Source organism: Amyelois transitella, chromosome 8 (genome assembly GCF_032362555.1).
Source record: "Amyelois transitella isolate CPQ chromosome 8, ilAmyTran1.1, whole genome shotgun sequence".
Lineage (NCBI taxonomy): Eukaryota > Metazoa > Arthropoda > Insecta > Lepidoptera > Pyralidae > Amyelois > Amyelois transitella.
The window spans coordinates 7,108,190-7,180,278 of NC_083511.1; the positions used below are offsets into that span (position 1 = coordinate 7,108,190).

At 33.7% G+C, this 72,089-nt stretch overlaps 1 protein-coding gene across 1 annotated transcript; it reads right to left on the reverse strand.

Moving 5' to 3' along the window:
* Nucleotides 1-1,387: 1,387 nt before the first annotated feature.
* LOC106137260 (uncharacterized) lies at nucleotides 1,388-23,454 on the reverse strand. Its single transcript, XM_013338064.2, has 11 exons — nucleotides 23,300-23,454; nucleotides 14,606-14,664; nucleotides 9,376-9,466; nucleotides 8,679-8,786; nucleotides 6,921-7,060; nucleotides 6,215-6,454; nucleotides 5,549-5,824; nucleotides 5,112-5,208; nucleotides 4,130-4,236; nucleotides 2,575-2,646; nucleotides 1,388-2,080 (listed from the first exon to the last, which is right to left on the reverse strand). The coding sequence occupies exons 2-11, from the start codon at nucleotides 14,657-14,659 to the stop codon at nucleotides 1,940-1,942; spliced, it is 1,326 nt and encodes a 441-aa protein (XP_013193518.1). The 5' UTR covers nucleotides 14,660-14,664; nucleotides 23,300-23,454; the 3' UTR covers nucleotides 1,388-1,939.
* Between the last annotated feature and the right edge of the window lie 48,635 nt (nucleotides 23,455-72,089).

A 72,089-nucleotide genomic window follows, 5' to 3' on the forward strand; every position in this document is an offset into this window, starting at 1 on the left:
TGGTGTTAAAATTATTATTAATGTGGATGTATGTGATGAAATTTTTTGGACATGCACATTATGTGTGCTTTATCTTTAAGCGAATTTAATTGATGATATTTGTCAATAGAATCACCAAGGCAGCAATTGACACTACCGAAAAATTTTAAACACTGACTTTCTTTGCAAAGTTTTTTTATATTAAAAACTCATTACATACAAATTTATATAAAAAAATTGTGCGTAATTAGTTTTTTGCGTTCTTTCAGAGACTATGATTATTTTTTCAAATAACAGTATAATGGTTTTTTGATTATATCAACCACTAATGATTTTATATTTCGGTCGTTTTGCACCAGTCAGCCACAAAACGCGGTAAAATCACCATGTCTACTGTATTACTCATTTTAATCGTAGCATTCTGGACCAATTCCGTTACAGCTGTTAATTCTTATCAACCGCAAGTTCAAAATTTACAAAAATGTTCCGATCCCGATCCTCCGTATGATTTACAAAGTCCAGTGACAGTCAATATTGAATTCCATAATAATAGTAAAAGATTATTAAAAGGAAACGCAACTACAAACGAAGACTTAATCGGATATTTTTGGAGGATGAGATCTGTTGTGGAAAGATACGGAAATCCGACAAATTTGAGATTTGATTATAAAAATCTCACCTGTAAAAATGTTTTGGGAAAAGCAGTTCTCATATATACTAAAGTAAAATTCAATCCGAAAAGTTGTGTTATAAAGAAAGGCAAATATATTATTGAAAATTTGGATTTGTTTAAATTGGACACGGCTGCTTCGTTCGTGCCTGTAAGAGAAGTGGGTTTAAATAACTGGTACCTGAGTTTGTACGGCCCGCGAGGAACAGCGTTCTGTTACCATCTAAGAGTGTTAATTAGTTGATTGAGAAATATGAACATGTAAATATTGCTATTGTTATTAATAAACATTTGAATTTTACTTTGAGATAGCAACTTATTAATTATCATACATCACCATTATAAATGTTACAATTTTATAAATTCCTGCCCTGACGTCAAAGTCAGTAGACTTTGAAGAATACATGAACAGATAAAAAGTTGGTCTTTTTTCCAAACTTTGAAAGTCATCCACCTGCACGTTTCTGAAGAGGAGCCCATGATCCTAGATTGGATTATGGTTAGACATTCAATTTATTGAATGTGCAGATTTGCTTACGATGTTTTCCCTTTTGCCGCTTATATTGTTTGTGTCAAAATATTTTTCAAAAATAATATGTTACTAGTGGGTTTAAAAAAACTATGTTTAAAATAGAAAACTTTATTAAATCGCATAAATAATTCTAACAAGGATATGCAACAGCATAAATTAATGCCTCTCATTGGCTTATAAATTATGATTTGTACCAAATCAACAAAGAGTAGGTAACATGTACCTACTTAATATCTGTGATGTAATGTACAAAATACAGAATTAAGTACGAGTACATTGTCCTAAAAATATATACTTTTCTATATTTGTACAATTTGTTGTTATATTTCTGCTTTATTTTATTTTACTAAATAAATTATTGTTTTATTTTACACACTTAGAATGAACAAATAAATATAGAAGCTTCTCATGAAATATTTTATCAAAAGTTATTTATTTTAAATAAGTACCTATATTCAATAATTAAGATATCTTAATGTGATCACACTACATAATAAGTACATGTTAATTTAAGCACGATCTCTATAAATTGTGTTTCTAAACTGGGCGTAGTATAATCGGTTTGACTTGAACATAAACATCCAGACAGAATGAGTTTATTTTTTGAAATGAGTATTATGAAACTATATTGATTGGGAAACAATGCTATAAACTGATAAACTGAAATAAAAAATAGAAAACCATAACGTATCCATTAACAATATAACGTTTGTTTTTTTTTGTGATATAGAAGTCATAATTAAATTTTGTACATTTTTCTAGTTTTCTTTTTTGTCAACAGCAACTTCTGGCTTTTCTTCTTCCGAAGCAAGTGTATGTTTGTTTGCTCGTCTTCTTGCGTGCGGTCCGAGTCTGGCGTGACGCTTCTCTGCATGAACTACTCCTTCTTGTTGTGATACCTGTAATGGAAAAAAATATCATCTTTTAAGGAGTCGATTATGATGAATCGTGTCATTGATAAGATAAAATATCTAATTCATTTTTCTACCAGCGTGTATTTCAGAGCCTGAGTTGAATTAATAATTGTGGGGTTTAATATGTTGTTGAATATTTTAAGTCAATTTAAAAACAAAAACAAAACCACTAGCTATATTAATAAAATAAAAAATAGAATGGTATAAAACTCTGAACTTCGGATATACCTGAAATTCATATGTTCGTTTCATTTTTGGAGGGTGCTAATATTTACAGTTTAAGCAATACAATTAGTAACTTAGTTTTTTAAAGATGTTTTATTACTGATGTAGTCTTTCGGGCAGTTTCAAGACTGTACATTTGTAAGTTTATCAACTTTATCTGTCCGATGAATACATATGATCAAATCAATTTTTAAAAGTAATGTTATATTTTATGAGCAGAGATTCTTATTTTAAACTACATAACACTGGCTTACCTGAATCCTTTTTTTCGCAGGCACATTATTTTCCAGGAACTTGTTGACAGCAGTTAATGTGTTAATAGGTATCTAAAATCATAAGATGATAATTATTAACTTGTTTTTACAGTCAATACAGCATTTAAAGTCTGGCTTGAAAAGTCACGTTATCTAGATTGTAGAGATTTGTAATTACGTATAGCAAATGTCGATTGTATAAGTATCGAAATTATATGTAGATGTAAAAATGAGTAGCAAAACGCAAATAAGTTTCAAAATTATATTTTTAAATATCAAGTTGCCTAGATCGTAAGTGATTACGATATTTTTAATTTTGGTATGTTGTACCATTAGTCTTATATTAACAAAAATGTGCTGCAACTTCCTTTCTTACTGTGCATAAAAATAAATTAAATATGGCTCTTATATATTTGTTTTTCAGCATATCTCTCTAACTAATTTCAGCCGTTTTCATAGCATCCTTTGTCTTCAAAGTTATATTACATATTACTTTATTCTGTGTTATGATTTATACACAAACAAAATAACCTCAAAGCATAATAGATTGAAAGAAACTTTTTTTAATGAATTAATAAAGAAAGGTTTTCAATTACTGCATAATCCTACGCACATTCTCAAATTTAACTAATCAAAAGTTTTTGTTTGTCGTATGTTTTCGTATGGTAAAATACACATCATATTTTCGTATGGTACAAATTTACAAAGCGGGAAGTAATTTCATAACATGACAAATGACAATGGTTTTTAAGATTTGCTTTCCTTTGAATTGTATTAAATTTTTTACAGCTGAGTCGACACTGAGCTTAAAAGCTTTATGGAGAATATGTTATTGTTAGGGGAATTAGTGGAATGAATAATTTAATTTTAAACATAGTTTTATAAAAATATATATACATACATACATAAACTCACGCCTCTTTCCCGGAGGGGTAGGCAGAGACTACCTTTTTCCACTTGCCACGATCCCTGCATACTTCCTTTGCTTCATCCACATTCATAACTCTCTTCATGCAAGCTCGGCGGTTTCGGGCACTTTTGACCTGACCCTTCACCAGGACGTATAAAAATATGTAATAATAAATACCAGTATACGTACCACAATTGATTTACACTGATTCAGGCCTCATTTGGTTTGTTTCCTTCATTTATGCGAAGTTCATACCATATTCGAATCCGCTTATAATGCACTCAATTACATATTAGTATTCTACCACCAAATCTTCTTAGTTGAAAATTATGAAGGCATCGAATATTTTCCAAAATATATATTATGTAGGTATTCTACTACTTGACTATGTTAGTATAACAGCATTATAATTAGAAGTTATTAGGCAATATATACATTAATTAAATTAACGTTTAATAATTTGACCTTGATAATTATCTTTGTGAAAAAAGGAATATGAAGATGTTCTTACTAGGTTTCCTATCAGAAATAACCAGCATTCATAAAATATCCACCACCCACATATATAGTAATAATTATTACCTACACCAGGATAATCTTGTGCATATTCAACCTATGAATATTTTTATGTGCCAATGAACTTACAGCAAAAATGTCTTCAATGACTTTAGATACAGCCGGTGTCTGTACCGTGATCGCTGTATCTGATGATGATGACGGAACATGCTTTGATGAAGTTATAGAGTCTGATTCTTCTGCAGATTAAAAATATATAAAGAAAATTAGAACAAAGATAAAGAAAATGTACTTTAAAAGCAATGATATTAAAGTCCATATTACATGCCTTCTTTTTTAGTTAACTATTTGAAGTGACATGATAGAAAATAAATATTATTGATACCTGTTGAAACATTTTGATGTTACTTTTTGATCTTTAATACGATACGATAAGTACTGATTTCGAAGTAATTTTTTTTATAATAACGCTCCGTGGGATTGAGGATTGAGTTAAACCAATATATATAGTACTATCTTCTTCCGATGTTATAGTTATACCGGATACGATATAGTATATAACGAAAACATTTATAAAAATAAATACGTAATAAAAACCAGAAGATAAAAATATGATCAAAATTCGGAAATGATAAAAATATCATCACAATTTAGAGGCCAACGAAGCAGGCAAGATTATCCTTCGTCGTTTTCTATAGGTCTCATTCCTTTCTTATCGCTGCTGTAAAATACTCATAAACATTTTTACATAGTCGTAAAACTTACGCTTAGTCAAATATAAACTCTTCCAAAGGGGATTGATTCTATAAAAAATGCAACTCAATTGTAATATTGGATTATATAATATTAGCTCATTTTATCGGTTGTTTCAGTGCGATAATGAATTCATGACATGATTTCTGAGTTTTAATAATTTGTAATAAATCGCTATCACTAGTTAATAATATCATGATTGAGCTGCAGTTTTGAAAGACACTATCTCATTATATGTATATCTATCAAATTAAAATGACATAAATTTAATTTTTTTATTCAAGTACTTGTATAAAATCTATCTAATGCATAATTACAATCTAGTTTGTCAAATAAACATAATTTTAAAAGTAAGCACCTCCTTGCACTGAAGCTGACTTTTGGACGGACACACTTGTACTTCCAGCGGTGTTTCCAAGGAAGTTACCAACGGCTTTCAATGTGGAGATAGGAATCTGTAAGTAAATCGTAAGTAATCAACATTATTATAAGAAGAAGAAGAAAATCTTAGTTTATAAAAGAAAGGTTGACTGTTTTATTGATAGACACGTCAGCGCATAGCCAAAACCGCTATGTCTGCCTAAAGTAAAGATTTGAAATTTGGCATGTGGTTTTTTTTTAAAGTATTCTAGAGGTGAACTAATGGAGGATTTCCAGGAATGCCCGTTAAAACGGAAATTAAAGGGATTTTTTATTTTACTCGGGCGTAGCTACGGACATTTCTAACACTTTAAACATAAATTACAAAAACAATACATTAAGTTATACAACTATTTGTATATTTATGATTCTTACATTGAAGATATCTGCGAAGAAATTGGGGTTTCTTGTAAAAACAACTTCTTTGGTATTGACTCCATGGGCACCTCCGCCAATATTGCCTGAAGCGCTTGCTGATGCTCCCACATCGGCGGAACCTTCAACTCCCACGTCAATTCTTCTCTCTACAGCTGGTGCGACGTCTCCTCCTACATAACCTCCAATATATGCTGTCTTTCTTAAATGGTGACGTGGTTTATAATAGGTTTGAACTGTGTGCTTTTCCACAATTTGGGGAGATTCAACATTTACCTGAAATACATTTATGAAAATTGTTAGCGTGTCTTCATTATTATTATATTAATTAAGATTTAAACGTGCTTTTTTAATTGAACAGTGGTTAGCAAGAAGCACATTTATTATGAATTTATCACGATTTGTGTAATCCTTGGGTAGTGATTTACCAAGTAGCAAATTGATAGATATGAATCTGCTGTGCATCGTGCCAGGTTTTGATCGACACGTTGGTGTTGTCTTTAATTCATAGACTAAGTAACAAACCTGAGAAAACCAATGCACATCATTACGTTGGGGCACCTTCCACGATAAATGATTGTAGTATTTTGGAAATAGGATATCCTGCAATCTATCAACAAAATGTATCATATAATTAAATTTTCTCACATTTCTTATTTTACTTACTTCTTTCACAGCAACAGCAGGTACTGCTTCAACTTTAACATCTGTTGCTACATCTGTCTCTAGAGGGACAAAATTCACCTCATTCGTAGCATCTAAATTAAATTCTTTGTGGGGCTTCTTATGGATTGGTTTAATTTCTTCAGTAGACTTCACGGCAACGTTAGTACCCTTCATTACTCCAAAAGAGTTGGAACCAGAGAATGTAAATCCTGATGCTCCATTAACAGAAGTGGCACCTCCCTGTGAAAGTAAATATGTTAAAGTATTCCATATTCCCTAGTTTAAATAGACATGCATAATAACACTCATGATGAATCTACTATTACTTCTTAACCTTACTACCTTTAACTTTTAAAAATATCGGATTAAGCTTCATGCGATGAGTATTGTGAGGTAAGTGCATTGATTTTTGGATGACGCTCGATGTAACATGCACTTATATTCTAGAGTACAATTACCTGTTTCCAGTATACTAGTTGATTTCTTGAAAATAATAAGGGATATGGATGGTTTGTTTAATAAAGGTAAATCACAAGAACACATTTTATGGATTATTTATTAAGAAATATGAGTATTAGTAAAACACTGGGGCTTAAAGTCCATCACCAAATTATTCAAGACGCTGCGCTTTCTTCAATGCCTTTTTAGCTTCCTTGATCCTACGCCTCTCTTCTTTCCTTTTTGCATAAGCAAGTTTATCACCTACCATGCCCGACGAAGCACCATAGTTTCCTGATTGTGCCGACGCAAAGCCAAGTCCTCCGGTCTTATCAGAATTTACTCCTCCTGCTAGTCCAGCAGAAGCCTTAACATTGTTTCCGGCAGTAGCTCCAGCATAAAGTCCTCCTAAAAACGAAATGAGTTAATTAAAAATTGACAGAGCTTCGTTAAACCGCGTAAATCTATTAGTATAGAGTTAGGGATTTCAAAATATTTTTTTTGCTTGACGGTGTCGACGTGTGACATTGAAACAAATAAACTTGAAAATGAATATTATACATGAAACGCCTTTTTTCCCGGAGGGGTAGACAGAGACAACATCTTTCCACTTGCGACTATCCCGGCATACTTTTTTCGCTTTATTATAGTGCTCTTCATGCAAGCTCGGTGGTTTCGTTTACTCTTGACCTGATCTTTTGCCAGGACGTTCTTAATTTAATCAACGTATGTTCGTCTAAGCCTTCCCATTCCTACCTATTAATTCACACTCTCTTTGTATACTCGCTTAGTCAACCTGATTTCATTCATCCTCTCCACATGACCAAACCATCTTAATATACCCTTTTCTATTCCTGTAACAATATTTTCTTTCACATCACAACATTCCCTTATCACGCTGTTTCTTATCTGGTCACTCGATTTATATCGATCATACTCTTTAACGCTCTCATTTCTACCGCAGGCTCCTCAGTTCATCACATTAACGATAGAAAAATTCCTATTTTTCTATGGTCAACTTTGGTGGTTATCACCCAGCAGTAATATTTGTAATTATGCCCAAAAACGTCAATATTTGATATTTATCCAGAATTATAAGGATTACTAAAAAATATTCAAACATACTGTAATCAACAATTAAAAAGTACCTTGTTCAATCCTAGAAGCGACACTGTAATAATAATTAATGTTGTACCTGTTATCATAGAGAATCACAAACGCAAAAGTAATTTTCTTTTGCCCTTTGGCTTTTATTCATAAAAAGTTATTAAGCTTTATAAAAACAGTCATCATAAAGCAATTACATGATGAAAGATATAATCTAAAATAATGATGAAAATTAAGTCTATCTCAGAAAAACTTATAACAATTATAAAATGTAATAATAAAACCAAAGTTCACAAATAATCTTTCTTATTTTATTTAGCGAAGGTCATGAGCACATGCTAATACTAATGTTACTAATAAACACTGAATCGATAATCTTGATAACAGTTTTCCATTTGTACAATTTGAATTTCCGAAGGTTTAACAACTGTTTTTGCTACTTAAACATTTTTGTAACCTCGAGATTGTAAAACATGCCAGTGCTTTAATAAAATGTTTTCAGTCTTCTTCGTAAACCAAAGAAGTAATTAACAACTGCATCAGGTCCATATTACTACTTGTGAACAAAACTAAAAGAATAATACTCGTAGTTTGCGTTAGTCGTCTTTTACAATGCTGAGTCTCGAAGGTCTAATTGGACAATTACGTTGACCTTATACTTGCTTCAATAACGAAGTTATTCTATTAATCTTAGAATTTTTTTGTCTTTTCAATGATTATTCATTTTCTTGTCTTAAATATTTGATAAAGATTTTTATACATTTAAGTATTAATATTTAAGCAAAAAGTAATTTTAATTATTTAAGTAATTTAAACCATGCTAAGTAAGTGCTTTTTTAAAGCGATTTGTTACATCATCATAACAACGTAACTATAACTTATAAGTTTATGAGTAACACATAATTATTAAGTTCCTTACCTGCAGTTCCACCATTGCCATCGACAGTACCGCCTAGACCAGCTCTTGCACCTTGACCATAGGGGGTTCCAGCCTCGGCAAAGAGACCACCGCCAGCTCCGCCATTTCCTGAAAAGATACCATCATAATTCGTTTCACAAATTTTAGTATTCAGAGGAATCGAAAAAGCTTGAACTTTCACGGAAAGGCTTATAAACTTAGGATTCGTCTTGTAGGCGATGAGCTAGCAACCGGTCACTACCTATTTGAATCTTAATTTCATCATTAAGCCACACAGCTAAACTAGGACTTTAGTTTTCTCAAGACTGTTGGCTCTGTCTGCTTCTTAAGTGATAAAGACGTGATTATTTTATGTTTGTATGTGTCTGTTATAGCTATGTTTTAGGAATCAAAAGAGCATTACCAAAACACATAAATTACTATTTTTATTACATATTTCAAGTTTTTGTTTGTTGTTTATTGTGCATTAATTTTGAATAGTTACTTCTTTAAATTATGCTCTTATCTCTGTCTCTAGTTATTGCCTATTTCTCTTGATAGTCTGTTTTGAGTTATTTATCTATACCAAATTAGAAGAATAAATTTCTAAAGATAGTTTTAAAGTTAAGTGTGTAAATAAGTAACATTAAATGACTTGGTTAATCCTACTTATATTGTCTAATATTTTTTTTTACTAAGTTATAATACTACGACTTACCTCCTAATAACCCACCTAGTCCAACTGCTGCGTGATAGCCACCAAAGTTGACTCCTAATTTTCCATCGTTAAATGTGATGAACTGAGGAGCCTGAAAAAATGATCATAATTATTTTTGATGAATATTTTCATTATTTTTGTTCATTTTTAAATTCTTTGGAAGATAATGCTCAGAAAGAATATAAATTTTTACTTATAGTAATTTAGAACAAAATATCTCATTCAATTTCAAATTTCTCCTAGAAAGTATCAATATTAAAGTCAATCAATGATTGGAAGTATCATGTTTGAGGCTAATGAACGTGAGTTTCTCCTTTTAGGTGATGAGATATATAAAAATGTCACTTTTTGATTCTCAATAAAATCATTGAACTATACACCAAGTGGCATTTAAGACAACGTTTCAAGACAATCGGTTCTGTGCATTTCGTAAGGGATAAAGACGTCTTTGTATCTATTTATGTTCGTTTAAGATCTAGTAAAATAAATAAATTCCTTGCAACACTTACAAGGATTACTAATAAGGCATTTCCATCAATATTGCGCAGGTATAATGGAATTTATGTATTTATATGACGACATGAGAAAATTTCCATAACATGTAGTGTTTTTATCACAGTAATGTACAGTGAAAAACATAGGTAGGAGTAATCGGTCGCACATTTATGCTCATATTTTGTATATTTCTACCGTAACATAGTTCATCCACATCTTAGAAAAAACAAACTTTTGGACGATGTTTATTTATATAATCCATTATCAAAAATCTTCAAATATAAGGAAAAATCTATTTGAAAGCATGCAGAGGCATAGATAGACGGACATAAGTATCGATAATAATATAATTCCTTTTACATGCATAACATCACATCTCTTTCCCGGTAAAGTAGGCAGAGATTACATCTTTCCACTTGCTACTACCATTTTTAAATTCTTTCGCGTTATCTACATTCATAACTCTCTTCATTTCAATTTTATTCAAGCTCATCGGTTTCGGGTACACTTCACCTGACCTTTCGCCAGAACGTCCCTGATTTGATCAAGGTTTGTACATCCAGACAATCCCACATACGCCTAAGGTTACTTGATCAGATTTAGTAGAATGAATTTCGATGTACACGGATTAATAAAACAAAACATGTATTCGAGATCTTGAGAGTAGTAAACGGAAATTATTCGCATCATCGATGTCGGTTATCGGACTAAGGATTACCGCGCTGCGTGCATACATTACCCACGTCAGAGAGACGAGTCCTGCATATAGATTGCAGTTAACACTTAGCACAATTCCATTTTGAGTCATAAAATAAGAAGATTAAAAATGGATTTGTGTTGATTATTTATATTTTGAAAATATTATTAACCGAATGAAAAATCAACAAAACACCATAAGAGACAGAATAAAAAGACAATAAATAAAGAAAAAAAAACGATTCACTGTAAATTTAAAAGAACTTTTAATTTTCTTTACAGTTAAAATGTTAAGAGAGAAATTCATATTGATTCATTGACATTCCTTATAGCAAACATTTATTCCAACACGGTTTTTACACAAAATACGTAGGCGCATAAATGTACATAGTTACTCGCAGTTAATACATCGCGCAACTTTCAAAGTATCACCAGATCCCTTGGCTACAAATAAAAGGCAACATAATTGTGGGACCGACTGTAACTAAGTTATAATAGAAACCGTATTCAGCTCACTACAGAGCCAAATTAAGCCTTCAGTCGAGTTTTCGATCAATAAGGTTTAAAATTACCACGCGTGATACTTAGCGGCGCACTTTATTAACGCCCACACAAAAGGGACTTCGGTAGTAATGAATATACGACCGCTGTGCATCCGTACTGATAAAGGGAAGGCTATTGTGGAATTTATGACGAGAGCGTCATACTATGTATTTTGGGAAGATCGATAGCGATAGGAACACAATGCGATATGGGAATAAAGAGTAAGGGACATGATACAATCGGGTCGTCATCAAGAGAATGATGATAGGAAATGCAAATGAGAGATGAAGTGGTTGATGTTAGTAAATTGAATGCCACTTCGCTTTTTGATACTGAATTTTGCAATAGTAAAAACATTTGTAACAGGAGTCTGTGCATTAAAAAAAGGCTTTTGCTTGAAAGTAAAAAGATTTTACATTTTTAATATAAAATCGAATGCAATTTAATATTGACGTAAAATTGTTAGGTAACTTTAAAAATAAGATTGTCAATATATTTTATCAAAAACAGCCTCCATGTTGAATTAATGTTTAACAAAGCATTTAAATCTAGTACGCAATACATTTTATTGTTGGTAGTTACTAGAAGGCACATAATATCATGACCACTGACCAACATTCTGGCCAATAAACCAGCGATTACACCGCGAGATTCAATGTTAATACCGCCGTTGTTGTATTATGCAACTTTGGACAATTCCACGGATGGCGACGCACATAATTACAACTGTAATTATTTAATGTTCAGTGATTGCAACACGCAAGCAATGAAAAATAATGAAATGACAGAAAACTTGAGATTTTTATCAATGTGTTTTTTACGAGTCTGCTTAAGAAAATTCAATGTGGATGATGCTAAAGAAGTTATCTTCTTAGCAAAATGAAGTAGATAAAATGAATATGTATTATATGTGAGAAAGTGTTTATCAATCAAGAGTATTTAATGCATATAAATTGTTTATAAAACAGGAAAAACTGCGTCAAAATCCGTCTCTGATCTAACAGAAGAAAGCTTATATACAGCAGGCAGAAGCGAAAAGCGACTTTACTTTATACTTAGTAATTCAATAAGATTATTTTAATAATAAATTAACTTAAGGATTACTTCTAAATGAATTCGATCTCGACTTGCAATTATTACAGGATTGAAAACACGTTGCATTGCCTAGTTTCAATTCTGTACTCTCCATAGTTTGAAGAATTGTGATGGTGTTATAACTATTATGAATCAACTAGAACGTTATTAACGTACATACGTCAAAGAATAAAAATTATCATAAATTAATTGGATTTCCGTTTCTAATAATAACAATATCGATTTATTTATATTTTTAAAACGTCGTGTATGAACGTTTATGTAAGCGTAAAAAACTGTTTATTTTGTGCTTTAAGACATTATATAAAAAGAGACAAAATGAGAGTTTTGAAATATAATAATAATGCTGGTATAATACCAGCAAAATTTTGCCTTCGAGTTTTGTATCAATCGGCTTTGTCTTTTTCGTAAGGGACAAAGATATGTGAACCCAAAATAATCGTCTTTGCTAATCCCGTAGAAGATAAAGACGTGATATGTATGTGTTTTAAAATCCAAACATCCAAATGAGCACCAATAAATAGCTCGTTAAAAAAGCAGCAAAACGAACAAAATAACGAAAACTAAACAGGACAGTGCTTCCCAACGCGTTCTTTTATTTTACGTTTGTACGAGTGCAGGTGGGTTTTACGATATCCCTGTTTCCAGTCACTGATTTTTATGTCCGTGTCATTGTGCTTGCCTGGTTGCGTGTTTAGGCTACTTGTGCGGAAAATATAAGATGTGATTATTTTAACATGAATGTAGGATTTATTTTTCTTATTTTTTTCGGTCAACTATTCTAATAGGTAAAGACTGCTATAGAGTTTGTCGTTAAAATGTCGATGGAAAATGAGAGTTAGGATTTTATTAACATAATTAATGAATGATGAATTTAATTTAATCTTCTTTTTTCGTCAGTCATTCAATGTCAAAAGACTTTTATTGGTATTAAAAATGCGATTTATTTTTGTAGACCGTATGAATCATATTTGTGCAATCTTATTTGAATCTTCAATCGATATGATCAGTCTGATTGTGAGCCCTATTGTGACCGTCATCTTCGTCAATAAATAAGTTAATTATACCTATATAATCTTTTATACCAAATAACATAAAATAAAAATTTATTAATTTTTTTTTAATATGGATTAGGTACCGCTGGAAATATCCTATTTGGTAAGAAGTTAGCATCAACCTTGATGCACGAACACTTTCAACATTCAGCGATATGTTGTAACATTTGCCGTTATTAGCATGTCCAAGGAAATGTACAAATTTACAAACATAATAACATTTTCTACGACGAATCCAATTTTATTTTTTTATATCCATGCTCAATTTACGTTAATGCATAACACTCCTGATAATAATTCAATTTTCAAGGAATTTCGAAACGTGCGGACTTTTGTTTTTGTATCATTGGTGAAAGGAGGAAAAAAAATCTCAAGATACATTTACCATGTAGCATATATTTAAAAGTAGCTATTCACCTTCTTAAGGCGGATAAAAAACACTTCCACTGCCATACCTTTTAAGTTAATGTGTCGGTGTGGGTTTGATACTCGATTAGAGTCCTGGCTCCAGGTAAATTGTGTTTACTAATTTGTTATTAAAGTCTGTTGAACCCGCGTTAGAAATTTAGTGCTATCTATGTAAGTGAAGGATTATAATAATAATGAACTTAAGGATGAACTAGCAGCATATCATTATTTGAATCTCAATTCTATAATTTACTCATACAAAACGGAACGTGGCCTTTGAGTATCTACAGTCAGAACAGAACTGTTCGGAACTGTCTACCTCGCAAAGGTAAAATACTTGATTATATGTATAAAACTACTAGAAGCTTATTATTTGATGTTCTAAAGCATCATCCATCATTAAAGTTAACACTAGACCTTTATCGGCTCCATTTAATAATATAACAGGGGACAATCAAATCACTTTCCGTAGACAATCACACTGACGGCTTCTAATTGAAATGTCATATTTCCTAATAACGTAATACCACAGTCGAGTCACGCCCATCTACGTATAATTTACATATTATTATATTTAGGACTGATACGTGAAGCTTAACGTTGAAATTCGGTTATAGACTTCTTTTAAACTTTTGATGACTGACGAGCTATTCTATCAATTCACAGTCTTACTTTCTTAACGGATTGTGATGCAATTTCGTAAACCTGCTTAAACGTAAACAGATAAAAAATTAGTGAAGGTAAGATTTTCGGATATTTCCCTTGGAACCAAAAGCCTTCCTTTAAAAATTAATAAATAATTATAGTTAACTCTAGTAAATACAATATAGAAATGTGTCGTCTTGTTACGCACGCAGTTTTCTGCGCAGATATAAAGCCATTTAACTTAGAATTGTGTGTGTTTTATTATAATAACTGATTTATGAAGGAGAACTCACCGCAGATGCTTGCGACATCAGTGCTGCTAGTAATAAGACTGCGGGTTGCCACATTTTGCCTGTAATAAAAAAAATAGAATAAGTCAAAACATCATCATCATCATCATCACTACATAGTATAAAACAAAGTCGCCCATTTTGTCTGTAGTCCCTTCGTATGCATAAAACTTTAAAACTACGCAACGGATTTTGATGCGGTTTTCACTAATAGAAAGAGTATTTTCTCCGACAGGTTTTTATATATAATTGAAATACATTGAAACTATATTAGCTGAGTTATAGCGATTTATGTCCAAGAAGTCAGAAAAAAAATCTAATTGAAGATTGCATTTGTGCTTGCGCCGCTTATACCGTTGGATACAAGTAAGAACAATGTATAGCAAAAACATTGGTCTTTATTAGTTCTACAAAAAAGTCCGCGATGACATATATCCAGCTTTTTTATTTAAGTCACAAAAACTACTTTTCTGTATTAAAAAAACATTTAATTCGTTGGGTGATGTTTAACTGGTGATATAACCAATAATACATATATCCATAGTTAGATGTATATAACAAAAGTAGGTAAGTACATAAAAAAAAAACAAAAAATATAAAAAAACGGTACAAAAAAAAATATATTAAAAAGTAGGTACTACGACTTTGATCTATACATATAAGACAAAAAAAAATCTGTACATTACTTAAATATTTTTTCCAAAAACTGATAGGGGGGGCGATCAAAGAAGAGTCACAGAAACCAAAAAACATTTTAATATTTTAAACGCGGTTAAGGGAAAGAGAAGTTATTGTGAATTGAAAATTAGTATCCAATATGTATTGGTGCGTTGACTGTATTTGTCGAAGTAGCGGGATACACGCAAACGAAGTTGCGCGGGTCAGCTAGTGACATATAAAAAAAGTTAATCGTTCTCTTCATTATTTGTTTAATTTAAGAGAAATATGATAATTAGATATTTATCAAATGAACTTATGCTTCATAGTCCACAATAACTAGTTAACTTCATGCAAGTGTTGTTTGTAATGCAATTTAATTTTTAATTATTGTACAAACTAAAGAAAATTTGGCTTTAAGTCCGCCTGTGGTAAGATATTTACTATAATTTAAAAAATATCAGTTACAGTTTCGATCCATAATATTGACCTTGAAATACGGACAGGATAATGATAATCATGATGATTAGATTCCATCCAAATTATATAAAATAACTATTATAATATTATTATAATCTTGCATAAAGAATATCTAATACGACATTGCGTAGCGCTTGTTATTTTCATGCATTTTTCTAAACTTGGTTTTTAGTCAAATCTGATGATGACTTTCAATGAATCTGAGAAATTAATATTATTACCGTCCAATGAGATTTAAAACTACTTGAAACATGCATTTCCAGAAATATTTATTTATTCGGGTACTTAAATTTTATTTCTAATTATTCAAATGACCTTCAGCAATGTAACCGTGTATATAATTTCCCACTTAAATATATATATTACATAAATATATATTTTTTAAATGTAATGATGATACGCAATAAAATTAAAATAAATGTTTTGTAACATGAATGACATGAATTTTAGCGTTGCTGTATTTGTATTTTGGTAATATATATATATATATCAATCTGTGTAATTTGTCCCGTTTCTCATTATTCGTTTCTCATTATGCCCTGACCGGGATAATGAGAAACGAACCCAGGACTTCCGGTGTCACAGAAAAGCGACACCGGTAAGTAATCTATTACAAGTAGATTTAAAACTAACAGAATCGATCGAGTGAGTTGAAAAATACACGGTCTTGCCTGAAATTTTTTTAGTTAATTTAAGTCTGTGTTGCATAATTATTGGCTTCTCCAGAAGGAAAAATTTTTTTTCACTTATTTTATTCTTACGAAAAACTAATAGATAAAAATTGAAAATTACAAAATGCACAAAAAAGCTACGTAGATAATTGTATCATAGGTAGGTAGGTCATTGCAGTTTTTAATGAAAAATCGGAATTGTTTTTCGTGCTTTCGTAAAATGATAAATTCATAAAAATGATACTAACTAGCAAATAACATTGTGTCTACTTACGTATATATATGTATATAGCTCTAAAACGTGTGACTATACGGTTTAATATTATGATGCATTGCATCAATCAAGATTTCGTCACATCTAAAGACTACTTTCACTCGTCCGACATCTTACATCATTTCATGATCTTAAATTCTAAAGAATCAACAGACCGCTGTGTAAAATATTATGTAAAAATTTTACTGTTCAACTTGACCTTTCAATCTTGACGTACTTAGTTATGATGTCAATAGATGTCTTGTTCGACAACCAAAGTGTTTTGGAAATACGTAAAGTTTTTGTATAAAACAAACACTACAAACTCGTGCTGTGCAAGACTTACTTTTTTCTGTCAAAAGACACTGTCACATTACAAGTGTAAATTGTAGTATAAATGTAACTATAGATTTGGTAAAAAAATATGATAAATTTGGCTACCTGTTTTTAATGGTGTTAAACATGCATACATACATACATACATATAATCACTGAGTCTTGAAAAGACTTGACAGGCCACTTCAGTTGTTTGGCTTAATGATAAAATTGAGATTATATTTGTAAAAGGAAATTATTTGTTTGACTGATTTTTGAGGACCTTGTTTTTATAAGAAAACAATAACGCCGATGCTATCACATTTGTGACTTATTGACTTTCTCATACATCATCATAAATACGAAAAGACCAAATATTGAAGTTCAGCTGTTAATGAAACTATTTTAATGTCTGTAAATACGGAATCGAGATTCAAATAGAAACAGGTTACTAGTCCATCGCCTGAAACAAGAATCCTAAGACCAAAAATAGGCAGTGCTGGTACACACTATGATTTTGTTACAAAAACCAGCATGGAAGCTATCTCTATTAAATATGTTTCTATGTCTATTAAATGTTACCGGAACCTTGTGAATATACGAGTACAAAATCTGTTACCATTTTGTTAAACCTGACGCCTGACCTACAATTGCGCAACTATGAAATTGGCTTTCGATAACAGTGTCAGAATCCTAAACGATTTTGTTTCGATTTGATGAACAATATTGGAAACTACTAGGATGAAGTCAAATATAAAATTAATGCAACTGGATTGCTCAGATGGAAAGGAGTTCAATTAAAATCTGATGAAAAATCTTTACAACGAACTCACTAAATAATTAGTTTCCAATTTTATAGGTTCATACCACGTTCATATAGGTATATATGTCGTCGGTATCTCTTACGGGGTAGATAGAGTCACAAGAATCGAAGTTCACGTTTACCTAGATAGCTTGAATTGAAATTAAATGATGGTGCTAGCTCACGGCTAATGGGCTTGGGATTCATCTTATAGGTTAGTAATCTGTCCTATTTAAATTTCAATGTCATCACTAAGCTGAATATGGCTTTCAGTCTTTTTAAGACTGTTGGTTCTGGCTTCCCTGCAAAGAATATAGACGTGACTTTATGTAGATAAAAACGGTGTTGCGCGTTCCATGCTACGGAGACTGAGGTCGGTTTTCTTCTGTTATAGTATTATTCAAGTGACGAAATTTAAAAGGCATTTTTAGCAGTTGTACTTGGAAATGATAATTAGCTTCACAAAGAATAGGCGTACATTTTCTAATACAATATAACTACTTATGTTCCTATTTATGTATGATATATTATATACCAATGAAAAACAATATGGTCGGCCAGGTTGACAGGTATTTGTTTATGGAACTTTTCTGAATATCATTTGAGATATACAAAAAAATATAAAATAATAATCAATTGTTAGAGTGAATGGCCTAAAACTTACGTTGGATGGTCGTATTGTGAATATTAATATAGGTACCTACGTATATGTGTTGTTTAAAATTTTCCTGCCCAAAAACCAAATAAACAGTACCTACTTATTGGGTTTTTGTGGCAAGCAAAATGGATTATGTTATGTAATACTAATAAATTGCTAGTACCAAAATATAAATACAGATAATTTTTTTGCCAATCAGTGTAATCGTTTTTTAGCTTCATCCCATTTTAATAAGTAAATATATATTAAATTAAATAATAACAAAAAACGACGTTGATGAAACAAATTATAAAAGAAATAAATATAAACGCACACCTGCGGTGTATTTATGAATACTTAAGATTAGTTATATAATGAACTGTAAACTTCAAACAAAAATATCGAACGACGAGCTAACGAAGCATCCATCATGAAACCATACAGCTGAATGTTGCCTTTCAGTCTTTACGAGACTGTTGGCTGTCTACCCCGAAAAGGGATATAGACATGACTATATGTATGTTAGTATGTAGTTCATCATAAAGTGTCCTACTCGTACTTAGCTGGTTTTATTTGAAATATAACTCTTTCGCCTAAATATCTTAACGTATTAATCCAATATAGACTAACAGTCTTGAAGACTGTTAAAATTAATCATCAAAAATACTTTTGTACGTAAACTTTGTGTTAAATATATGAATAACCTCAGAAAATACTTCATTAACGGATAATGATAAAACCAGTTAAGCTTTATTTTATGCGAAATTTGACATTAATATGACGTTTAACGGCACAAATTATAAAATTATTCATGACTAGCTGACCCGGCAAACGCTGTTTTGCCATTTATTTTTATATATTATTACGACCCGCCCCGGCTTCGCACGGATACACAGCCGATACTAAACTAAATATATCTTTATTAGAAGTAACTAAAGGACCGCCCCCAAAGCGGCTAACTAAGTCTTGTCTTGCTCCCGGCAAAAGTGTCACTTCTGCCTGCAGTCCCGGGCCGTGCAGCAGAAATCGTAATATTTTAATTTCACCAGAACTTCAAAACCAAACGTCCAATTTTAATCATTCAAAGACCAAATATTATCTACATAAACTGTACTTATTGATGAATGAATTTATTTTGATAAGGATTAATAGCATGAGTAAAAAAACGCGTTTAAATGTAGACAAAAAAAAATTCAAGATTTTTAAATAAAAATATGGTTGTTGTGCCTCACTCGACATAGATAGGTATAGTGGGTCGCGGACTTTTTTGTAGATATTTATAAGATCTACAATTAATTAAAACATTTTATGGTTCTATATTTTGTAGTTTAGGCAGCGTACGCAAAATAAGTAACTTTTTGGTTGATTTTTTTCAGTTTGTGTTCGAAAAATCCAAATATATTACGGAACCCTATTTTTTTCCAAAATAAAATATAGTCTATGTTACTCGTGGATAATGTAGCTTTCGAATGGTGAAAGAATTTTTAAAATCGGTCCAGTAGTTTTTTAAACCTATTCATTACAACCAAACAAACAAAGTTTTCCTCTTTATAATATTATTATATATTATATATAAAAAATATAGTCTATGTACTCGTGGATAATGTAGCTTTCGAATGGTGAAAGAATTTTTAAAATCAGCCCAGCAGTTTTTGAGCCTATTCATTACAACCAAACAAACAAAGTTTTCCTCTTTATAATATTATATATATAGTGTAGATAAAATATTGTTAAATAAACTATGCAATTTTCTCTTACGCACGAGTTGTTTAATGAATAAAATAAAATAAATAAACATGCAAAAATATATAGGTATATCACGTCTTGATCCCTTAAGGAGTAGACAGATCTAGAAAGGACTAAATGAGGCCACGTTTAGCTGGATAGCTTAGTGATGGAATTGAGATTCAGATAGCAAAAGGCTGCGAGCCTGTCGTTCATAGAAATATCCCTTGACGAGAAAAATAATCAATGATCTTACAAGTTATATTATTTACACACGATTCAAAATAGACGAAAATATTTCTTTTAGCTGAGCAACACTGTTCTCGTGTTGTAGTAAATTGATAATAATTATTGTTGTTTCTTCCAATCTTCCTTCTGGTCATTGACTCCACGATTGGAAGGTTATTATATGACATTTACATTACCTTGCTGGCAATTTATGTATAATTGGGTAATATTTTTATACGTAGGTAAACATGAGGTATAATAATGTCTGGGTATTATAATCTCATGGTTATTAGAACCGGTTGTCTAAATATAGATCAAGTAAAAATACAAGCACGAATAAAAAACAATAAGTACTTACAGTCTATATATAAAAAAAAAAATTGAACTGAATAGAAAATCAATAAAAGATTCGATTACTAAGAACCTTTTCTAACTTCTGTTCATTTACATTTATTGAATCTTTAACAGAATACATATAGTTTCATTCGTTTTATGACACACACATGCCGCAATGATTTCAGCATATTCCTTATATACGACGGTCTAGACTAGATGATTATAAACATTTACCTTTTCAGCAGGAAAAAATAACTAAAGCTTTACAGTATTTGGAAACCAAGGATACTTATTCATAAATTTAAAAGTGAGTTTGTTTGTTTGTTGCCTCATCACATTTAGAATTTTGCATACGTATAGTGTGGGTAACAGAGAAGGATATAGGGTACTTTTCACGCGGACGGAGCTGTGGGTGAAAGCTGGTTGGAAATGTTTTTCAAATAATGGGGTCGGATATCGGTATAGGGAATATTTTCTTATTTATGTTAATGAATACATAGATAAACTTTTTATTGCACCAAGAGAAAAAGAAAATCTGAAAAACAAAAACACAGGAAACATAATGGTGCAAGAAAATTTAAAGCTTGTTTACTTACTCTTTTAATATAATTTGCAGTTGGAATAAGTAGTAGTGTAGTCTTAAATTCTAGGTGTTTTAGTAAATATTTAAAATCTAAAATTGAGCTCATAAGAACTAAATTGAGGTGCCAAGTGCAAGTTAAATAATGCATGGTAGTTTTACATATATGTATTACATACATACATACATATGATCACGTCTATATCCCTAGCGGGGTAGAAAGAGCCACCAGCCTTGAAAGACTGATAGGCCACGCTCAGCTGTTTGGCTTAGTGATAGAATTGAAATTCAAATAGTGACAGGTTGCTAGTCCATCGCCTTAAAGAGGAATCTCAAGTTTATAAGCCTATCCCTTAGTCGCCTTTTACGACATCCGTGGGAAAGAGATGGAGTGGTCCTATTCTTTTTTGTAACGGTGCCGGGAACCGCACGGCTATATGTATTAATTTATTACTATTTCATGTCGAGGTTAGTATGTGGTTGTACTCGTATATGTCATAATAATTACTTTCGAATGGTAAAAATGTGTCGGCCTTGCCTAAAAAAAGACTTACCGGAAGGAGATTTTCGTGGCAAACTCCCTTCCGACAATTTTGCAATAAAATTGTCACAGACATAAATAGATATATACTATATAATAGTATCTGACCGATGTCTTTACTTAAAATATTATGTATATTGACAATACTAGGAATGGGAGATCTTAACAAGAAATTCTGGCTGTCTGTATGATTGTAAAACTATTGCTTGATGTGTTTACTTAGTGGCTTGATTCAACTAAAAAACTTGTACACCAAAGTATCCGGCCTCTAAGGGGCAATATAGGGGGCTACAACATTTATATCCATTTAGATTGTCAGTGAACTTTTAGGATGAACGAAGACACGGGCAAGAGCTCGTTAAGTAGCTGAATTGTTTTTGACTGCCAATCAAATATTTATTTGATTATTTGAATGGTTGGTTTGATATGCTTATAATTTTTCATACTCATTCATATTCTTTTCAACCTTAGTGTGGCGAGTTACGTCACATTTTTCACAAATTTTACGACTCCGCAAGCATAGCTTACTCTATAAAGTTATAAATAAAATATAAGTTACTCAGAACGGTTATATCAGATGTCCATTGTAATGATCAGTGCAGACGATCGTGTTCGGAATACGAATTCTATCATTGTTTTGCAGTTAATTAAAACGCAAACAATGAGACCTAACAATAAGCTCTATAGAATATCATTTTAGAAGAAAATTCTACTACAAACTACGGTCAATGAAAATTTGCTGAAATCCTATCCTACTACTATTATAAAGGCGAAAGTTTGTATGGATGTATGGATGTTTGTTACTCTTTCACGCAAAAACTACTGAACCGATTACCATGAAATTTGGTATGTAGGTAGCTGAAGACCCAGAATAATACATAGGCTACTTTTTATCCCAGAGTTCCCGCGGGATTGATAGGGTTTCCATGCGGACGAAGTCGCGGGCGGCCTCTAGTAGGTTATATTTTATCATTAAGCCTTACAGCTAAACGCTGCCTGTTGTCTTTTCGAGGTTGCTGGTTCTATCTACCCCGTAGGAGATAAAATGTGATTACAAATATGTGTGTATGTATAGGTAATTATAATTTAGAGCAAATACTTTTTTCGAAAATAATAGATGAATTTTGAAATCACCCGTTTTGATGAACTTTAAAGGGAATATTTAAAATATACCTTAATTTTATACCACGTAGAGTATCGGGTAGGAAAAGAGAAAAATGTTATTACCTACAGCCAAGATAGATGATAAGAAATTGATAGTAAAGAAAATTATCTAATTCTCTGAGTAGTAAACTACTGTATAGAACTAAGGTAAAAAAATATAAAGCTATTAATACATAAAATAAGATATAAAAATCTTAAATCTAAAATATTTATAAAAAAAAAAATGATAAAAATATAAATTAACAATTTAAAAAAAAATAAAAATCAGTGAGTTTTAATTAAAAATAATGTAAATTTTGAATACTCACAAATATATCAGCACTTTCCAAAAGAAATTCACAAATGATTGTGTTTAAAAAAGTAACTTTGAATTTAATCACAACAAAGGGTGCGTTCACATCTACAGTCGCGTGCGCAGGCGAAGGCTTTGCGGAAAAAACTAGCAGACGGTTGTACAAGACCGGCTATACCATTCACTACACCGTCATACCAGACCGGTCTGACCTCATTCACACCGTAGTTTGATAGTGAGATACTAATGGTGAATTGTATTTAGGAAAAACCAATAAGACTGATGACTATATGTGATCGTTACTGCGTGGAATTATTAGTGCATTATGCAATTATCATTTGTAAAATAATTTTCTAAAAGACACTACATAAGACAATTAGTGCTGTAGTTATCATTCATATTCGTTTGTTGTAATTTTTAGAAGTTTGAATACTTACTGTTCTGAAAATGTTTGCTCTTTTCATTTTTTTTTATCAAATAATATTGTATAGGGATGGCACAAAAGAGGAGGGTGTATAGAACAAATTTCGTTATACGAGTAAGTTATTTTTGAAAGATAAACAAAAATAAAATCTTTTTCTGTTATGAGGGTGAAAACGTTAAAAAAAGGTCTGAGAATATCATAATTTCTAAAAACTTCCGACAAAACATACCTATTGTTTTAGCTGTCAATCAATCAATGTATAGTTGAAACCAAGTTGAATTATCTTTTGACGTATAACCTCAGTACAGGTCGATTTAAACTTTAGCTAATGTATTTTTGAATGAGTATTAAATTTCTGACATAATAATATTGGACGACTCCTGATCATCGGACATATTAAATTCTATGTAAATAAGGACAATGGAATATTTTAGGCATATTTAATTGGCAAAAACTGGGATTTCCTTTTATTAATATAAAACCAATTTGCTTGTATGTAGTTCAAAGTCCAAGATTGCTATCATATCAAATCTAAATTTATTTTAACAAACATAAAGCTTAACTAGTTTTTGATAACAGTTTCGCAAGAGATTTGTTATACTCGTTCTAGTTAACTCGTTATTATCGTAATTAATTATGAACTTGTCTACTTAACATTAATCAATTACCTACTTAAAAATTATATGTACCGTTTGTTCGAAACAGAATGTATTGTTATGGAAATTTAATTGAAGTCATTAGACAGCCTTTTGCGAAGCTTATTTCGTCAACCTTGAACTTGCTCATTATGTCTTACAAGGCTTTCTGACATGGGAACATAAGTTATAGTTCATTAGAAATCATACAGAACGCTAAATGGGACCTGCTGCGTATAATTAAGACCTGATTTATAGGGCCCCGTATTCCGCTTCTATCATATTCATAGAAAGAAATGAAGAATAACTGTTTAATTTTATCGGAAAAGAAATAGCTAGTAATCATTGCTTTTTAGCAGCTTCAGCCACTATATGGTTCGTGGCCGGAGTCGACTTTTCGACAAATTTCGTTGTCCCTAGTTTTGAGTCATACCTACATAGAGGAATATTATATTAACAAAAATAAATAATACGTTTTATTTTACACAAGCGACCCGCTCCGGATTCGCACGTGTAGTATTCCTAATTATAAACCTTCCCCAGAAAACCCTCTTTCCGTCATTACGAACAAAATCCATCCACATCTTTCCGAGATTAGCGCATAAAGAAAAAATACCGTTACTTTACTTTATAATATGTAATGATTATGTTAAATAAATAAACACACAAATTAACACACCTGACTTTTTGCCAATCCCTGATTTGATCAAGATGTGTTCATCTAGCCTTTCCCACTCCACTTTAAGTAAGTAATTGAATTCAGAAATATAACTTTTTTTTTGTTTATTCCTATGTTTAGGAAACCCTTAATTTGTTAGGGTACTGATATTTTAACCATGCATTTGCTTTATTACATCGTACTTTAAAGTGAAGCATTATATTACCGGATCTTGAACAACTTTAGTAAATCTCTTGTAGAAAGCAATTTATGAAATTACTTATGTTATATATAACTGTAACAACTAATTGATTAAGTGCTGAATCCTTTAGGTATAGCTAATTTATTTAATAGTTCCCGGATCTTATATACTTGCATAACAATAAACATACATAATCTGAAATACAATGTGATGTTTTACCCTAGTTCAGTCGTTACTATATTTTAAGTCGCTTATGGTAATTGTTATATCATGGTTTTATTATTATTTTATAATTTTTTTTATCGTATACCTTATGGGGTACACTGAGATTCGATCTGTTTGCAAGAGCCAAAATTCAAGTTAAGCTTCTTCATCCCAATCAGTTGCAGATTTTCACTAGAACATAAACAGAAATTATCGTGTTTATGTCCTATTGAAAGTCTTTGATCAGGCCTTAATCCTAATACTATTAAAAATTGTTTTATAAAACAAGGTTTTAAGAAATAAAAGTAAAATAAAGTGAGGAGATTTAATAACATACAAATAAATAAATAAGTCCTCGTACATAAGTATACCTTTTTTTCCGAATAAATAATAAAATCATGACTAACAAATACATTTTTACAAACTTTTCTAAGAAAACCTCTTTAATGGACGTCATTTATTGACTACCACAAAAAAAATTGTTGTAATTTTGACTCATTTTCACAGGCGGCGTGTTACAGTTGACTGACAGTCACTATTTTAAAATGCAACTAATTAACATAAAAACATACAACCGATCGCGTCTCTTTCTAGTAGGGTTTGTTAGAGCCTAAACCTTTCACCATCCATTCACATTATCCATGTTAATATTTTGGAACAGTATGTTTGCATTTTATTTGTCTTTCTCTGACGTAAAGACTCAAGATAGTTTATGTCAAAGTCATGATGCGAGTATTAAAAGACCAGTGACACAGGTAACATTATCTCGGGAAATCATCTTAATGTGACGAATATGAAACCTGCAGCTGGGTTTATATTTAGTGAAGTTAACTAACCTAATAAAAGAGAATAAAGAAAAAGAAAAAGAGATAAGAAAAGTGTATTCAAGCTTAAGTTCAGGGCTACACTCCCGTGGAATATTTCTATGAGGAAAGGCCTTAGCACGTGGTTAGTGTCTACGCCTATACAACATTTTTCCGAAATACTTTTGTGGTTTCCGTCCTTAATTGTTTCCTTTTATTTTAAGTAGTTTATTTTTGGTATACATACATACATATAATCACGTCTATATCCCTTGCGGGGTAGACAGAGCCAACAGTCTTGAGAAGACTGATAGGCCACAATGAGCTAATTGGTATTATATTCCTTATTTTCGGTTGCCAAATGACGTTAGTTTCCCGCGGTCAGGATAAAACCCATACCATAAATGACCATGGTTGTTCCACAGTACTTCTTTCTACGATCAAAAACTTTATAAGTCAATAAATTTACGTCTCCACTTATGCCAATACCATTGTTTGGTGATGATTTTTTAAACCCAAGTATGTAAACAAAGCTAGAATCCTCATCATTGTAAAAAGTCATGAAATCCCAAAAGGACTGAACCGGGGTGAGATGGAATTAAAGGCGTGAATATTTAAAATAAGACACTACGTTTGCATATAAAAAGGTCGTCGAAGTAACAACAATTGGACAGACTCCGGTTATGTTCGAAGAAATATATTTACCGGAAACGTTTCACGGCATTAGGTTCAGGTCCTGTGTTCTTTAAGTATTGTTTTTATTTTCTCCGACCAAATAGTCTTGGGAATCTTATCAACCGAGACAATCCCTTGTTTACGGGCCAGTGACTTTTAATGCATAGAATTGATAATACCTGGGTGGGTACATAAAATGTTGAGAAAAGGTAAGAAGGATAATTTCGGGCCAGTATAAGTCAGGTCAAGGGTACCCTAAACCGACGAGCTTGTGCGAAGAGCATGCATGGATCAAGGCAAGTGGAAAGGTTAAGTCGCTGCTTACACCTAAGGAAAGAAGCGTGATCATAAATGTGTGTAAAAATAAAAGTAATATTTGTAGCTTCGAAGAATGCCCGAAGATTGATTAGCATATTTCAGGTAAAGTGCTCTAGGGAGCATTTTGGCGACACAAATCAAAAATGGGAAAATAGATATATGTATAAAGAATTCTAGAAATGTATCTCTTAGTGCACTTCCAAACAATCTTCGTAGCAAAATAAATAATAGTTAAGTCAAACTTACATCTTGTTGAATTAAATTTTGCTCTAACAATTGGTAAGGGCGGCTCTAAAAGCTCGGAATAATGCCTGTTCTATGTGACACCATCACGACTCAATGTCGCCGATTCGCCATTTCAAAGCATGACAAAGAAAAACGTAACTGAAAGGCGCTGGCGCTGAGTTGAGCTCAGTCATTAATTTTGTATTAGCAAAAAATGTTCTTCAAATTATCCGGCCGCACGAAATCTCCCTGCTTTTGCTTGATAAACTCGAAAGCAGTCTATTAAATTACCAGCCAGTCTCTAAATCATTTGTTTCGTCTTTTTATTACAATGGGCCGTAGAGCTATTGCTACGTAGAGCGTAGTTTTAATAACATATCTTATTTTGAGAATCAGGGTCAATCAAATGTAATTCGTTCCAAGTAATAATAAAAGATGCATATGTGAGACGGATTGGCTTAACAAACAGCGATTGAAAAATGTACATAGCGATGCAATATCGTCAAAAAAAATTAACCAAAATAATGAAATTAAATCATATTTAGTATACTTCTGTTAATTGGTTTCTGGAGATAAAAGTATCCAAAACTGTGTCATGATGTTTTAAGCTCTTCGTTTATACAATTCACGCAAAGGTTTGTTTCCGGTTCGTTTGCGACAACGCAATAAGTGCGGGGCGCCCGTTTCTTTCTACGCTTCGAGATTGGATCTACCACGGAAGTACAAACCAAATGGAAGTAACACTTTACGCCAGAAGCGGTGACAAAAATTACTTTGATATTTTTCGTTTTCTCTTTAATTGTAGTGATAATTGATAATAGGAAATAAACATTTTCGAGCAGGCAAATTACTATCGCTATTCCGTTTTTAAACGGTTTTATTTAGCTCACCCCGTTTGTTTTATTTATTCTTGGGTCAAATTTAGTAATTCAAATTTCACCCTCTTCCTGTCAACCGATTAATCTGAAATTTTGTATACACTTTGGATTTTGGTGACAATATAATTATGTTTATTCATTATCATTATAAATTCAAGATGGCCGCCGTTACAAAATGGCGGATAATTTAGGTTTCATTAATCCCATCAATATGGGTATCAAATGAAAGGGCTCAACAAGCAGAATACAATATACTATAAAAAATTGAAATCCAAGATGGCGGCCTCTACAAAATGGCGGATAACTTAGGTTTTATCAATCCCATCAACATGGGTATCAAATGAAAGGGCTCAACAAGCAGAATACAATATACTATAAAAAATTGAAATCCAAGATGGCGGCCTCTACAAAATGGCGGATAACTTAGGTTTTATCAATCCCATCAATATGGGTATCAAATGAAAGGGCTCAACAAGCAGAATACAATATACTATAAAAAATTGAAATCCAAGATGGCGGCCTCTACAAAATGGCGGATAACTTAGGTTTTATCAATCCCATCAACATGGGTATCAAATGAAAGGTCACTATCATGGGCTTCTACAATACATGAAATGCAGGGCAGCACTGTGGATCACGCAGTCGTATACTTAGGTGCGAAACTGTTTGAAGAAGGTCAAGCCTACGTGGCTCTTAGTAGAGTAAGATCTTTGCAGGGACTACGTATAGAGGAGTTGGACTGGAATAAACTAACGGGCAAGAAACCTTGCAATAATGAAGCACTAAATGAATTAAACAGAATGCGAAATAAAAACTAAAAACTAGAAAATAAAAATAGGTAAAAAAACTTTTTAATTTAAACGGTTTTATGTTAAACATACATTGCAATGTTTAATATAAATGTACTAAAAACCAAAAAATAATAAAATAGATACAGTCATGGGAATTATAAACATATGCATAGAGTAGACTAAAATAAAACCGTGGGGCACGTCAATTGTCTACAAATTATAGACTTAATGTGCGATAGAAGAATCGTTTAATTCGTCGTTAGGCAGTTGGCCCGCAGACGGTGCGCAAATTACTTACTATTTTGCTGGCTAGCGAGGAATCGTTTCACTGCTCGTAGTTTGTCTTTAATCGACAAAACTTATGATAAAAGTACTACTCGCTCAACATTATGAAACCCTAAAACTCGCTTAATCGAGCTTGCTAACTTGTTTCCACATTCTAGCCCTACTTATCACACGTCCATCGTTGTCGGTTGAACAACTGCCTAATTATAGTGTAACATTACAAAACAAACATTTTAATCAACGATTGTAGACAATTGACGTGCCCCACGGTTTTATTTTAGTCTACTCTATCCATATGTTTATAATTCCCATGACTGTATCTATTTTATTATTTTTTGGTTTTTAGTACATTTATATTAAACATTGCAATGTATGTTTAACATAAAACCGTTTAAATTAAAAAGTTTTTTTACCTATTTTTATTTAATTATGACCTTAATCGGGACAGCCATAGGATTTCGCGCGATAAAAACGGCGTCGCGCGTACCGAACTTGGGGGGCTTGGTGTTAGATTAATCAATCTAAAATACTTATACCCACCTCTTGACCTGACCAGGTTTGCATCACGAACCTTACGATTGATTGATAAGGACTTTCCCACCACGACATAAGACGAATTTCGTTTCTGATTGTTGTACAGGGTGTGTAACTTCCAGTGTGTCTGTTTTCCGTGGAATCGACTCATGTTAAACAAGCTAATCTCGATTGGTTTGGATTACTTGCCATGGTTGCGTCACTGAACGCGAAAATATTATCAAACTTTGTTTCTTAATTACATGAGATGGTAAACTGTATGCATGAAGCTTTAAAAGAGAAAGGAATGAAAGTGAACGTAAGTAAAACTAAAACACTGGTTTTTGAAATGGAGAAAGAAATGACAGCATGTAATATTTTGATTGGAGGAGAAAAAGTGGAGCAAGTGAAAGAGTTTGTATATCTAGGATCAAAGTTTACATCAGATGGCAAGTATGATAGTGATATTGAAAGGAGAGTGAACGCGGGGAACATGGTGAATGGAGCTTTGCATGCCTTTATGAGCAGTCAGAAACTATCCAAAAAGGCTCGACTGGCTGTGCACAGGGGCGTGTTGGTCCCGACATTAATGTATGGGAGTGAAAGTTGGGTATGGCAAAAGAAGCATGAAAGCAGAATAAATGCAGTGGAAATGAGAGCGTTAAGGAGTATGATGGGTGTGAAATTGAGTGACAGGATAAGGAACAGCGTGATAAGGGAATGTTGTGATGTGAAAGAAGATGTAGTTACAGGAATAGAAAAGGGTATGTTAAGATGGTTCGGTCATGTGGAGAGGATGAATGAAAGCAGGTTGACTAAGCAGATATACAAGGAGAGTGTGGAGGGAAAGGTCGGAGTGGGAAGACCTAGACGAACGTATCTTGATCAAATTAAGGACGTCCTGGTAAAGGGTCAGGTCAAAAGTACCCGAAACCGCCGAGCTTGTATGAAGAGAGTTATGAATGTGGACGAAGCGAAAGAAGTATGCAGAGATCGTGGCAAGTGGAAAGAGGTAGTCTCTGCCTACCCCTCCGGGAAAGAGGCGTGATTTTATGTATGTATGTATGTATGTATGTTGTTTATATCTATTTTAGTTATAGTTCGAACCTGAAATCATGTATATAAAAAAATGGTGGGTTACGTATATACGCTAATGTGTGTTTATCTTTGAATATTACATTAATAGTATTCCAAAAAAAGTTTATTCTGTATAATTTGTTCTTAATACTTATAATATTTCTTAGCACGCCTTTTTTTTTCTTCAACAGATAATGGTGGAAATGTAAGTCTTTTCTTTACTAACGGAAAAAAGAGACCACAATTTTTCTTTATTTAAACAATTGGTATTATTGCAATCATTCTATGAACTGTATTCGTTAAATCAGAAAAGAAGAAATCATTTTTGACAAGTGGACTTTGTAACTGAAAAAACTAAACTGAACAATTGAATCTCAGCGTTATTATAGTGTTGGACACAATACAAGTACAAAAAATACGCATGTGTGTATGTATTGTTCGCATAAAAAATAAAAACAGGAAACGTTGTATCATCATGACAATTTAGCTCAATTACATGCCTAATGAATTAATAGCACTATAATAGAAATAGATTTTTTTTAATGAAACACTAGAAATGATTTGCAATACAAAAGACACATAAGTTGACGACCTCTTTGACCCAGTGGCCACGTTCTTGCCCTTAAATCTGAGCTTCTGGGTACAAATCCCTTTGTGTAAGGTCTCAATAGGTATATTTATGAGCAGGCAACTGTAGTATTGGCCCTGTAGTGGGCCAAATACGGACTTATAATTCAACTTGGTTGGCCCTGGTTATTGTTAAACATATTTATTTTAACACTATAGAAATATTAAATATTATAATAGAACCGTGTGGTTCCCGGCACCATGAATAGGACCACTCCATCGCTTTCCCATAGATTTTGTAAAAGGCGACTAAGAGATAGGCTTTTAAACTTGGTATTCTATTATTAGGCGTAGGGCTAGCAACCTGTCTCTATTTGAATAAATAAATTCTGTTATGAAGCCTAACGGCTGAACGTGGCCTATTAGTCTTACAAGACTGCAGGCTTTGTCTAACCCAAAGGGATGCCAGACGTGGTTAAATAATTGATTATCTTTTGCTGGTATACTGTATGTGAACAAACATATTAATACAAATGAAAATGCTTTATTGAATACAAAGGCGATTGTGAAAACTTCAAAGTTGAAATAACGTAAAGCAAACCACGTAACATTAAAATGCAAACAACAAAAATATGGCAACTCGGTGCTTCATTGTAAAAATAAAATACACATTGCATCGATTTCCCGAGGGAAACACAAACTTTTAACGAAGCCAATAATTAAGTCGTTGATGCGAAGGGATAAAACTCATCGAGGTCCCTAATGCATACGATAAAGCGTGCATTCAGTTAGATCTGTTTATAAAATAACAATGTAACGTAAATAAATTAGGTACTTTCAATGGTTTTGTGTAGTATGTAGAATTACTCTTTCAATAGTCAACCTGTATATTAAGTGCATAAAAAGGCAATTAATTAAAATTAATGACTGGTTTCTTGAATTAGATTATTTCTAGTTTATAATTGACATGGCAATTGTTAAAGAGTATTGGCCTTAAGTTTCCTTATCAAGTGGGTAGGCTGTCTGCTGCATGCCAATAGCGACACCAAAATATTCGCATTGTTATATTTGAAATTATAATGTTCTTTGTTCGTATAAATCTGGGGTAATAACAGTAAACTATGCTAGATATTTATAGGCAAAACGAAACAGATAAAAACAACTCATGCAGATGCGTTAAATCATTGGATTCTTAAAATTATTTTTTACAATAATGTTATTTTCGGTATTTGGGTTGACAAAGTAGTTAAGTTAAGAGGCTACCTATGTTATAAAATGAGATGATCAAGCTGAAACTTAAACGTTATAATGTGGACGTTTTAATGAGTAACCATAAAATGTGTTTGAAGCATATTGAGTATTGCTTATTTGCAATATAAAAAAAAAATTTGTAAGGCCGGATGTCCTGAAATACAGATTTCAAGTCTAAATTAAGTTACCTCCAATATGTAATTGTTAACGTATGCCAATTCTATTTATATATTGTTAGTATTGTAGTGAGATATAAATAAGTATTATTTTTCATAAATCTCAGAATGCGATATGCGTCATTGCTTTGGAACATTCCATCTTAATTTTTCCATAGAAGAGTGACAAAACTGTGGAATAAATTTAAAATATGAAACTATTTAGAGACAATCCTTTGGCCTAAGAGGCCTTTGGCGAACGGGTGATTGATTGACAGAACTTTTCATCTTCGTCGACAAAAAAGTATAAGTAGTAAAAGGTGAATATGATCTTTCGGCTGAACGCTCGAGGGTGAAAATTTCGTCGAACCGTTCTGCGTCGATTGTCACTGAACTGTTTCAGATTCTAAGTTTAACTATTAACTTAGAGTTATAAACTTCATGTACCGGCTTAGTTTGTAAATAATGCATTAATCAACACTGCACAATAGCCAACGCCTGACACCTCTTAAGTAACTGACGTCGCCTTAATGACGTCATTTGCAAAGTTGCTCGCTTAATGATCTTTAGTACTTTTGTTGTGCGTCTTTGTCTTGTTCTCATTTAAGATTTTGTGCATGAATTTATATCCCTTAACCTTTTATGTTTGGGATTTCATGGAGGTTTTGTATTCAATGGGGTACATTTCATTATGAAAGTAAAGATTTTTTAAGTGAGTTACAAGAAATAAATAAAATTTATTTATTTTGAAAATAAACCCTTATTTTTAATAAACCATATTAAATGTTTTTCATTATTATTAAGCATTATTTTATTTTCAACATTAAAATAAATCAGGTAGTCAATACCTCCTGTAAGCGATGATGTGTTATGAAGTGTACATATAATAATTAAATAATGATTAAAAGTACAAAACATGTCAATATATCAGTTTTTTATATCCTACAATATCAAAATATGGCCTCAGTGTTCAACAACCCGAGACTCGGCAGACAAAGATATAACAATATGTACGTACACATGTTTCTAGAACATGTTAATAACGGCACAAAAAATATATCTACATAATAACAGCACAAACAAGACATCGCAAAAAAAATATAACTAACAAGAAGTTGCCACAAAAAATAACGATATGACGTGCTTCTGGAGAGCCACTTCTCCTCACGAAATCGTCTCGTTAAAATACTTGCGTACTTGTACAGCCAAGCATGAGAGGTAACTTTCCTTAGATATTCAATATTTGTCAATATTTTGGTGGGTAGAATCATTCTGTAAAAAACCAGCCAAGTCTCGATAAATTTAAGAGATAAACAAACATTTTATTTCTAAAAAGCAATTTAACCTAGGCAAAGTCGTCCAAGTCTAAGGTTCCATACTGTGATTTCTTTATTGTTATAGTGACATATGACTGGACGTTAAACATTCTTTACATGTCAGTGAGTAAAAGTCAACGGCCAAATCACACAATCTTCTAATCAGGGTCACTAGGTATTTCAGATCTTCGATTATCCTAGTTTTTGTTTAAATGGCCATTAAACCCTAATTCTGTACCAAATTTCAGCTTTCTGAGTTTATGGTAAGTACTAATTCTATATGATGATCATGAGTGAGCGAGTATCAGAAGGGCGATACGATTTCGCTAAGCTTCGGAACAAAACGACCTACAAACTTAAAATTTTGGATAGTATGTTATTATAGCTTATTGGATGACCCAATTTTTGCATTCTGTTCTTATCCAGAAGTTTTCAAATTGGGGCCTGAAAATGTTGCGAAAGCGTTCCAGTAAAGGATGGAACTGCAGTGTTTGCTTCGCGCTCGACTTGTCGGGGGTACTACCGTGCCTCTAGATAAATGCTGATATAATACCTACATATTTTTAAAACAATCAAACGGTTCGGCCTGTAATTTTTTTAATTTCGTAATAGTCAACATTTTAAAGAAACCGTTAGTATATTTTTAACAACAGTATTTCATGTCATTGACGGCCTCTGTGGCGCAGCGGTAGTACGCTTGTCTGTGACACCGGAGGTCCCGGGTTCAAATCCCGGTCAGGGCATGATGAGAAAAGAACTTTTTCTGATTGGCCTGGGTCTTGGATGTTTATCTACATAAGTATTTGTTATAAAATATAATATCGTTGAGTTAGTATCTCGTAACACAAGTTTCGAACTTACTTCGATCTAACTCAATCAGTGTAATTTGTCCCGTATATATTTATTATTTATTTATTTATGTACTAGATAAGGACTTACGTATAATTTCGCTAACTAGTATGTCCAATACAAGACTTTGATACTGAAAATGAACATTAAGGTAATTACTTCTCAAAATTAATTAAAGTTATGATTTACTCTCTAGAATATTCAGTAAAATAACTTGCTCTTAGAGAAATTTCTCGATTTTTTAAGGATAAATAAATTGAAAAAATATCAATTTGATTACGTAGGTAATACATAAATAAGCTCCTAGAAACATTATATATTTGAGTATTTAATAAAATACAAAACTTTGTGCGAGTGCTTGAAAAACAGTTCGACTTTAAGTATTTTTTTTTTTTTGGCAAGTAATATTCGAGAATATAATTTCGTAGTCGGTGCCCATCTCGTTTCACACTTCATGTCACCTGGATATTAGTTCAAGAAGCTGTCTGTATTTTCATTATTACGAACCCTGTATTATTCAATGTCGACAATTTCGACAAATATCTGTAATATTCTTTGAAATGAAAAATGATTCTTACTTCGGGGTGATACATGAGAAATAAAAAAAAAACTAAACAGTAATCATTTATGTTTAATAGAATTAATATTTTTTTAATTTGGAACGAATGAACTGAAAAACTGCTTGACTGTGATGATATTTGATACAGAGACAGACAAAACTTTCAGGATTAGATAACTGAAGCTTTTTTCTAAAAAATCACGGGAGCTAAGCCTCGCAAGCAAAAGCTACTAATCTATAAAGAATATTATTGTTATATTATCGTGTCGATTTACTGAAAATGCTCTATCAAAACGAGGACTCTGTTCTCTGTTTGTACTATACAAATTGAGAAAACAAATTCCACTTGTATGAAAAATCCAACAATTTTCTTTATCTTATCCGCTCTTAGTTTGTGCGGATACTACTTTACCGACGAAATTTAAGATTTTGTTTACATTCAACAAACCATTTGTGACATATTCGAGAAATTCACACACGAAACAAGATTCCTCGGTATCAAGATTTGGTGCAAAGCCAACAGCTTAGTCACGTACAAGTAGGTACTTTTACTAGCGTATTTGCTAAATTGTCTTCATTGAAGTACACATACATTTCATCAAACTTTTACGACATTTTACGAGAACATGAAGTTACATCGGAACAACAAATTTATTTCTATTTCAGCGTGGTTTTGTAAAATATATAATGAATTGAAAACAATTAATAAGTGAGTTAATCAAATCGTACTCTCACTCTTTGAATCTCAATTGCATCATTTCATTTTTATCAAAAATTTGATAGTCAGAATTTTGCTCTTTAAGAACGGATTTTTTTTTAAATCCTTTTTTTGAGATTATTTTTTGTATTAATTTATCAAATCGATTACTAAGCAATTCCATCATTAAGCCACACAGCTGAACGTGGCCGTTCAGTCTTATACCTACTGTTGACTCTGTCTGTCCCCTAAGGGATAATAGACGAACGGACGACAGACAGTCCGCGGAGGCTTAGTAATAATCTCGTTTTTACCTTTTTGGGAACCCTAAATTGAGTAGAAATTTTATGTATGGGTGATGATCAAAAGCGGTTGATTTTATTTCTTCTAATAGCAGAAATGAAAAAAGGAGATCAATTATGCCGTAAACTCGCCATATATAGTCGCAGTATGTAAAATATAAAACGTAGACGTATTTCCTTATACGTAATCTGACTTACCAGACAGAAACAAGTACCGACTGTGACCTTAACACACACAAGATCATTTAAATTGCACCAAGGAAGCAGACAGAAAATATTATAAGCGTGTTGGGTCAGTACTTCGATTATCTTATTATATGGTGCTGTATGGAACTAGGACATATGTATTTAATCAGAATCGTCACTTTTAACATCGTGCTCCCAAACTAGCATAATAAGGGTTAGCTAGTACAATTAACTTGCTTTCTTTTTGCCATTTAACCAGAATATTTTTGTTTGTTTTCAGTAATTTTTTTTCATTCACTTTATCGGAACATTTTGATTGTTTAAGTAAAATTGTAGCTCTTTTCACAGACGATAGATACCCTTGGAGTTTCTTTTAAAAATACGTATTAAGAATATGGTTATTGGCGAAATTAAACAAAGGAGTTAACGTGGATTTATAAGTTATATTGCCATATTTTTTAACTTGGAAGGCAACGTGTCTCCGAACATAGTGTACAATGGAATGAACGAGGCAAGATGGCGGTTGTATTGCATAATGAATAAGTCAATTGGGTTATTATTTTTTTGCAATTAAAAATAAATAATTCAACAAAACAATTAGCGAAAATTATATTTAAATACTTCACTTTATTCACTCTTGCCACAATTATTGCGATAAAACCAGTACATTATAGTTGTGGTAGCGCTACATACATTATATCTATTCCTCTTTGACGGTTGCACTTGCGACTCCCAAGGGAACATCTGCACTCCTGTTATTTTATGCCCTCTGACAATACAGCATGGACATTGGACACTCTGAGAGCTTAGCATCTGTAAAGTCTAAGCTATAGTACCACTTTACAATGCCCTTAATTATTTACATGCGTCTTTGTTCTTTACTTTATGTGGTAGTGTATATTGACCTTCTATAAGACAGTGTTGTTGGTTGTTGTGTCTGAAGACACATATCTGATTCAAAAGAGTTTAATGTAATTTAGAGTTCGACTCCCACAGCAGTTAAGTGTACTCTTCGATACGTGCATTAGATTTAATTGATAATAAAGCTTATGGTATAGGTAATTAGGTAAAACATCCAATGAAAAACTGAGTGTTCAAGCAACTGAACGTAACCATGATCTAATATGCCTGATTTACCTAATTTTTGATCGAAAATCCAACGGATTATATCCAATAACTTTATCACAATCTCAGAACTTCAATTCCATCATATTAAGCTATAGCAAAACGTGGCAGTCTTGATTTGTAGGTATTTATTCTATCTTCCTCGTCAGGGATCAATAGGTAATGGATGCTTACCAAAAAGTCCTAACCCTTTGTAAATAAATGTATCCCAGTCATACTTAGGTGTACCTAAAATCACGCCTGTTTCCCAGAGGGGTCGGCAGAGACTAAATTTTTCCACTTGCCCCACCCCTGCAGACTTCTTTCGCTTTATCCACATTCAGAATTCTCTTCATGCAAGCTCATCTGTTTCGGTTCTATCTGAGTTTCATGACAATTACACGAGGTGAAGCCTGGACCTAGTCAGAAAAAGTATTATTCAAGATTTTTTTACAAATGTGTCTACATTAACCATTCTTATCCCACAAGGCATTTATGTATGTAAAGGTATACCTATAGCCTAAATAAGTAGGTATATGTTTGCTCAAGAATGCTTGAAACGTGACTAGAATTCGGCCGAAAAATAATGAGAGTACAGAACAGTACCTAATTACCGTAATCATATATTATAGTTCCATGTCTTGCATACATACCTACATATGATCACGTCTAAGTACCTTGCGCGGTAAACAGAGCCAACAGTCTTGAAAAGACCGAAAGGCCACGTTCAGCTGTAAAGCTGTATGGAATTGATATTCAAATAGTGACAGATTGCTAGCCCATCGCCTAAAAGAAGAATCCCAAGTTTTATTAACTTGGAATTCTTCTTCTAATATATCGGCCTATCCGATAGTCGCCTTTTACGACATCCATGGGAAACAGAGGGAGAGGTCCTATTCAAAAGTGCCGGGAACCACAAACTTTTTTATATACATATACACAAATAAGACAGAGTAACTAAAAATTTTGATCAATATAAAATTAATAAAGAACTATGTAAGTCAAGACAAAATTCACTTGAATTCCACGGTAAAATATCAAGGATATTGAGACACTTGTGAATCATTGTTTCAACGATAAAATTCTGTAGTAATATCCGTTTGCATGTAGATCACGTTCTAGCAAACAATAGTACGATGTTTCAAATAGCATATATATGTTTATTACAGTTAATCTCTGTGTGTAAACCTAATTAATTAATTATTACATTAATTGGTGCAGTCTGATTTAATTTTTTTATTTTGACATACATAATACATTTTACTTGTTTAACGAAGTTTTATTTTAAACTTTAGCAAATATATGGATTATATACTGTTATTCTAATATCTTCATTAATGATACGATTCATTTATTAAGCTTATTCTTCATTTCGTGTCGATTTTTTTTCTTCTTAGTCATTTAATGTGTTTATAAAAAGGTATCTACAAGTTTATAATGCACTAATCAGAGTGCTAATAATAAAATATTTATCATACTTATTTATATAGTATATACTCACTTCGAATGAAGTTATTCAAAGAGAGCAATTTAAATGTAATTAACAATAATTCTATTACTTTATTTAAATTCAATTTTATTCATTTAATCATTGCAATCAAACGATTTACTTAAACCAGATCCTACGTAACTTGTAACAAGTTGCTGCAAAATTACGTCTTCTAACCTTACATTAATAGCTAGGAAACTATGAACTTCCATTATTATGACGTCCGGAACACACGGTACCTGCCCTATAGTAGCTCGCAATTAACAGACGATACGCAATTTAGCAGGATCATATTTTCCCAGTATTCAAAATACGGGACAAACAAGATATTGTATTAACAGACTCAGGAGTTAAGGCTATTTGCGATTCAATTCGTATCTAGTAAAATTAGAACAGAGTTTGGGTAGAATATTAAATACGATATTTATTTGTGGCGCTCGTAATAAATTTAATTTTCAAGTTATAAATCTAGGTGACTCCCTAATCTAGGATCCATAGTAGTCAACGGCATACCCCGGGCTATTCTCCAGAGTGATGGGGATGCCACCGGAATTAAAGTCAGGAGGAAGAAGAAGGATTAATCTAGGTGATAAACTGTTTTTATTCATAGTAGGTAGGTAGGTAGGTAGGTAGGCCCTAGAATTTTTCATAGTAGGTACTAAATAATGCTGTTGATTTTGTCAAAGTTTTTGTTTATTTCAAATAGATTCTTAAAAGAACATCATTATCCTGGGTAGATCATGACACCAATCGAGGTTAAAAATATCTGAAGAAAGTATTACGTCCGTACAATAAATTTAAAAAGTACACTTTTTAAATTCATTGTACGGAAGTGTTTGTACTTAAGTACTAATTGTACTTAAGTAACCAAACTACCTCAGACCGAAATATCATGTTGCCTTTTTTCATGCTAAAACGATTCAAGATACTTTTAATATAATACGAGAGATGTTTAAATATACCTATACTAAATTAAACAAACATGACATATCTAGATTTCATAGAAGTATACGATTTAAAAAAAAAAACAATAATCATACATCAAAATTACAATATTCCTAAATGTAAATATCTATCTTCACTTATTCTTTGGAATTTCCTAATGGCAAACGAGATGATTAGCAAACACTTATCCAAATTTATCAATATTTGATATCTAGAGTCAAGAATCTGTTCGGAATTCTCTTTGTAGTACCTACTCTAAGTTTTAACGTTAATAGGCCTGCTCCATTTTAAAAGGCGTGTTTTTTGTTTGTCTATATAATAGTGATAAAGTGAAAAAATTGAATGTATCTTTGTATGTAACGAACCAAAATCTAATTTTGATGTTATTTAACGCAGAGACTAGTAAATTAAACCTAGGCTGCCTATTTATCGGAGAAAAAAGCCGCTTTGCAGTTATTTAAAAAAAAAATACTTTAAAAATCTTACGGGACTTTTGAGGGTCCACGTTAAAACTACCGTCAATTTTTGTAACTTGGAATCATCCGTCTTTTGTACATTTTTTTTGTGCAATGAAGTTTTTAATAAATAAATAAACTTTGAAACCGTTTCAATATATGATGTTGAAATCATTTTATTTGAAACCACTCTGGTGTTTCTTTTGCGAAGAAAAAAAACATAGACCGTGTCAGCTGGTTTATTTCCCACACAGATATAGGGCTAGGGTTTTAAACTTGGATTCCTCTTCTAGGCAAAAGGCTAGCAATTTCAACTTTGAATGTCAATTTCATCATTAAGCCATCTGATAAACGTAACTATCGAGTCCTCAACTCTTTAATTGATAAAAAGCCTTTGTGTGTATAATTTTTTCATACACTCATAAAATCACGCTTCTTTCCCGGAGGGATAGGCGGAGACTACACATTTCTACTTGCCATGATACTTATACATACTTCTTCGCTTCACTTATATGTATATAACTCTATTGCATAGAGACTAACTTGCTAACTTCATGCAAATCATCACAATTTTTTTCTTATCCATAGCTTTCAAAATTAATATAACTAATGTACTGTGTAACAATGAATCACAGTAATCAAGGACGAGTTTATATTTGTTTAAATATACCCGAGAGAAAATGAGAGTTGTATTTCCTTTACAAAATTACAGGTTTAAAGGTTACGTTAAGGGTAATGTTGATGGACCCTTCAGCGATGTCAACTCTTTCGTCGCAGGCTAAAGGTCGGTTTCCTCTAACAAGAAATCCTATGTTTGCCTTCTATTCACCGGAAAGGTTGACACAAGTATTTTCTCAGACCCTACTGTTAAGGGCTCTTCAAGTTGGTGTGTTTCGTATGTAACCTGGGCATATTCCTATTTAGTTTCGAAAAATATGTTTAGCTTAAAATATTTTCAAGAGTATTAATAAGTACCTATCTAGTTGTGGATTTAGTTAATTAAACTTTCCAAATCTTACTTTTTATGTAACCAAATCATACCGATATTATAATAAAGATAATTTGACGGCCTCTGTGGCGCAACGGTAAATACGCTTGTCTGTGTCTGTGACACCGGAGGTCCCGGGTTCGAATCTCGGTCAGGGCAAGATGAGGAAAGAACTTTCTCTGATTGGTCTGGGTCTTGGATGTTTGTCTGTATATTATAATTATATAGTATCGTGGGGTTAGTATCTCGTAACACAAGTTTCGAACTTACCATATATATTTATTTTATTTTATTTATTAGATTTACTTTAAGTTACATCAAATCGAATTTAAAAGGATAGCGTGACATTAATACCGTGAAATAAACTTGACCTTTCACCAGGACGTGAATTAATAATTATTAATTAATAAATAATAATAATTTCTTTACTGACCAACAAGAAAAGCAGTAAAGACTTAATATTGAAGTACAATAAATTGTAACTGTGTCTGAACTAGGTATAACCTGTATTTCAGACCTCAGTGCTTCTTCCTCCAATACTTAACCAAATTAAGTACTCGTATAAGTAGTGTGAAGTGAACCTTTCTATGTGTAGAATCAGGGTACTTCTTGGTTAATTGAGGACGGAACCTTTATAAAACCGACGAGCTTGCAAGAAAAGATTATTGATAAATGTGGAGTAGTCATACATCTTGTATGCAAGGATTCCGGCAAATGAAACGATGTTTTCTTTACCTACTCCACCGAGAAAGTGTAACGTAATATATATATGAAGTTAACTATTGACCTGAAAATATAATTTCGCATGTAAAATCTTAGGTCAAGAGAGAACAATCTTTTAACCTTTTCGTTCTGGCAAATGTAATGTCAGGCTTGGAAACGATACGGTCACAAGAATTGTTTGAATCGTCCGGCTTTCTAAGCTAATGAAAAACTTTTTTGGAACAAAACTATTTTGTTTCGTAATTCTCTAAACAGGACAGGGGTTGGTGCCGGCGATTGTCTGATACTCGTATCCAATAAACGACGTTGTTGTTGCGAGCCAATTTTGTTATAAGGCTGTCATGGGCAGTGTTATTTTTATTGTTTCCACGCGAATACAGCGGCGGAATTCTTTTTAACATTTCCAAACTATCTGATTTGTACTAGGTATAACTACTGTGTAGGGATTAGATTCTGTGAGTGTTTATAACTACTATGATGTAAAATACATATTTTTAATTGGAAACACAATGTGAATTGCGAAACTTAGCTTATTATAATAAATGGACGTTTATTATAATAAGCTAAGTTTCGCAAAAAAAAATCCTTTTAAACAAATCGATGCCTGTGCTAGGACGTCACCAAATTTGACTAATTCTTGTTTTGCTCCTCAAAAGACATTTTTCTATTTCTTTCAAAAACAATACAAATTCACGAAAAAATGTAATCCATTCATAATAATTCTCTGTAGTTACAATTTGTGACTGTATACAAAAGTATTTATTTTCAGTTCACAAGTACTTTTTTCAATACCATTGTTATTCATTCATTTGGTTGGATATTATTATATTCTGTTTGTGTCACATAACTAAAATTAAAATAAAAAACGGAATCTACAACAAACTTTTAAATATTGATGTTTACACGTTTTAATAACCTTCTCATTTTTTATTTATACCGTTCAATATTTACATTCCTTATAGTCAGCTACAATTGAAACATTTCAAGGGACTATAAACAATTTTTTTACTTTGTGATCTATGTAACATCTTGAACAAATCGTAAGAACTGAACGTATGTGGGTGTCCGATTTATCGTTCCCTCTCACATTTACGATACAGTTAAGCTTCTGTTATTTACCTGACCTGTTTTCGTTCCATTTTTCTTTAAGCTGTATTGTTTCAAGTGAATGATTTCTTGGACCGCTTTCCTTTGGTAGTGGGCTGTGATAAGAAAATATTTGGTTTTTAATGTGCTAGTCCCGGAGAATTGTTCGTTGAAACAAACAATAAGAGCTCAATCACAAAAATATTTTATAAAATTAGTTGGCCTACGTAGTTGCATAAGGCATGTAACATTTAACCTGTTTTTTATAATGATATAGCAAACATTACTGAACAAGCAAGATTTATGAATTTCCATCCCATTCGCTTTCCCTCATACATTTACCTGTCTGTTCTAAGCTTTCATTAGATTAAAATTATGCGGTAATAAAACGTAATACATTTTTAGCTAAGTTTTTTAATAAGTGTTAGAGATTTTAATCTCATTCGGTCAGCTACCACGTAGATACCCTTTTCTAATACTTTTCTTCTGTGTTCTAGGTCTGTAGGTTTACACGGAAATAGTATACCGTTTTGAAAATAAAGTTAGTAGACCTATGAATTCGTATTCAGATAAGCAATTGTGCATATTATTCATTAAACAAATAAATACCATTTCCCCGTTTATATGTTTTTCCAAGAATCGTACATTAATATTGTTTGCATAACAGTTTCCAATTTATTTACGAAAAATATCTGGTTGTTAAAAAATTTTTTGTACTACATGTACAGTAGCAGCTGGTAAAAACGAATGTTTAATATGTCTAGAATTGGCGATTCTAGAAACTAGAATTGGTGTTTATAATAGTCTCAAAAGAGAAATCCTGCCCTCTGATTGCACTTATAATTCAAGCAAGAAGGCTTCAATCGTTCTCGCATTTTTTACCTTTTTTAAATCATGTTCTTCAAACATATTTTGACAACGGTAACGTTGATCAATTTGAATGTATCAGACTATTTTGTCCAATCCAAAACGGTTCATAAAAAAAAGAACGATCAAGATTCAATTGCGTTGCAGCGCAAGTATATTATTGCCATCGGGAGCTAACACCAACTCAAAGAACCTTCCATTAAACCTTTGCTACATCTTATAACCAAGTATCACTTGCAATTTTCCAAAAGCAATTTTGAATTAAGAATAACACCGTGATAGACTATAAACTTTTTGTGTTTATTTTTAGAACTAACCCTTTTAAAAATTTACATTGACTTTTTATCTTAATTTTCAACATAAATACAAACGAAAAGTCGTTACAAGCGTAGTCTCAAACTTTGTTAGGGCTCGTTTAATTATGCGGAGAGTAAATCATTCCGCTGGTGGGCGACGAAATTACGCTCACTTTGTATCCTAAGGGTATTTGTTAGATCGGAATTTATTAGGAAAAATTATCCATACCCATTTGACGCAGATATCCGAATTTGCATTCAGTTATTCAGTAGCAGAAACAATTTTCTCTTGCCACAAACCCTGCTTAGTTCTTTCTCTTCATTCACACATATAAATAAATAAATATATACGGGACAGATTACATACATACATATGGTCACGTCTATATCACTTGCGGGGTAGACAGAGCCAACAGTCTTGAAAAGACTGAATGGCCACGTTCAGCTATTTGGCTTAATGATAGAATTGAGATTCAAATAGTGACAGGTTGCTAGCCCATCGCCTAAAAAAGGATCCCAAGTTTGTAAGCCTATCCCTTAGTCGCCTTTAACGACATCTATGGGAAAGAGATGGAGTGGTCCTATTCTTTTTTATTGGACAGATTACACATATTGCTTTAGCCTCGAAGTAAGTTCGAGATTTGTGTCATGAGGTACTTACTCAACGCTACTATATTTTATAATAAATACTTATATAGATAAATAAACATCCAAGATCCAGGCCAGGGTCTTGGATGATTATCTATAGAAGTAAAAAAAAGTTCGTTTCTCATCATGTACTAACCGGGATTCGAACCCTACCTCCAGTGTCACAGACAAGCGCACTACCGCTGCGCCACACAGGCTGTCTAATTTAAATTAGACAGCAATCAAATTCATTTCTGAAAAAATAGCAATATAAAGTATCTATATAGTTAGAGAGAGAAACTTTTAAAGGCTAAGCAATAAATTTCTTGCAGCATTTCTTCATGAAACTCCAAGTTCCTTGTAAGCATAGCATCATTTTTCATTTAAAACGAGAAAAACAGTCCCGTTGCACCCACAACTGCAGATTCAAACTTTCCCTATCCATTATCTTTCTACTTCGTTACATTAAGAAAATTCTTTCTTTAAAATTTCCTCTGCCGACGTAGTTATTCTTAAACGATACGGGAGTACAATGGCCATCTAATTTTAGCAGACAATTGATTAAAATTGTATGTTCTCTATGAAATGAATTTTTTGTTACGTACTTTTTACAGACTCGGGGTTTTGTATCTGCAGCTGAACAAATATTGAGTACGTGCCTTGTGCAATAGGTACGTTAACATTTAAATAATGTTAGATGTAAAGCCCATTTGATTAATAAGAGCACCTATGTTTATTAGCAGCCATGGCTAGTGGTAAGATGCACACCAAAATACGACACAAATTATTTTCTAACAATGATATTAAACTAATCATATGCTTACCAATATTTTCATTAACATAAGTTTTAAAGGTGTTAAATTTATACCCCTTTTCAACTACTTCAAATTTAAAATATATAGAAGCGACGTCTAAAATGAAAATTTCCGTTGATTTTTATAGTACACCCCCAGACTTCATGAGAAACCTACAAGTCAAATTTCAAGTCACTAGAACCCGACCCAGCCAATTAATTTCTCTTTAGACATTGTAAATTATTATATAATTAAAAAGAGGCTTAACTTAAGTAAATTAGCTCCAGCCAAGGAATTTTTCAATTTACTGAAACTAAATTATGAAATTTAAGTCTTCAAATAACTTTAACTAATGGAAATATAATCTTTCAGACAGAACAATATCGTGTTATTTCAATCTGCCCGACCCAAAAATATTTAAATTAACTTTATACTGAAATCAAGGCAATAAAACAAATATAGAGTTCTGAGACCTAACTAGATCGTCTATTGAATGTTGGCGTAAAAGAAATAGCAGTTTTAAGCACTTAGACAATAGAAATAGCACTAACGAGTATTTTATTTTTTGTTGCTATTAGTAGACTTTTGTATAATTTAACACCTAAATTGTTGTAAGTATGGCAAAAAGTATTTTTCATATTTCTTAATAAATTAACTTACATCTCCTGCGAAAAAGCTTGACCCCCTTATGGTCTACATGAAGCCATACAGCTGAATGTGGCCTTTCAGTCTTTTTGAGACTGTTGGCTCTGTCTACCGCGCAAGGCATATAGACGTAAATGTATGTATGTTGCTGTCGAAATTCTATACATACATACATAAAATCACGCCTCTTTCCCAGAGGGGCAGGCAGAGACTACCTCTTTCCACTTGCCACGATCTCTGCATACTTTCTTCGCTTCATCCACATTCATAACTCTCTTCATGCAAGCTCGGCGGTCGAAATTCTATTTATGTTAATATTAACATCACACGAATAAAGTGTAAAAATCTACAAATAAAACAAGTCTTTAGTCCACTTAGGAGCTAAACTCACTAGCCGGAAAATTGAGTCCAGGTCACGAATTGAAATTACATTTGAAGCTCAATGAATGCACATAAATTACGAGGATTGGACATTTCAGCTCGCATGTAAAGTCGGGTACAAGCCCCGCCACTGTCCTACATTATGAACAAATTGTCCAATTACAAATGAGGTTTGATGGACGGACAGTTGTTTATTCATGACTTGCAATTAACGAAACAAAACATGTAGTTTATTTAGATAAGGAAGATTTGAATCTCAATTCATCAAAATTGAAGTTAGCCTAGAGCCTTTTCGAGACAGTTATAAAGATTTGCATATAATCGCAGAAATTTGATAACCGCACATGGATTGTTAAAGGCGTTTCTTATTTTGTTCGTCTTTTTATTTTTACAGTGCAACTTTTTGTGATATCCAGTTTAGTATCCCATTTATACTTAGGTTAGAATAAAAATATTTTATTTATTTATGTACACAAAAGAATATACATACAGTAGTAGTTTTATCTCCACCATTCAACATTGTGGATCGGTTGCAGAGTTTTGGTGGTCACTTTGATATTTGATATGGATATGAAAACTACGAACAAATGAACTGAATGTTTACTGTTGTTATGGGTCGGTGCCGTGACATTGACGGATGTTTTCCTGGTAGATAGCAAATGAAACTAGATGGATAACGTAACTTTTTAAGTCTTTAAGTGGTGAAATTTTAATGAAATATGAAAAAGTTTATTAACGAATTTTACACTTATAAACAGGTATTTTTCATGGATATATGCCGACTGTATTTTTAGCTATCGAGTTTTAAAATATTCTTTATTAAAAGAGTCTTATATATATTTTTCATGCTGTGAAAAGATTTTGGTTAAAAAAAAAAAAACTGTCAGTTGCACACTCAGTTGTATGAATGTCTAGGTTTCCTCATGATGTTTTCTCTCACTGTAAGAGCATTAGTTAGTATTCAAATTAATGAACAGAACTTTGAGAAAGTCATTGGTACATGGCCGTGGTGGCATTCGAACCTTTGTGCGCAACACGAGTTTTAACTATTTCACCATCGACGCCGAGCTTGTTTCCAAAGAACTACTTACTTATATTTATTGAGGTTAAATTAGACATTTGATTTTTAACAATATAAGCACGTCGAAAATTGATAAACCTCAGAAGAGTCAAAATACATATATTTATATCTAAAGAAAAAGTGTTTTATAAATGCCAAAATATGTTCACAACTATTGCCATACTTTCCAGGAGGATTCCTAGTATGGAATCTACTAGCTTAAGTCATGTGATGTTGTCAGAAAGGATAAGATCTATTGCTTAATATCACAGAGCAAGTAAACACCAATGCTAAGCCGAAATCTCTCATAACAAATACACGAAAACAGGCAGAAAAAAACAATAATGGCGCTTCTTGAGCGATCACAATGTGGCGCCGCGTCGGCAAAAAGTCGAGGACTGGGGACAGCTCGAGATTAAAGCCTAGACACAAGTTAGTGTACACGTCTGCTATCAATTAGAATAATTTACAGACGAAGGCTTTGTTATTTCATAAATAATTAAACTTCGAACTGAAATAAACTAAGATTCAAGATGTGTGACAGACAGAAGTTACAGTATACAGATAGTTTATTTCAGCGAACTATGTAGTTTCACTTTTCTTCATTATAGTTCGATGTTTGTTTCATAAAGTAAAAATTATAATGTAACAAAAATACATCTTTGAGATCGTATACAACGAAATTCAAAATTACTTTTATTTCTTTATTTATTTGCATGTTGAAAAGGTAATCACAAAAACTTGATTTCATCTTGACGCAATCAGAATCAGGATATATAAAGTGTTAATTTTGTGTTCTTTGTATGTTAGGTGTTATATTACATGTTAAAGATAATTTAAAAAATTATTCACATAGCTACTTCATGTACAAATCCATCTCTTATTTCTTTTTTTAAAGCTCAATATAACGTTACATTAAAAATGGTGGACTTACTGTATTCAACGAATTAATAAATAACAAATTTTAAGCCACTCTCACATAAGAGGGGTAGTTAAATTTCCAACAGGATCAAGTGAAGGTTGTTATTAGGATCCAGAATTTATTTCAGTACGATGCTTCAACTAACGACTATAAAAGAAGTGTAATTATCATTCGAACGAGCTCGGTTAAACGCTTTTGAGAAATGAGTTTCAAAATTTTTCATTTCATTTTTAATTTTAGTTTTTTAAAACTCCATCTTGTTAAATGATTGTTGGCTGTATATTGTTGATTTACTTTATTTAATATTTAATTATGAAAGAATAATTAACTTGACCATATAGTTTTTTTTTTAATATTCTTTATTTTAGTTCCAATAGATTTGTAAATAATACATACTTAACCCTTAACCACTGACGTGTATTTACTTGCACTAAGGCCGACGTACGTCTCAGGGACGTACTCTTTTTTAAAATAGCTCTAAGTCAGTAATTACTTACGATAACATGGTTATTTCTTTATATATCGTTACCCCAGTTTATATTATACTAGGAAATAAAAGAACTGTCTTTTTATTTTGCATTTATTTATACTTTTCATAACAAAACGAAAACTTAGAAAAAATTAACTGAAACAAAGAACCTTCTTTCTTTTGGCGCAAAAACTTAACTTATCAGTCTAAAATGATCATAGAACTGATAATATCTTTGTACCTAAATTATATTCTATGAAATAAAAACAAAATAATGGCAATTTATAAAGAATTAAATTTCTATCTATCTCTGACAATACGTCTCACAGACGTAGCGAAGTGTATATTTGCCTATTAGAGGTGCACCGCACATCCGCTCACGCCCCCTGCGTGTGCGTCACTGGAAGGTAGGAAGGTACAGGAAAGGAAAAGTTCATGTGGGTACACTGTAAAAAGTTATTGTTATTCTTGTCGCGCGCCTACGTCTCACAGACGTACGTCAGTGGTTAAGGGTTAAGATAATGAATATAAGTTATATTTTTATAATTTTTACTTTAAGTGTTGTGATTGTGATTATTGGCTCATTCAAAAAGATGAGGATGCAACCGGAACTTAAGCCAGGACGAAGAAGATGGTGACTATTAGCTCTGTCTTACCCGTCCGTTAGGGAAAAACATAGGTGTGTTTTCTGTTGCATCCTCAACACTCTGGAGAGGAGCCTGATATGCCTTTGACCATGGACCTTGGATTGGGTGAGTCAGGTTTTTTCACAAAAAACTCCCATCCAAGCTCCGCAACCTTTGCAGGTAAACATAACCCGTATTAGATCGATCAAGGTTCCACATCCAGTTTCTTGAATGTGCAGGTTTCCTCACGATACCCCCCACTGTAAGAGCATCAGCTAGTATTCAAATTAATGTACATAACTTCGAAAATATTAATGGGTACATGGCCGACGTAGGATTCGAACCTGTGCCTTTTTGCGCATCACACATTTTAAGCTTACCATAACGATTCGATCACCGATGCTCTTCGTGTGTATTTTCTATTGTGTCTGGTATTTGAGTGGTCAGTAATAAATGGGTTCTCTTTGTAATACAACCCCACATTTGCTAAAATGAATGTCTCATTTTTCTTTTCCTGCGAACAAAAAATCGTGGCGTGTAAATGGGACAGCACAAAAAGTATTTGATTTAAAATCAAAATTGTCTGATCATAGTTCTAAGACATTAAAAAGTTTATTATGCTTATTCTTCACTTTATGCAAGCTCGGCGGTTTCGGGTACTCTTGATCTGACCCTTTGCCAGGACGTTCTTAGTCTAGGCCTTCCCACCTCAACCTTTCCCTCCATACTCTCCATACCTGCTTAGTCAACCTGATTTCATTCACCCTCACCACATGACGAAACCATCTCAACAAACCCTTTTCTATTCATATTACTACATCTTCTTTCACATCACAACATTCCCTTCTCATGCTTAATTTATTTAAACAGCTTAATTTTAGTATAATCGTTTCCTTCATCATTCGTTAATAGCATAAGGTTGAATGATCTTAGATACGTGGTTTTCGTCGTAGCCGTAACGAACTATAATATCCCAAAGGAATATCCCGCGTTGTCAAGTCAGTTATATGGTAAGTTTGCCAGCCTCACTTGTATTAATGAGTATCTCTCCCTTGTGGAATATGAGAGGATAATTATAAGCGTAAGTTCTTAGTAAGTTTTGAATTGAGGTTGTAGTTTGATGTTACATTATATCTCTGTGTCTTTACATTAATTTTAGTGGAGTGAGTATTAATTAAGTAATCAAGATGATAGATGTGCCTCGTAAAAGGTAATTTCTTACATAAATTAATATAAATAACAAAAAGGTTACAACTGAGCGACGGATAGACAGAAAAAATGGTACATCGCTAATATTCCTGTTCGTTGGGAGACGTAGATAAGGCAATTATTAAGGAGCAGAAGGATCTTAACATGACGCAAAAGATGGTATTTAGTAAAAAGAAAAGCCGAATATCTTTAAACTGCATTGAGCTTATAAACAAACAAATATTAAAAGTTCTGTGTGTGAAATGAGCACAAAATAAACTTTATCTGAAACAAAACGACCGCATGAAGAGACTTTAAACAAAATATTCGGTAAACGCTTGAAGACTTAAGGTTGACGTTTTTCTGTTTGTGCTGCGCAATTGTCTAGGGAATTCATTCAAAGCTTTTGTAAATGTTTCATATTGTGATATTTTTTATGTCATATTTTTTACTATCTTCATCGAGGAAATTTCATTTATCAGTTGAGAATAATAAAACAAGATAAATAAAGCAGCTCACTTTCTAAATGTTTTTAAGATTATTTTTTTACTTTTTTGACGCTCCAGCATAAAATATTAGTAAGCAAATAATTACTAACATACATACATACATACATATGATCACGTCTATATCCCTTGCGGGGTAGACAGAGCCAACAGTCTTGAAAAGACTGAATGGCCACGTTCAGCTATTTGGCTTAATGATAGAACCGATATAATATAATAATAATAATTACTAACAGTTTGACTAAAAGACCCCGTAAAAACACAACTTACATTGCCAAGCATATCGCTGATATTCCTCATGTTGTTGTACTCGTTGAATGTAAAAAGTCGGTTATAATCAGAAAAAAATGAATTTTATAAAAAGTATGTAGGTAGATTGTCAATATAAATTTTCGGTTCAGTAGACTGTACCAGGAACCATGTCCGGATTACAATGGAAACGTCTATTGATCAAGCAGATCAAGCTGAAACCAATTATCTCAACTTGATTGAACAGGGACACGTGGTCAAAAATACAATACCGGTTTTCGAGTGTTGGGTCTAGTTAAAAATTGAAGCGAACTTTTAATTTTTGTATCAAAAGTCCGCTATTGCGAAAACATTTCACTTTTTCATATTGTAAGCTCATCAAAAAAAATTTATGATATTGTTGTAGGTATGTATTTAGGTATATTATTAAATATAATATTATCTCATGTTTAGTAAATACGTGCTATATTTTCTTGCGGAGTAGACGGAGCCATCAGTCTCAAAGAGACCAATGGGCCACGTTCAGCTGTTTGGCTTAATGATAGAATTGGGATTCAAATAGTGACAGGTTGCTAGCCCATCGCCTAAAAAAAATCCCAAGTTTATAAACCATCCATAAGAAAGAGATGGAGTGGTCATATTCTTTTTTCATTGGTGCCGGGACTATATTTGCATCTCAGTCCTAAAACTTTCAAATATCTGGTTAAGTGGAATAAATCCCTTCTAGGGAGGATTTCGACATTGAATCCGTTATTAGTCGTTATATCAATATATTTACAAAAAAATCATTTGGTAGGTACCATAAAATTTAAATTTATAAATAATTAAATACGTAATAGCTATTTTAAATTTAAGTTTTACCTACAAAATCATTTGTAAAAAAAATCTTAACTCGCCGAACTAGAGAGTCACATATATCTATCTGTATATCAATCAAAGTATTCATGCGCTAAGCACATAAAGACGTATCTTGACCGTACTTTATAAAGAGTGCTTTCGAATGCGTAGTCCACCCATGGTCACGTTCATTGCTGCCCCAGTGTCCAGACACGTCCGGTCAAGAGGCATCCGGGACAAATAGTCCGGCGCCGGCCCGGGATTATGCCAGATACCCAGAACATATTGCCTGGATATTTCTCACAGGAATGCGTTGTGAGCGATGTAACGTGCTCATAGAGTAAGTTCAATCATTTGTTTATTGTAGAGTGCGCGTTATTTAAAAGCACACATGGCTTTCGAGAGAAAAATATCTGAAATAAAAAGTGAATAATAATCGCGGTCATTACATTGAATAGTGATCATGTATTGAGTATCGACCCAATTAAGGGAGCTTATGTGAAGTTCATGCATTTATGACTACGTTTTGAAATATTTGTCTGTTATTTAAATCATCTAAAACAACTGTAATATACGGTAATTCAAATTATATTCGGAAACCTATCGCAAAAGTCATTATTCTACTGAAAATATATTGATCATCATTCAAAAGTGCGTTTATGATGACCACGATTCTGGATTTGGTAAGTTATGTTTTTTAAAATAGTATTTTATAAAAAAAATTGCATGTTTTTTAATTACTTAGTGAACCATAATGTTTCTAACAAATACAATTTTCGCATGAAAAATATTTTATTAAAGTATTTTTCAATTAAATAATACCCCGAAATTGCAAAAAGATCGAACAATGAGTCAACTGATGCGGCAAAAGTTGTTTTGATAAATTACAAAAAAAAAAACAGTCAAAACGTTCTATACAGACAATTGTTACTCTAAGACAACCCTTGTTTGTGTTACGAGCTTCATTAACTTGCATTCTGTAATATGTTTAAGTATTCATTGCATGTAAAGGGGTGCATTTTTCAAAGAAATTGAGGCTTTTCATGAGTGGTAGAATTTTATATTATAGAATAATTTAAATTAAAATTTTAATTTAAGGATTATTTTTTATATCACGCCGTATAGTCTAATTAGATGAAATTTTTATATGTGATACTACTTTAAAATCGTTAAGACTTTAAAATTATAATATACCGCCAAATAATTTATCTACTATAAAAATTTGATACCGACAATACGGTTCACTCATTTCCATAATTTTTGTACATTAAGTATTAAAGCTAAAGCAATTTCAAATTTGCGATCCCGAAACGAATACTTAACGGTCATATATATCAAAACATACTCGTAGCAATTTCTAAAACGCCAAAGTCTATTTCATAAACACTCTAGCAGAAAAGCCACAGGATATAGAACACTTTATTCCAGAAACGATGTTCTCAAAGATAATGCTGACCAAACTATTTATCCCGGAAAACAACGCCCCGCCGCCTACAGCTCCCTTAATGGCCGTTCTGGCTTAGCGCCGTCACCCGTAATCCTAGCTGTAACTTCAGGTTTAGAAGGGGAAACTTCTTAAGAGTTTTTGAAAACTACAATCAAGGATACCACTGTTATATAGTTACTATACTAGTTATATATATAAAAACAATAAAGAAAGAACAACAAATATACAAGCAGACAGCAGACCAGATAAATGATCAAAGAAATGCGCTACAACGCTACGCTTATTTTATGACAAATCACTATATTAGATTAGTCTGTAACAATACTAATATATAAGATATTATAAATAAAAAAATCTTGATGTAGTGAGCTACAATAATACCTTCTCATTGCAATTGTGTATATTTTTATAATCTTTGTGTGAAATAAAATTCTGGCAGTAATAAAAAACATCAAGAATAATATAAAAAGCCCAAAAAAGCTGTGTTTATTGATGAGGGTTGTTTGTTTTCGCTCTCGTTTCTGTCAATTTCAATAATAACTCCAAATAAATATCAATTTTTGACTCAATATCAACTCCGCTTTGATCTTCAGATTATTTACGAACAAGATTGGTTTCAACTATACCTAATGGTCGTATCATCGTTGTATTAGTACTTACCTATTTAGTAATTAAAAAAAACCTAAGCAAATGAATGCCGCTATTGTTTTATTTTAGGGTATTTTTATTTTTTACATTGGAAACACTACTAAGTAACAACGAAGTTTTCAATTTTGAATTTGGATATTGCGTGAAAGTTTAGACTTAGATGGAAATTGGTCACATTTCTATAGTTTTCTTCTTGGTAATTTAGAGATAAAATAGTTCAGAAGCAGTTGCATCTACTGCAAGATTGCGTGTTGTTTTGATAAAAAAGAATAAATAACGTATTGCGTGCCAGTTCTTCCCATGTAGACTGAAGACAAACAAGGAATTAGCAACTCGTTAACTCTGAATCTCACTTCCCTCATTTAGCCGTCCAGATAAACGTAGCCTTTGAATTTTATGGTGTGATGTTACTATTGCCTTTTTAAACACCCAAATTATTTTCGAAACGAGGTAAACATTGTTGGCATACCTAATCTTTTTGAAGTATTTCATTCATCAGTAAAAGAAATGCCTATTTTTCCGATTAAGACTACACCAGTGGAGCGATAACTTTAAACAGGTATTAAGAGCTTCGTTTTATCCATCGATCTAATTAAAATATTTCGCTTGAAAAACTCACGGTGTATTTTGTAAGCACTTCAATAATAGAATAACTTTATTAGAACTGTTGAGAAAGGATACTTGATTTTTCTTTTGATTTTCGGTATTTCGGTTACATCACGAGTCAAGCCCGGGGTACGCCTTTAAGACCACCCTGGATAAGTGCAGTCAGGTTCTACAAGAAGCTACTCCCATATATCCTCTGCAACCTCTATTGGGGAACCAAACCTTGTTGATTAGAACATGGTTACACATTCAGTTGACTGATAGTGCAGGTTTCCTCAGGATGTTTTCCCCGTCGTAAGAGCATCGGTTAGCACTCAAACTAATGGACATAACTCAGAAAAGAGTAATTTGTACATAGCCAAGGTAAGATTTGAACATGTACCCCCATGTGATTACTTGTGCATTTAGCCAGGTACCGAAACTCTACCAAATCGAAATGGTATTTCATATTAAACGATTTTTTTAATGGACTACGAGTAAAGTGTACTATTTTCAGCTTTTCATAATGTTTCCCATACATAAACTTTTCCCTGTTACCATTATATAATATGTACTTAGATCAAATATTTAATCCAACATGAAGGGTCCAGAATGTCAACAAGGTTTGTAATTAAGATACCCGTATTAGCCTCCACTTGAAAGGATGACTTTATTTAGGGCCAAATATCAAATTTCCCTAGGACCCTCTGTACTTGGTCGTATAACATACATCACTAGCGTTTGCTTAAAGCTTAGACCCAGTAAAAATTATGAAAAATTATTAGCGGTTGTTTTTAAATGCTATGACAGATGACAAACACTATTTCTTTAAACTTAAAGGTGCTAGCAAAATTTCCTCCTTGAATTTTCTTCCTTTAATGAATCTAAATTAACTACGCCATCCAGCTTAACGTAGATGTCGAGTCTTGTTATATTATTGGCTCTCTCTACCGTGAAGGTGTAATAATGCTATTAGTAAAGTCAAAAACTATTTGTGCAATTTTTCTGATATTTGACACACAGGCAGATAAAAATCTTAAGGACTTATATAGGCTTCTCACGTATTTGTAAAATTCTCGCGGGAGTGAAGCCTCCCGTGGAACCTCTAAATATTATAGCAAACCGTAGCGCCAAATACCCGGTACGAGCGAATCGCGCATGCGCGCCACGGCGATATCGTGACTAATCCAATAGTTATCGACTCTGACATCGCCGTCCAATCATAGGCCACGACGCACGCGCCACCACTACGAGTTCCCACCGCGTCCGTCCGCCATGTTTATGACTCTCTTCCGCCCTTTCTTTCCTTTCTTCTCTTTTGGTAAGTCACCGCGTGCGCGTCTCTCCTAACACTGTTTTGTTAAATACCTTAGTCAGGGCTAATTAATTTTAAGAACTCAACCCTTGTTCTCATTAAAATAGTTTTTATATATATATTCTGTGTAGTGTACCAAATAAACCTTTTATCAACAAAGTGACTTTTATCATCTACAACACTACCTCATATGTGGCGCTCCAACGTTAGTTTTTTCATACAGTGTTAGTGTTCAGTTTTTTTTCCCGGTGACTCAAAATGCCGATAACAAGGAGTCGTGCGGCAAGTCTAACTCGCAAGGAAGATACACCAGAGGTATTTCAAGACCCTTCGCGACCAACGTCGCCGTCTGCCAATTTTCAATATGGCAGCGACGCCGCCGCTTCATCGCCAACGCTACGTACGCAGCCGTTTTCGGGAGAAAACGTCGCAACCATAATCGCGTCACTTCAGCGATCTCAAACCGAAGCATTCAGAGACTTGCTGGAGTCCGTAACGAGGGCAAACTCCACTCCCATATCGGTTCCGCTAGGTCAAGGAACCCTAGCGCGCTGCACATTTACATTCGCGGGCAAACCTCAAGAAAGCGTTGAGGCATTCATAGACGCTGTCGAAGCCTACAGCGATTGTGCCCAAGTCGCGGATGCTAACATCATAAAAGGGCTATCGTTCCTTTTCAAAGACGAAGCTGCCACGTGGTGGCAAGGAATCAAACACTCGGTGTCGTCATGGCAGGAAGCCAAAAATAATCTCGTTAGTGCATTTGGTGATCGACGGCCACCTCATCGTATTTATTTAGAAATATTTGCTAAACCGCAGAAGGAAGAAAATACGGACATATTCGTATCACGTATTCGTGCCCTTCTCGTCCGGCTGCCGAAAGGCGACCTGTCTGTGTCCGCGCAACTAGACATAACATACGGGTTGCTCCACAGCCGTATTAGGAAAAGAATACGAAGAGAAGAATTTAATAATTTTGCCGATTTGCTCCGCCTGGCGCGAACCATCGAGGATTCATTCGACGAGGCCCGGAGGCCTAGTTCAGGTCCCGCCATCCCTCTTCCCCCGTCTTCTGATACCGCACCCGCACGCGTTCCGACCGTAGCCGCGCGCGCACCCGCGCGCCCCTCGGCGCGGCCTCCACCTCCTTCAGCTCCGGTGCGACAACCACCTGCGTCAGCTGCCCCGACGGCGACGCAAACGCAGGAGTCCGCCGCCGTCACTAAGAAATCCCGGCCAACGTGTGTTTACTGCAAACGTTTCGGACATACCAGGGACCAGTGTCGTAAGTTGAAGAATCAAAGTGAGTCGCAATCTTTTAATAACTTTGCGGAAGTGCATAACGATAATAATAGTGCTAGTGAAATATCAAGTGCGCAAAACCAAGCATTTTATTCTTTAAATTCACGGGACATACAAAGTGTTTCGTCGCGTTTTTCATCCAAAAACTGTAGTCATAAATCATGTAATAGTAGGCATAATCAAATATCTAGTTATAAGTTACATTCTCCACATAATTTTATAAGTAATAATAATTCGCATTTTTCTGATGACGTATTTTGTGCTCCTAATGACAACAGAGGTAACTCCAAAATTCCAAAAAACGATTTTTCCCAATTTTGTCAAACATCATGTTGTAATTCGAAATCTTGTTTATGTGAGTTATCAAATTGTCCAAATATAAAGTGCCATAAGCCTAAAAATACAAAAATAATTTTTTGCACTAAATCTTGTAAGGAAAATTGTCTTAATTCAAATTTTTCAAATAATGATGTAACTACTAAACATTCCATTCAAAGTAACAATTCTATTTTGCCTATATCTGTTTGTGACAATTCGAATATTGAAAACGGTCCTAACTCCGAAAATTCAAATAACGGAGTTACCTACTTTTGTGATGAGACCAGTAGTGAAATTTTTCCTATGTGCAAAAATGGTAATGTAAATAAGTTATGTTGTGATAATTTTTTTTTATGTAGCGGAACCGATGTTGCGCGCGGTGACGATTTCGCGGAAACCACCTTTGGGCGCGATTTAAGACCCATTTTTAATATTAAAATTTTAGGTTTTCACGGTACCGCGTTGATAGACACGGCGGCCAAGCACTGTATTGCTGGCCACTCGCTATATACTCTCTTTCTAAGTCAGGGACATCGCCTCCACTCGTCGTCGCGTGAAATAAAGCTTGCCGACGGCGTAGTGCGCTCAATGGATGTACTCACCACCACTATTGATGTGCACTTAGAAACGAAAATTATCACCATGCCTTTTATAATTTTTCCCGAATCAACTAATAATGAAACATTGTTAGGTATCGATTTTATTACCGCCGCCGGCGTAGTTATAGATTTTTATAAGGGCGTATGGTTCTTCAGTACTAATGGTGAGGTCCAATATAAACTGTGCTTCGAACCTATCTCGCGTAGTGTGTCCTGTGCTTCAGCAGAAATTTTAAGAGCTGATGAAGGTACTCAGCTTACGCCTGCCGAGCGACAAGCGCTTGCTGGCGTCATCGCCAGGTACACTCACGTGTTTAAAGTAGGGGGAGGCCCCACACCACATGCAGAACATCGCATTGATACAGGTGAGCACCCACCAATAGCCGTACCGCCTTACCGTCTCAACCCCGCTAAGAAAGAGTTGATGAAAAATGAAATAGATAAGATGTTGCAAGACGACATCATCGAAGAGTGTGAATCAGCTTGGTGTTCACCGGCGCTAATGGTGCCGAAGTCCAATGGTGGTATTCGCTTCTGCGTCGATTACAGGCGTTTGAATGCAGTAACCAAAGCTGACACATACCCAATGCCACGCATTGATGAATTGCTTCAGAGTACAAAACGAGACTGCTACATGAGCACACTGGACCTGCGCTCATCGTACTGGCAGGTAAGTGTACGCGAGGCTGACAGAGACAAAACAGCTTTTGTCTGCCTGTTGGGAACCTACAGGTTTAAAAGGATGCCCTTTGGCCTTCGTAACGCGCCAGCTACGTTCCAGCGTCTCATCGATCGTCTTCGTTCCTGCTCTGCTCTTAAAGACGTAACTGTTCTTGCATATTTAGATGATTTGCTCGTCATTTCTCAAGGTTACCAACGCCATCTACAGGATCTAGATGCAGTTTTCAAGCGGCTCGCCGAATTCAACCTCCACGTTAACAGGGACAAGTGCTTTTTCGCTAGAGATAGCGTCAAATACCTAGGGCACGTAATAACGCAAGAAGGCGTATCCACAGACCCTGCTAAAGTGAGTGCCGTCCTTGAAATGAAAGAACCAGGTACGTTAAAACACTTGCGAACTTTCTTGCAAACATGCTCATGGTTCAGAAAGTTCATTCCGAACTTTTCTAAAGTCGCCGAACCTTTGACACGTCTAACTAGGAAAAGCCAAGCCTGGTCATGGGGCATAGAACAGACACAGGCATTTAATGAGCTTAAGCGTCTATTGACTACAGCTCCAATACTGGTTCAAGCCGATTTCAGTCGTCCCTTTATTCTGCGTACAGACGCAAGTAACTACGCTTTAGGTGCGGTTTTATTACAGGGCGATAACAATCAGGAAAGGCCGATCGAGTACGCTAGCCGTCTCCTTAACGCTGCGGAGCGGAATTACTCCACTACTGAACGAGAGGCACTCGCCGTAGTGTGGGCGGTAGAGCGATTTCGACCTTACCTAGACGGCCAACCAGTTATAATCGGCAGCGATCATCAACCTCTCCGCTGGCTGCTGTCTTTGAAATCGCCAGCCGGTAGGTTAGTTCGTTGGGCCCTAAAGCTCCAATCCTTTGACATCAAATTCCAATATACTCCAGGTAAGGCAAATGTTGTGGCAGACACCCTGAGTAGGCCGATATGTTCTGAGGAATCTCGCACGGACTGTGGTCTTTGCTCTGTTATCTGTGATCTGCCTGCTAAATCACCCAGCCAGCTCCGCCAAGAACAGACTGCGGACCCTGAATTGGAAAAGGTTATCAAGGAGCTCGAGGGAACGGATGACGTCGCAGCACAACGATGGCTAGATAGAGGCTATCTAATGGATCAGGGAGTCTTGTACCGTTTTAATCCAGACTCTGACACTGAATCCCCTCAAGTAGTCATTCCGGCCAGTCAAGTTGCAGATATTTTGAAGGAGTTACATGACTCCCCAACAGCTGGTCATCAAGGTATTGATAGAACCTATCAAAAGGTAGCTCAGTTGTATTATTTCACAGGTATGCGGAGAATAATCACCGATTATGTCAAAGCCTGCATCCACTGTCAACGCTACAAAGCTAATAACTCCAAGCCACCTGGTTTACTTCAAACTCCCGTTATGAACCAACGTAACGAAGTGTTGGCCATTGACTTGTTCGGCCCTTTACCGGAAGGAGACCAGGGGGAGCGATGGATCCTACTAGTAGAAGACACAGCAACTCGATGGACCGAGTTGTATGCTTTAAAAGATGCGACAGCCGAAGCGTGTGCGAAAATCCTCATCGAGGAATATTTTCTGAGATTCGGACTACCTCGCAGGATCATTTCAGACAACGGAGTACAATTTGTTTCCGCTGTCATGCGACAGTGCATGACAGTGCTCCATATTAAACAAAATTTTGTTCCTCTTTACCACCCGGAGTCTAATCCTGCGGAGCGTAAAAACCGCGATTTGAAGGCAATGCTGGCTCATCTCGTCGAAGAAGACCATACCTCCTGGCCCAAAAAGTTACCTTTAATCAGGTTTGCCATGAACGGTGCAAAATGTCGAACCACTGGACAAACGCCGGCATACCTCACATTTGCCAGAGAAATGAGGTCTCCCACCGAGGTCATGCATGACCTCCGCACAATTTTAGACAAAGGTAATTTTGTCCCACAAATAACGCCTTACCTTAGGAAATTTATCAGTTCGTTGTCAGCGATTCGTGAACGCGTGGAATCCCAACAGGACAAAACCAAACAATATGCTGATGCATCTCGCCGACCATCAGAGAATTTTGAGGTAGGTGATCTTGTTTTACTAAAATCTCACCTGTTGAGCAAAGGCTCACAAAACCTTACGTCCAAATTCTTCCCACGCCGCGACGGACCATATAAAATTTTTGAAAAACTTAGTCCAACCACTTTCACTATCGCTAGTACTGAAAATCCTGACGTCATTATTGGTAAATACCACTCCCAGGATCTTACGCGCTATCGCAGTAATAGTGACTCTCTGCCTAAACCGTTAGTTCCGAAAAGGAGACGTGGTCGTCCGGCTACGGTTAAAGAGGTACCAGTCCAGGAGCGTGGGCGTTCTCCAGGACTTGAGGGGGAGTATATAGCAAACCGTAGCGCCAAATACCCGGTACGAGCGAATCGCGCATGCGCGCCACGGCGATATCGTGACTAATCCAATAGTTATCGACTCTGACATCGCCGTCCAATCATAGGCCACGACGCACGCGCCACCACTACGAGTTCCCACCGCGTCCGTCCGCCATGTTTATGACTCTCTTCCGCCCTTTCTTTCCTTTCTTCTCTTTTGGTAAGTCACCGCGTGCGCGTCTCTCCTAACACTGTTTTGTTAAATACCTTAGTCAGGGCTAATTAATTTTAAGAACTCAACCCTTGTTCTCATTAAAATAGTTTTTATATATATATTCTGTGTAGTGTACCAAATAAACCTTTTATCAACAAAGTGACTTTTATCATCTACAACACTACCTCATAATATATCCAATATGCTTCATACCCGTCTGAAAAAAGGTTGATGTGCGGTTTAATAAGAGGTACTCAAACTAGGAATATAAATAATGGCACTGAAATCCTCTCCTAACTTGCTTTCCGTAAATTCAAATACGAAAGGTCAACAGTTCGTGCACTTACCCGAACAATATTGTGTTGTGAAAACATACCTTATTTTGGTTTTAGAAGGAATCTATAAAAGCTTCACAATTAAGTCAAACTCCTCCGAGGACCTTTTATAACCCTGCCAAAGATTATTGTCCTTTGTATTCTTGTTATCATCATTTCTTTCAGAGTTAGTCCTCAATAATATTAATAATCGTACGTCGTACTCTTTAATTCCGGCATCTTAAACGATGCTCTTTGTAATATTGTATAAATAATTTACAAAAGGCTTTGCTAGCTTTGTTTGGAGGCAAATAGTAAAGGTCTCCGGGGCACTATGCACTTACCAGAACAATACCATCGTTGTCGCTTGTCGGCTCTAATGACGTCATGGATGCACTATGTTCGCTTGATATACCTTGTATGTGATCAATGAAGTGGAAACTCTGTAGAAGTGATCATACTATTTATAACTAACTCCGTTTTTTTTCGGGAAAAGATTGGTATTTTCGTTTCATTCGTTTGCAAACAAAAATACCAACTTATAGTTAAGGAGTTTATCCCAAATTTGAGTGGAGTGAATGGAAATCGGTACAAAAATAGCAAACCACGTTCAGGAGAAAAATAGGCTTAAAGAATAGTAGAGTTGTGATGTAACTAGCTCCATAGAATTTCATCACTTTCCATTATAAGCCAACTAAATGTGGCCTTAAGGACGTCCTGGTGAAGGGTCAGGTCAAAAGTGCCCGAAACCGCCGAGCTTGCATGAAGAGAGTTATGAATGTGGATGAAGCAAAGGAAGTATGCAGGGATCGTGGCAAGTGGAAAGAGGTAGTCTCTGCCTACCCCTCCGGGAAAGAGGCGTGAGTTTATGTATGTATGTATGTATGTATGTAAATGTGGCCTTCTCGTATGTATAAAAACGTTATGTATGAATGTAATGTATATTTTCTTATAAAAAGTTTAATTCAAACAAAGAAATGAAACGTTTTGGAATTGTTTAAATTAATATGAGCAACCGTTTCGCTGCAAAGGCATTCAATTATGATACACTCTCCGTAACAAGTAACGTGTACCTTAGGGCATTTTGTGTAAGTGATTGTATCTCGTTTATATAGCCGCGGAAGTTGGAGAGGGGTTAGGTACTTTAATTATTAACAAAACATTTTTTTTATGAAACATGTTTTAGACCGAATGTAAAAGTTTTGTTTCTCATTTCTTGATGGAAATATATTACCTGTTGTTGAGAAGTTGTAATAATATTCCGACTTACGTACGCCTATCCGAAAATCCAGCGTCGAGTAACCCGTAGTGACCCGATATCTATGATAGAACTTGACCATGAATCAAATGAAGTGTTGATGAAAAACTAACTTTTCTGATTGATTGATCTAGGTTTTAGATATTTATAGGTATTTGATTACAAAATCGTTGAAAATTAGGTATATACTATTCCACGAAGCCAACATTTACTTTGCAGCAAGCTCAGTCTATCCGTATATTATCTATTAGATGTTGCCCGCGACTTTGTCCGCGTAAATTTCGATTTTTTTCCGCGTAAACTTATTTGCAGGCAAACTCATGCCTTGATTTCATTCAAATAACGATAACTTTTTTTAGTGAACCGATTTCGATAAAATAAACTTCAATAATTTTTTTTTTTTGGTGATAGTTTTAAGTAAATCGGTTCAGTATTTTCGGAGATAGGCGTGATCATTCATACAGACAGACAGACATTTATATTATTCATCCATTTCAGTCAAAAATACTTAATGTACAGACAAAGTATTTTTACTGTTTTATTATATGTATAGATTTGTTATAAATAAATTTGCAAGTGTCTTGTTAGAATTCCAGCGGGGTTTTAAACTTCCAAAATAATTTGATGGTTGTGGTTTTACGACACCAACGCATCCTCCGAAATTTTGTGCGGGTGGGATTGACGTCACACCATGAAAATAAAATTGTTTTACAAAGGATGAGCCGGGTAATCATTTTATGGAGGTTTGTTTTGTATATAAAAGGGTATGTTAAGATGGTTCGGTCATGTGGAGAGGATGAATGAAAGCAGGTTGACTAAGCAGATATACAAGGAGAGTGTGGAGGGAAAGGTCGGAGTGGGAAGACCTAGACGAACGTATCTTGATCAAATTAAGGACGTCCTGGTAAAGGGTCAGGTCAAAAGTACCCGAAACCGCCGAGCTTGTATGAAGAGAGTTATGAATGTGGACGAAGCGAAAGAAGTATGCAGAGATCGTGGCAAGTGGAAAGAGGTAGTCTCTGCCTACCCCTCCGGGAAAGAGGCGTGATTTTATGTATGTATGTATGTATGTTTTGTAAATGGAAATTTGATTAAACCAAAACATGATTCGATCGCATTATTATTTATGTGAAAAAAGAAAATAAATTTTTAAATTTATATTGTAAACCAGTAATCGTGTACTTACAACTAAATAATTTCTTATTGGATGTGAGTAAAAAGTATTTACCAAAGAAATTTGATCGGTTAATGAAAATCTTTAGTACATTTGAAACGAGATTTCTTTATGTCACATTAAATCCTGTCAGTTGTATTCTTTTGAGCGAAATTCATGTCATTTCAACTTAATTTTATATACCTAATCATTATAAACTTGCATTAAAATATCCATTAGACATTTCTTAAAAAAAAACTTTTTGCTGCCAAAGAAACCTTAATAGAATTTGATTTGTGTGATTCAAGCAGATGAGAAGTTATTGACATTTATAACACTTTCAGCTTACTCAAGTGAAAGTAAACGGCAGTAGATTAAGTCAACGAAAATTATATTTCTCGTCATGAATTCAGCAAGCTGTAAAAGTAAAAAGTTATACTTTGGGAAGGCACCACCAATATATCGCATTGAAAGTAAAATCTTTAATTGAATACTGATTTTTTGTTTATTTAGATTCACGCAGTTGATTTAATGGATCAATCTTATCATTTACAAAACTACTTTTTTAAGGTTTCAAGTATAAATGTAAGGGCTACGTTATTGAGTACATATTTAACTTAAACTTTCGAAAAGCAAAAAATAGAAAAATCAAATAATATTTTTCTGGGTTACATTAGTAAAATTATAATTTCAACCAAGAGTAGTGACTATGTAATGTAACAAAAATTCTTAATTTCATTAAAACGTCTCGAACTTACTTATTTATTTTAAACGTCTACTTAGTATTTACTTAGAATTTTCAATTATCTTTTGCTTTGGTTTATCTTTCAGGAAATTATCTAAACAACTTTAGTTTTGGTTATGAAACCGACTTCAAAGCATCTAGTATTGGATGAAGAAGTAACATACTATTAAGCCACTGAACAAATGAAAGCATTTTAATAATAAGGTATTAGATTTATCCAAGCTACCGGAGTTTCGGTTGAGGCGGTCAGTCGGAAATCGCTTCGTGTAAAAACTTGACTAACAGTATCCAGCGGGGCTAGCATGGCACGCGCGGCGACGTTTTTATCGCGCGAGCTATCGCTGTCCTGTTTTACGTCATAATGTAAAGCGAAACAGAGATTGCGCGTCAAAAACCGCGTCGCGCGTAGCCCCGCTGTATCCGTGGTAAAATGTGAACCTTGGGCTCCTCTCCAGAAAGTGAGGATACCGGGACTAATACCAGCAGGCAGAAGAGCGTTGCTGCCGAATTTACTTCTGTGGAAATTATAAAACAGCCTTCATTAGCCGATTTCTACATCATACCCAATTACAACGAATCTGAGATTATTGAGTTTGAAAGTGCATTGATGTTTCTGGTCTTTTACTGAAAGGCTTGTAAAATATAATTAAGTTTAGGTTAAAAGTTTTAGACAGCTAAATTATAGACTTCACTTTCACTGTATTCACGATCAGCTCACCAAAGCAAATAAGGAAACAAGCTAAACTATGACTATAAGCATCCTTTATAGCAGTACATCCGAAAAACGCAACTAGGTCAAACCACCTCAGACCGTGTCGCGTCGCATCGCATCGTGAAGCAAGTGCCACCCATTATGCGCTTCGCTTATTGGCTGACCGCAAGCGTGCGTGACGGAAATATCAACGTGCATGCATTGTTTAGTAGCCAAAGAGGTATTGAAATTACTGCAATTGTGTGGAGAGACAGGGATGTGGTTAAGTTGTAATAATTGCTTTTTACACATAACCAAAACACACCCTACACTCTTCACATCTTGATTTACAGAAGCAGAGAATGAATAATTCATATTTCATTCATGAATCGCCACAGGCATCAAACTATTTGTTTCAACATTGTTGGGTCATCCGGTCACGTATGGTATGGTCGGCCTTTGTTGAACTTTCACAATGAGATTTTCCGACCTCTCTACCCTTTATCGCCTTCAGATTTATTTCACTTTCATTATATTGGAATTTATTACGAAAATCACGTTTCTAGAATTCGTGTCAGACGTGTGAAGTGGTGGAAGGTTCAACTACTTGGAATATCCTTTCTGTATTATGTTTGGATGTTTTCACTAGTAGGTAGTAATGTATTCAATCAACCCAATATTTATGGGAGTTGGAAATGAAATTAACGATTTCGAAGCCAAGATTTTAAAATTTATTTTATGTATGTTTCTTTTATTGAATAAATAAAAAATACAAAACATTACGAACGAAAGAAAACAACACGTATTGCCTCTCCACTAAAATCTTGCAGGATTTATTTGGAATTTCCCCAATGGCTATCACAATATTATTTAGGCGTGTAAAAGGTAAGATTATAAGTCTGTTATTTGGTTTGACTTTGAAGTTGAAACGACAAGCTGGAACGAAGCGGGTTATTAAGCGAAATAAATAAACAGGAATTATTGTACCAAGAAATATCTCTTCTTACCTCAGGGAGGAGGCGTAATTTAATGATTACGGTTCAGACAGATATAACAACTCCAAACTGCTCAAAATTTATTTGAGGACAAAATTGGATATTGCACTTTTTTGGCACACTTCAGGAAACTTTATACACATTCTGTGCACGTAAGTAATGAGAACAATGATGAAGTGGAAGCAAGTTTGGCAACTACTTACACTTTGAAGACGCTACTTCTGAACCAAATTGTGAAGATAAATAAATTGATATAAGATTGAAATTTTAAAATTAAGATTTAAATTATTTATTTAATTGCTAATGAAAATAATTAAAAGATAAGAATAACCGATGAATTTTGAATAAATGGAATCAAAAATAAACATACACATTTGGTTAAAATATAGAATCTCCTACGTTTAAATCAGTTAATAAACATAAATATAAATGACGAAATATTCGTATTGAAATAATTTGTTTTACATTCATTCATGTTTTTTAATGTAGACAATGTGCAATCGTCCACGATTTAGATTTAAGAGATCTATAATTGTAAATTGACGTTCGGTGAAAAAGGCTGCAATGTAGTTTGTTCCTCTGCTTCTTCTACATTATGCGCTTAGGAAGCGGTAGTAGTAATAATTAGATTTAATTGATCTGACGTCAATAAGTGATACCTTGTATCCAATTTTAAAAATTAATCTATTCTATTCTATTGATTCTCTGATTTGTCACATTATAAACCACCCTTAAATAGATTGGTCTGTTTAGAAAACTGTTATTTAGGCATTTTATAAAATATCTTTGTAATCTATTTGGTTTACTGGACCCAAGGATTTGAAGTGTCAGTTTAATGAAGATACACGTATTGAATACGGCTTTAACTGGGATAAACAGTTTGGAAAGATTGTGGAAGGTTCGAAGTAAGGTTGTTTTTGGGGCAATATTAAATCCAAAGTACATATATTTCTGTCCGAATTCGACGTTTTCTTTGATCATAGATTGATTATATAAATGTGCTGGTTCAAAAATAAATAATGAATTCTAAAATAGATATTAATCTCTTGCCCTGTCACAAAAAATGTATTGTTTTTTAAATTAGATAAACAGTTTGGAAAGATTGTGGAAAAGCCTTCATTTCATTTTCATTGATTACTATAACAATCTCAAACTAAGTCTAGTGCGTACGACAACGAGTAGGCAGAAACAATAAGGAAAACCAATTTGAATCCTTCCTGCCTGTTTCCTGATTAATTCCAGGTGTTAAGTTGGTCACTTTGAGGAAATTATTCGATAAAAATAAGGAATCTGTGCTAAGCAAGGATATTTATTAAGTCACTCACAATCTAGTCGAAGCATACACCAATGGCCTCCTAATTGGCCTGATGAAGACTTAATTACAGGATTATGCTGCTATAACACTGATAAAAAAAGTTTGACCAAAATGATATCACATTAGTAAGAGGAAAATTCTTACGAAAAAAAATGCAATAACATCTAAAATCACAAATAAGTTGGACCAATATTGATGAAGACAAAGCCAATTTGTGGGATGGCTTTGAGCTGTTCGTCCATTTAATATCCATCATACTCATACCATTGCTTAGCCGATTATATCGCTGTATCTGAGATACTGCCTGGTAACTCAAGACCACATAATGGTTTTCGCTTTGAACGTACGCCCGGAGCACAAATTAATTATATCATTATGTACACAGATATATAATTTTTTGAGATATGCGCTTTTGCTGCGGTAAATAAGTTTTGTATTTAAAAAAGTACTCAGATCGATAATATATTGTAATTAAGAATTTCAATACCTGATTTAATCGCTGTCATATCGTCTGTTTCAGTAAAATATATAACTGGTCCAAGAATATTGAAGAATCGTCCGTTAAAATAGAATATGTAATCTCAACTTTAAGAGCACTCGTTACTACCATACCAGAATAGTAGGCATAATGTGCGCGCCGATTTTGCTATTTCCAATTTTAATCTAGTCTTCTATCAAAATATGCAATACATTTTCTGACTTATAAATTTCTTATTTAAACTGAACTTATGTAAACTACGCTTCTGTGATATTTATAGTTTCACGTCTGTAGATGCTTGTGGCATATACACAACCCTCTAATTGCCTCTTAATCGCAATGGGTGTTGTGTCTGCTGTCGATGTTTGTATGCGACAGCTTTTCATGCGACAATTAAGGAATTTAAAAATTATCGATTGGATTATTATATTTCTTTTGTAATTTATACTTACTTGTAAATAATTATATGATTTGAGTTGTTTATATTAAACACAACCAAATAAAATAAAACTTTTCTGTGGAATATTATTTTTAGTTGATTCGGGTGTAATAACATTTATTGGTATTTTTGAAATAATGGCTATTGTGTTTTATTCACAGAAAATCTGTACTATGCCTTTTATTATCTTTGTGAACACAAATAACATCAGTATAATGTCAACTGTTAGAACTTGAATCTCAAGAATTGAAGTTCTTTGCAGTAGAGATTTTCTGAAACTGGAAAGCACTTAATTAAGTCGGAGTGGCTGGAGGGACAATAAAGGTTTGCTGCAGCAATGAATGGAGTAGAACTAGAATATTAAAATTTGAGTCATTGACAAATACTACAATAACTATTTTATTCTGTTCAATGGATTGCGAAAACTTTTAAGGAATAAATCCTTACGGGGAAACCAATAGTTTTGAAAAGGTTTAGCTAAAGGCTCAAAGTTGAAATTGAAGTAAAGTGATAAGATGCTAGCTGGTCTGCAAAAGAAGACCAGCTTAAGAGCTTGAACATGAATATGGGATTTATTAACTTATTCGCCTTTTCTTCATGGTAAAAACAACAAAAAGAGAAAAAATCAATACTTAAAAATACATTATAAAAACTTATTATTTTATTTGAAACTAGCTGTTGCCCGCGACTTCGTCCGCGTAAATTTCGAGTTTAATCTTGATCATACAGTCAGATACAGACAGACCGACAAAAAATGTAAAAAAGACAGACTAAAAATTATCTATCCGTTTCAGTTAAAATATTAAATGAACAGACAAAATATTTTTATCGTTTTATTATATGTAGTATTTTGATTTTCAGTTAAAAAAAAAATACTCAAACAAGACAAAAAAAATATTTTAATAAAAAAAACACATATCTTGTTTTTGTTGGGACTCTAACTTGGACCGCCAACTTAACAGTCTCACGCGCTACCCACTGGACCATCGAAGCCGTTGCGGTGGTGTCGAAATTAAAGTAGACTACATACATATGGTCACGTCTATATACCTTGCGGGGTAGACAACCAACAGGCTTGAAAAGACTGAATGGCCACGTTCAGCTATTTGGCTTTATGATAGAATTGATATTAAAATAGTGGTTGCTCGCCCATCGCCTAAAAAAGAATCCCAAGTTTGTAAGCCTATCCCTTAGTCGCCTTTCACTTATATTTATATGTTATAGGTATAATGCTGTCGTATAATGATAAATGATTTTGAATTTTAAATTTCGTAACTTATTTGCAGGCAAACTCATGCCTTGAGTTCATTTAAATGTCGATACCTTTTTTTTTGTGAACCGATTTTGATGAAACAAACTTTAAATGTTCTTCTGAGTTAAAACAAAGCAATTGGTGAAAGTTTGAGGTAAATCGGTTCAGAACTGTCGGAGATAATCGTGATCATACATACAGATAGACAGACAAGAAATTTAAAAAAAATATTTTTGCTTTCTGTTATTCATTCTAAGTGTCCCTCTATCCATTTCAGTAAAAAATACTAAATGTACAGACAAAATATTTTTACTATTTTATTATATGTATAGATGGCGTCCTTTTTATAATTCTCTTTCATTAAAAGTTTTGGGCCTTCAATCGGAATTTTTAAGTGGAGTTGAATATTGAATGTAGATATTGGGTTAAGCTTGCGGAATTTGTGGTATATTTAGTAAGTTTAAACAAAAATACATACATACATATGTATATATAATCACGTTTTTACTACGGGGCAGATAGAGTAACAAGTCTCGCAAAGCCCTAAAGGCCACGTTCAGCTTCTTCAAATAGTGACAGGTTGCTAGTCCATCGCCTAAAAGAAGAATTATATGTAAGTTAAGCCTACCTCTTAGTCGCCTCGTACGACATCAATAGGAAGGAGATAAAGTGTTGAGAACCACTTAATATTTTTAGATTTTTCTACGAAAAGTTTCAATATCAATTTTTAAACCAATCAACTTTCGATAGGCCTTATTTATAGACCTTACAATAGCATAAATTACATATGTCATTCACATTACACGATACAGCAGTTTACGATTGCGGCACATAAATTCCATTCTCAT

Excerpts from the sequence above, each read along its gene's own strand:
- LOC106137260 (XM_013338064.2), bottom strand. The coding sequence starts at position 14,659 with ATGTGGCAACCCGCAGTCTTATTACTAGCAGCACTGATGTCGCAAGCA. Across the intron at positions 8,787-9,375 it reads ACTAGGTGGGTTATTAGGAG|GAAATGGCGGAGCTGGCGGT; the intron begins GTAAGTCGTAGT and ends GTATCTTTTCAG. Across the intron at positions 4,237-5,111 it reads GTCAGCTTCAGTGCAAGGAG|AATCAGACTCTATAACTTCA; the intron begins GTGCTTACTTTT and ends AATCTGCAGAAG.